Below are 72,089 nucleotides of genomic sequence, written 5' to 3'. Positions count from 1 at the left end.
GAGCTAGGATTTTGGGAGGGGGTGAAAGGGGGGGATTATAGTGGTCTGACCTAACTAGTTGGAATTTAAGGGTGGGGTTTTAGCTTAGAATAAGTGTAGAGGTAGCAGGGGTGAGTGGGATTTGGGAGTAGGGAGGGGTGTGAAGTGAGTGGAGCAGGTCTATACCCCAGGCTAAGGATTGCAAGGTAAGTGTGTAACACTTGTCAGTACTATATTTTAGCTTGTTTTTATTGTTAGCCAAATTATGGGCTGGTAGGGAAGGAAAAGTGGAGGGAGGGGGATTTAGTTAGAGTGAGATAGGGGAGGTATCAGCATTGGTCCTATCAAGTGTGTTCGACCCTTATAGTACTAAGTATAATGATTATAACACATACACCTTTTCCTGCTAATTATTGCCTGCATTTTGAGACTTGCTTTACTGACATGGATACTTTTTAACCAGATCAGCATAAGTGGGTTATGTGGTTATGCTATAGAAATATAGAGCTTAAGAGTAAGACAGAATAAAAACCAAACCAAAGTGCAAAAAGTCACAAAAACAAAGTATTTACTAGAAGCTACAAGATCAAGGTAAACTAGGCTCTTCACTGTGCATTACCTTGAACTTCCTGTAGCAGAGGCTCATGTGATATATGGAAATGACCACTTAAGAGCATATGGTGTTTCAGCTACATGGCTTCTAAATGCCTATGAATTTTTAATTTAATCTTTTACATCTTAACTGGTGCATTCAGGCCAATAAAGCCAAACTCACTAGCCATAGACATCCCTAGGGATAGACTATGTTTGACCTTTTTTGGTTAAAAAAGACTGGTGAGAGATATTTATGGAATAGAACCTTGGATATTTGTGTCACTTTGAATGCAGTTGATGGCAGAATACAATATTTGTGGAAAGAAAAGGATGGTAAGGTATTTGATAGAACCTAAAGCATATTTGCTATAGCACTGGTGAGCATTTGATAAAGGTTTGCCCTAAAAAAAGGAGATACATATAATGTGCAGAAGCTGGACATTCAATTAAAGATTGCAGAATAACTTGTAGGACATGTGGTGTTTCTTTTAGCTTGTATGTGAATTATTGCATGCATCTATTTAAACTGATGAAAGAACTTTTGGGGAAGTATTGTACAAGAAAGTGATGGTGATGAAAATTGTTACAAATGAGCTGTATAATGAGGAATAAAATAAATTGGAGGATGAAAATGAAACTGTTGTACATAATGAGGAAATTCTGCAGAAGCAGTACAATGTGCATGTGATGATGTGAAGTAGTGCCAGCTACGAGTCATGGAGCAGGATATGCATGTGTAAGACATGCCAGCATAGCTAGCTCGAGTTTTGTATGTCATTTGAATATCAAAGTGATTTGTACAAATGTTTGTGTTAAACATGTATTTGTAAAGTTGCTTGTGTTAAAAATGCATCAACAATGGGTCATACTGGACACAGAATAAATATCCATGTATGTCACACTGTATTGTAAATTATGAAATGTATATATGTTAACAGAGGATGCTGGAAGGTAAGGGGTTAAGCTCAGCCCAGCTAATTTTAAGAAAAAATAGCTTGTAGTTAAATTACTTGGTTTAGGCCATAAAGATTTTATCTCACAGGCCAGAATGCAGCCAGAGAAGCAATGAATGGGCTGGAGTCCTGCTCTTATTGTTCTTAGTGGTGAACTAATTTCTACCTGGGGTGCCAGAGAATGGTTGATTAGTCTCTGCAAGAAGGATGAAAGGGTTAGAATTGTTTTATAGTCTCCAGATGCTGTAATAAGCCTTAGCAAATTTCTAGATGGGTTTTGTGACACATGTGCTAGATGCTGACTCAGCTTCTAGTCGGAGGGGTAGTGTGGGAACTACAGATTCAGGTAAACAGATGTGATTTCATTCTGTAGCCAGGACTAAAATTGTATTTAGATACTAGTGAGATATGTGATAGTGACACTCATCACTCTGTTTTGGAACTGGCAAGACCACTTACCCATTTCATCTTGCCTTGCTGTAGTAAGTAACTTAACTAGGGAACAGTAATTCTTCAGTCAGTTAGGAAAATATAGTGTGATTAGATAAATGTTGTTTTTTCAGTATCTGTCAAGTCTTTCCATCAGTGTTATTTTTTTATATTTCCTATGATTGAAACTCTGGTGTTTATTGTAAATCGACATTCAGTATTTTCATGTTTTTAAATATTTATTATGAAATATCTAAATGTTTAATTGTGGCTGCTTTTTAGAAAATAGTTTAACTTTTGAGAGTACTTGCATTTATTTACTGGTGCTGTGGCTGCACATCCCTGAAAGTTTTGCTGTTTGGTTGATACTACAATTTGTATAGGTATTAATTTTACTAAGAGTAATTGGATACCCTGGTAAGAGCTTTAGACTAGCTGGCTTTGTGGGTGCACTGGTGGCAGTGTATCTACCTTGTAGTCTGGGTGGAGGTGGCAAAGCAGGTAAACGGTGCCAGCATTTCCCAGGTGTGTCTGTGTGTGTGTGTGTGTGTGTGTTTGTGTGTGTGTGTGTGTGTGTGTGTGTGTGTTTAAATCAAATCTCAGAGTGTCTGTGTGTCAGCTACTTTGAACAAGGACACTGAGAGCACTGATTTCACAGAGAGAGTGGTAGGGGACTTGGCTTGGAACACCTAGCTAAGGACTTAACTCTATATCTGTGTCAGTGGGGAGTCTTATTTGGGACCTGGAGAGAAAACCCAGCCCCAGCACTGGAGTGTGCATTCCCTGTGTTCTCTTAAGGGAAATTGTGTTTGGTCCAGAGAGCTGCATCTGAAAATACTGTGTGTATTTATTTTTGTTCCAAATGAATGCTCCCCACAAGTCTCAGGGGTGGGGACTGAGGCTCCTTGATTACTGGCATAGAGGAGGAAAATCACATATTGGTGAGCAATGGTGTGGATATTAATTCAACTTTTGTAGCCTGTAGGCAGTTGTCACTAAAGATGTGTGTACTCTCAACAGCCACAAGGTAAACAGAAACTTTCATTTTTCACAACATTTTTATTTATTTTTATTAGTTTAGTTTATGGCAAGCTGACAGTGAACCAGTTAGCTAAGATGTACCAATCCAAAGAACTGGTGCATGCCAACCTAACTAAAGAGGACATTATTTCAGCCTTAGTTGCAGCTGCAGCACAGACCAGCAACCAGGAGGACAGCCAGTCTGGTGATGGAGATGTGTAGCCCTCAGAAACAGGATGATTCACTTTTTCTGCAGAGGATTTAAAAACCTGTCTGGAGTTAAAGAGACTTAAAATGGAGGTAAAATACATGGAATTAGAATCAGAAGAAAGACTGCAGCATTTGGAGGTCAAAGAAAATGAGACTGTGGCATTTAGAGGTCAAAGAAATTGAGAGACTGTGGCATTTAGAGGCTGAAGAAAATGAGAAACAGCATCAACATGAGAGGGACATGCTGACCCTTCAACAGGAACATGGACATAATGGGTAAAGGAATAGCCAAATCGCAGAAAAAACAAAGGTCAGTACATTTCTTCCACAGTATACAGAAGGTGATAATTTTGATAGTTGTATTCATATATTTGAAAGCGTATGTAGACAATATGATATTAAACAAGGGCTCTGTGTATGGTTCCTGACCCCCTTACTCCATGGTAAAGCTGTAACCACTGTTTATAAATTGCCTAATACTGATTGTTTAAAGTATGACAAGGTTAAAAAAATGTTTATTGGAATAATTTAAATTAACACTTGAACCGTACAGAAAAAAAGTTTCATGAGAACAGACGTAAGGCAGATGAAAGTGTGATTATATTACTGAGCTAAGCACTTATTTTCATAGGCAGGTGATTGGGTGTCACGTCACCACTTTTGAAAGGCTGTCAGAATTTTTGGTGAGGGGAACAAGCCTTAGCACTTTGCCAGAGGACATGAGAATCTGGTTGGTAGACCGGGAGTGTAACTCTGCAGATGAACTGGAGAGAAAAGGGAATCTCTGCTTGGAATGCAGGGCACCACTGCACAAGGAAGGGATACCCAGTGTTGCACATGAATATAAGGGAACCCATGGTGGACAGCCTAAACCCCCCAACACAGTAACAGGGGAAGCTACTATTGCAGGTATACAGCCAGGATCAAGGTTTAGATGTTTTAAATGTAACTAGAGGATCCATATAGCATACAAATGTACATTGAAGCAAAGTAGTGAACAAAAGGTGAGGAAGTCAGCAAGTGGGCATAACAATATGTCAGTGGTAAGTTGTCTGGAAACAACAGGGGTACCAAACTATCACTGGAATTTATATACTATCTTAGTGGATGGAAACAGGCCACTGCTAAGAGAGACTCAGCCTCTGACATAACCATTGTGAAGCCTGCAGTGGTTAAAGAGGAGCATTACTTGCTTAGGCAGTCCAGTCCAGTTAGAGCTTTAGGAGGGATCCAATTCCAAATACCTTTGGTCAGGGTTTTATCTTGACTGGGAGGGTGGAAAAGGAAGCAAGCAAGTAGGTGTGTTTTAGGATATCCCTGCAGAAGTCTCGAAAGGGAATGATTTTGATAATTCAGTACCTTGTGTGCATGCAGTTACACACAGTCAGGCTTGGAGGCAGGTGTGTGTCTCTGGTAGTCTGGGAGACACCCAGAGAGATCCCACACCTGAAGCTAGGGCTGGTGATGTGGTTATTTCAGGGGGGAGCTACCCCGTAGTAATGAGCCTGAAGGTGAGCCACAGCTACTGATAGTTACTCATGTTTCCTTGGACAGAGTGACTGCAAGGGCAGAGGTGAGTGGTAGTACCCAGGCTGACAGTGAGGCTCTGCTGTCAAAAGATACCAGACTTCCTGTGGAAGGGGAGCTGGGAAGGGTCACAAAAGTGGAGTTGAGTCAGGCTCATCTCTCGGACCGTATATTATGAGGCTTGAGGGAGGTAGCTAAGGAGGCACCTGATTCTCAAGTAAAGTGGAGTCTTATACTGCAATAAAGGGTTACTGTATAGAGAGTGGACCCCTGAGGTAGGGCTAGAGGATGAGGTGCTACAGCAATTGTAATGCCTATACCCTGCCATCTGGCACTTCTAGCCATAACCCATGACATTCCTTTTGCAGGTCATATCAGCATATAGTGTACCAAGAGACATATTGTGAAGAACTTTTATTGCAAAGATTCAAGAGATGTAAGAAGGTACTGCAGGACCTGCAAGCAGTACTAAAAAGTAGGCAAGACAGGAGACAAGATCAAAGCTTTTTTGATGCTATTGCCTGTGACTGAGGAGCCATTTCAGAGGGTAGCTATGGAAATTATGTAGCCTCTGAATACCCCAAGTTCAAAAGGGAAGAAATAGATCCTAGTGGTAGTAGATTATGCTACTAGATACTCTGAGGCTGTGGCTCTGTCATCCATCAAAGCAGAAAAGGTGTCAAATGCTTTATTAGAGATTTTCATCAGGGTAGGTTTCCTGAGAAAAATACTGACTGACAGATGTGCTAATTTCATGTCAGCTCTGCTGGCTGGTCTTTGGGAGCACTTTGTAGTGATTGCAGACCAGTTTAAGAGACAGTGGGACAAATATCTGCCCCATCTGTTGTTTGTGTACAGAGAGGTACCCCAGGAATCTACAGGTTTTTCACCCATTGAGTTGCTGCATGGGCATAGAGTGAGGGGGTCTTTGGATTTGATTTGTGATAAGTGGGAGTGTGAGTGTGAATCCTACAAGGATTCTGTTGAGGCATATGCCCTAAACCTCATGACAAAGCTTAGGGCGCTCATGGGCTTGGCCCAAGAGAAGCTGGCAGGAGCTGAAAAGCAGAAAAAGGACTGGTATGACAGGAATGCTTGAGTCCGAGAGTATGCTGTGGGACAGCAGGTTATGGTGCTTTTTCTTCTCAGACAAAATAAGCTGCAGGCAGCTTGGGATGGTCAGAACCCTTCAAAGTGGTAAGGAAGTTCAGTGATATCCATCACTTTACTGATGGACAGGAAAGGGCCTAGCAGACAGCTCTGATTTATGGACCTGATCACTGGACCTGAGATATAGGTCATGTCACACAATTCAATATAGTGAGATGCCATGTATGTAATACACTGGTTTACCCATTTGGTGATATAGTTGTTTATGAAGTATGTATTCAACCATATCAGGAAGGTGCATGTGTTGAGTCATGCGACAGGTGATGTTGTCACAGCCCATTGATTCCATGTGATAGACCTGGATGAAAGCAACACTGTGATATGGCCTAGAGTTTTGACACAATCTCCCATGAAGGTATCATTGAGAAACCCTTCCAGCTGGGAATTCACTCATACATCAGCAGATGGCTAACCAATTGGTTCCCCGACAGAACACATACTGTGAAAGTTGGTGAATCAACCTGTAGCAGTAGAGTTCTCAGCATTGGCAAATCACAGGGATCTGTGCTTGACCCCTCACTCCTTGGACTCTATTTCTTGAGAGTTCAGGCTAAAGGTTATGGCATTTGGCTTATCAAGTTTGCTGATTCTTGCATATTGGATGCAATCATTGAGTCCACCAATGGTGATAGTACAGGAGGAGCTAACACAGACAACTAAATGGTAAAAAAGGCACATGAGCTGCAAATGAATGCAGAAATGTGCCTTTTATTATGTTGTCCATCCGAAAAGTGGAATTCCATGTTAATCACGGCATTGACAACAGTCTTACTATGTTAAAACCCAGTGATGCAAGCACTAGGAACACATGTAGATAGCAATCTGAATTTCAACCACCAAGTGTTCCATACTGGTATTGAATGTATATGCTGTGCACATCATAAGTGATGCTATCATATTCAGATCTTAGGATTGTATGACAGCACTGTACTCAGACCTCATCCGAACACTAATAGAGTATAATGCTCTCTTTTGCATGTACCTCACCAGACACATGCAGCAGCTGGAGAGACCACAGGGTTGTCTCAGCAAGATAACACAGGGCGTGCAAACTATGCTATGATGTATGTTGATAGGTTAAAAGCCATGTCACTGTAAATTGAATTGTATGGGATGAAGTAACTTCTGCCTGGCCTCTAGGCCAGTGTCTGACCCTACCCTGCCCAGGTGGGAGTACTGCATATCCAACAATTCGATACAGCTGAACACAGCAGCACTTGTTGAAAAGAATTTGGTAAGAACAGTGTCCCACATGCTGGTGTAAAATGCTCACTGTAATGTCAAGCAAGAACTTATGGACACCTCCAATTCACTGCAATGAGAATAGAACCTCTACCTAAGTACACAGGCTACAAAATTCAGTACTTTACACAAGTGCCACAGCACAAGTCTGCTTTGGAATGTCACAGACACTTTATAGCTGATGACATCAGCGGTGTCTGTTGAAGAAAATATAACAGTATCCCACATGCTGGTGTGAAATGCTCTCTGTAATGTCAAGCAAGAGCTCACACAGATGCACACAGTTGACTGTAGTGAGAATAGAACCCCTACCTGTCTAAGTACACCGACTTCAGAAAACAGTACTTTATGCAAGCACCACAGCACAAGTCTGCTTTTATAAGAGTGTAGCTCATCTTATAGTAGATGACATCAGCTGACCACTTGAGAGACAAGATGTTAGGAGGCCTGTATCATAGCTTCATAGTTTCATAGGAGGCTACTAGCCTAATTGTCCTAGGGTGTTTATTAGCCTATCTGTGTAAAAACACAATTGAGTGTAGTTAGTAGGTCACTGTTAGCAGAGTGATTTTGTGAGCAGCACCAACTAGCCCTGTCCATCAGGGACATACGTGCCACCCAAAGATGACTTTACAATCACACAACCAGTATTCAAGGTTGTGCTTTAGAGGGTCATTGAGCACCAGTGCTTCACACTCAGTGGGACCCTATTGCAGAGGAGTGTGAATCATCAAGTGATATATCTGTCTCCCTAGCATGTTCTGTTTATGTCACAGGCTAGATTGAGAACCCTGGGGAAAGTTATTCTTGCACCATTTGATTTGCAGATGTCCAGTATTTCCAGTAGGGCATGGTCTGAGACTGCTTGCATGATACTTAGTACAGTGACAGGTCTTTCAGTCTTTCCATGTATGTCATATTTGAAGGCACTGGATTCTCTTAGGCACAAACTTGTGTTTTTGCCAATTGCTGCAGGTGTCTGGTGAGGTACAGAAAGAAGGGAGCATTGTACTGAATTAGTGGTCTGATAATGGTAGAGTACAGCGGGGTATGACCACCCTGGTCTTGGATGTGATGCCCATATGTATGAGGTGCACAGTTCAGAATGTGTGTGTCACAACTAACTATGGACACAGTGATGAAAGTGTAGATTGTTATCAACATGTGTTCCCAAGACTCACAGCACTGTGTTTGAGCTTAGATGTGTACTATGTATACTATAATTAACAGGGGTACTTCATTGCCAAAGGGGACAATGAGGCACTGTATGTTTTAAGGTTCAACCTGTGAGTCTGACACCAATCATTTGTGTGTGTCAGTATCTTCTGTCATGTGTTACAAACACTGGGAGACTATACAAGTGCATCCAGTTAACAGTCATCTGCATTCTTGTTAACCCACAGGCTATCTACCATGTCTGTGCTTCAAAGAAGTAGTTTGCAAACAGTTGAGGGTCCAGCAGAGATCCTTGTGGTATTCTAATAGTAAGTGGTAGTAGTGGAGGTGCAGTCCCCAACTTTGAGAGATTGTGTTCTGTTGGTGAGGCAGTTGGCTATCCATCTACTACTGTATGGCTTAATTCCTACATGGGAGATCTTCACTATGACACATGAATGTAGGATAGTGTCAAAGACCCTGGATAACTCCACATTGGCAGTATGTCCTGTTATCCCTCATCTAGTATCAATGAAGTCCACAAGGTTCAATAAGCAAGATCTACCCTTGACAAAAAGAAAATGGGTTGGATCAAGTGGGTTGAAGGTCAACTATGTCCCTGTGGATAAGGTCCATCCTGATTCCTTCCCTAGTCTTGTAGATAAGGTTTTTTTTAGGTGTATGGGTCAGTAGTTGTACTTCTGCATGTTACCGGATTGATGTGCAGTGCATATCACACAACATTTGATATTATATTTTGTAGTGTAGGTGATATATGTGTAGAAGAAGTACTGAGACTCCAGGGTTACAGTGCTTGAGGGGGGTGTAAACACATGGATGTAATATAAATATGCGACATATTGTTAGACAGGGTCAAAGTTTGTAATGTTTCCACATGTAATGTCATGTCATAGACAGGAAATGGACAGTAAACAACAGTAATACAGAATAATATCTACATTTCTATAGCTCAGCGAACCACGGGTTTGCAAGATGGTTGTCAAAAGTAAATACACATGCAAGATACACATGTTTGTGCATAACTAAGCAGTGCGCAAATGCAAGATGCATTGCTAAAGTCTGACAGTTAGTACTGAGTCTATGAAACACACCTGCTGCCTAACTGACTCTAGGGCAGTACATGTTAATATACTGATACATTTGTTTGGGGGGGGCAGATGGTACTTGGTTCAAATCCAGGCGTATCTAATACTTTTAAATACTTTAAATTACAGAGTGATAATGCAATGACATGAATTATTTCTAGTACATATGATGCTGTGTGTTAGCATAGTGCAGCAGGTTTAAGCTGCATTGTGCAGAGGTAACCACAGCAGTTTGCCACTGCTCACTGTTACTGCACATTGGTATGCAATACACACCTCAGTGAAAACATAGAGCCCAAAAAGTGAAGGGTTCCATTGCTTTTCCAGCAACTTATGTGTGTTGGGTGTAATTCTGTTTTTTAACCAGATTAAAGTAGTGAGATATGGTAGATAAGAAAGTGGTGAAATAGGGAGCAAGCAGGGGAAGAACAAAGGGAAAGAAAGTCAGGATTGTGCAGGAGAGACATAGGAAAGAACCATAACTATCCATTTCTTTACCAGTGTAAACTGAACATATGTGCAAAATATTAACTGAATTTGGACTGTTACCTCCAGAGAAAGGGGTGACCAGAAATTAATGATGTTGTATAGCCAATTGGACTTAATCAAGTGTGTCAAGAAGACATGTGTGAAATTGAGAGCTATGAATGGGATGATTTTTTCTTTTTTTTTTGTGGGACTGGTGCTCATTTAATTTTTATTTCAGAGAGAGAGGAATGTTGTGGAAGGGACATAGTTATGTCTAGTTTAGGTAAGTTGGGTAGGTGAGGAAACAATTTCAAACAGACAAGACAAAAAAGACAAGAGACAGGGATGGTGATGAGTACAAAATCTTGGGGGACACCATGATTGGGGTGAGGGTGAAGACATCCTGAGCCCATGGTCATCAAGCTGGGTAACAGTGAGAATTGAGTTCTCACCCACTGGATTGGCATCGGTGTGACCTCACTCCACTAGTGGCTAGAGTGCTTGATGTCTCTTCATCTCCTCCTAGTACTATGCAAAATGAGGGCAAGCAGCTTGTCCAGCTAGCACAGGTGTGCACCAGCAGTGTGGTGCACCACCCTCTGCACCATCCCTGGGAACTCGCTGTGGGTGATGAAATCACCACCTCTGCCACTGGTCCAGCATGGTACCTCTGGACCAGCCTCTGGGGTAGGACTACTGAGGGTGCAGGTAGTGCAGGGGCAGTAGAGGTAGCACTGTCAGGTTAGCTTCCAGATGTACTGGGCATCAGCGCTGCAATCGGTGGACTTGATCCAATGGGGCTGACCTACCTCGCTGTGCTGTAGAGCATTTAGTGATGTGGTACAAATGGATGACATGGACACATTTTGATAATACATAATAACAAAATAAACAAATAAATAAAATAAAAATAAAGAAAATAAAAAAGAGAGATAATGGTTGGGTTGAAAGAAAAAAGAGATGAGATTAGTACCATCACATGTGACATACAATGCACTAATACAATTATGCAACTGTATTTTATCTTAACTTTTACATTTATGTATACCACCTACTAACAGATGCACAGTATACTACAGATTGCAGCAAGTAATCCTTGATATTGCATATATGTATGTTCCAGTTATACAGATAACAGTTTACAGCAGGGTGTTTGTGCCACTAGCATAGAGGTTTTAATTTAATGTAAATATTATTGAAGAAATAACAGTATTGTATAGTTATGAAGTGTGTGGTATTGAACTCACAACCTCTAACTAAAGTTGAATATTGGACCCTTACAATTGGTTTGTGGTACAGACTAATGCATGCATACTTGTTGGGATATGCATGCTCAATTTTATACAACTCTATAAAATACCAAAAACACTATCTTTAACTTTTAAGCTACAATAACAGTACTCTTCTACAGCATACATACCACTTGCTTCCATCAGTCTCACCAGTCTAGCCCCTTGGGTCAGGACATTCAACTCCCAATCACTGTCAGCTGGGGAAAAAAACAAATGGAAGAAAAGACCATCATGCATATGAGTCTTGCCTATGTATGTTTCTAAGTCTTACCAGTGCTCTCTTGAGTTTATACTTACACAGATGTGGAATGTCCTCAGTCCAAAATTCCCCAATCCAGTGGTCGAGTGGATACCTCTTCCTCCTCTGCAGGTCATTGAAATAATGCCTACATTGCAGTGCAGTGCACGGGATACCAGGGGCACTGGATACAGCCTGGGCTAAACTGTCACAAGCCTCAGACTTTACTAGGGGTCCAATGAATATCCTGGACTCCTGGACACACTACCTCTGTGTCCTAAACTGGCACCTTCTCCATTAATGCCTGCCATGTCTACCAGCTGATCTAGAGCAATGGAGACTGATACATTCACACCCATTCCAGTTATTGCATTTACTGGGTGTGCACAGCCACGCTACATGTTTGCTCAATAGTGCACAGACAGCAGCAGTGCCAAGCAGTGAGGAATGCAAAAATTGATTTTTACACTGTGAGATTCAAACTTAGGCATAAGGAACAACACATTTACTTCCATAGTGTTGATTTTCCATCTTTGCCACAGAAGAAGTGCTGCTCAGACATTGTCAGGTATCATAAAATGCAGGTAACAGTATGAGCTGTTACACATGCATGTGTGCGACCTCGCAAGGTTATTGGATATAGAGGCAGTTGTGTATGTGTCTTAGGCAAATGTAAAGGTCATGTAAGTCAGATAGCAGAATTATACTTACAGAAATATAGTACGCAGTATACCCTCAGTCATACATCTGTTAATAAGTCAGATAATACATAAATAAATGAATAAATAAAAAAACAATAATCATGTGTCATCCCTTATACATATAAGTGATAGCTCCACTATCTAAAGTGTTATAACTGGGAGTGAATATAATGGGAAGTGGAACAACAGTAAAAGTGTATGGAATATCCTGTATTATAATCCAGGGCCATGGTATGGCACTCCTACATGTACACCTGTTGCCACAAGACAGTTGAAGTAACACTTGTTCATGTTTCAATTCATTGCTATAAACTGCAATGTCACAACAGTAAAAAAAAAAAAAGGTTGCACACCCTGTATTAGAACCCAAGACCATCTGTACTCCAGCCCCACACTTACACTTGCACTGGCTGCCACAGGACGAGGAACATGACATTTCCTAATTTGCTAATCATTCTTAAGGTCTCTATGTTAACTGCCACACAACGCCACTTAACACGTTTGTGCGGTGCCCAACATAATATATCTGGTTTCTATTTTTGACTGTCTTGGTCCTGTCTGCTTCCTGGGTGGGCCAGTTGTCCAGTTTGTGCACTGCCACACTTCATGCAAATGAGATAAGCACAGCCAAACCTGCCATTTATTTCCTCCATTCCCATGATTGCATTAACTGCCTCGTCATGCAAACACTGCCCCCTGAAAAAAAGAAAAAAATTAAAAAAAAAAAAAAAACAAGACAAGAAAGGAAAAGAAAAATGGAGAATTAGTTGAGATGAGGAAAACTCAATCTACGACATACACACTAGAAAGTGATGGTTCACAAGAGATATGTCTACATCGATCTGGAATTGAAGTCTCACTCCAATGAGCCCTCAGAACACAGAATGGGTGCCTTATCTCTCTTTGCCACACAAGCTGCTTTGCAGCAAGGAACTAAAATCATTCTGCAAACAACCAACTGCAGCATCATCTACAGTATTATGAAACCATACAACTGTTATGAGTACATTTATTATTTTTGGATGCAGTGCACTTAGTGATCACACAACCTGTTATTATTATTGCTTGGAAATATACAGCTCTGTCTTACTTCTCTGTGTTTCTTGTTCATACTTCAGTTATCTGACCAGTAATCTGAGACGGATCTATATCACTTTGTCGAAGGTTCATTTCTGGGAACCTTCATTCATTGACCTAATACAGTGAACGTCCACATCAGTGAATGCTCACTTCAATGATCGACTTACCCAGGGAAAGGAATGAGGTGGCTGTCATAAGAAATTTGCCCTTTTCCCCACCGTAGTGCGATCTCATAGTTGGTCTATATAGTTGGGGTGTGTGGGGGTGATGCCCCCCATATGGGTGGGTTTGAAATAATGTGCTTTGTATGGGAGTCGAAATGCTGGGCAACTCTTTTCTTTCCCTGGGTAAGTCAGTCATTGAAGTGAACATTCGCTGATGTGAACATTTGCTATATTAGGGCTGATGAATGAAGGTTCATGGAAATAAACCTTCAATGAACTGATATAAACCCATCTGAGACATGCAGTCTGTCAACCATTGTATATCATTGGCCTTAAAATGTTTGAGGATATTAACTGGAAATAACTTATGTAGTTGCCAAAAAATGAAGGGCAGGTTGGATGATAAAGTACACAAACTGTGTGCTGCTTACTTACATTTCCAACCTTACATATAACACTTTATTTTGTATCTTAAAGATCCAGTCTTTGTGGTGGAGTGTTTTATAGTGCTTATTAAAGCATTTATTACCTTTGGAGCCTCGATTCATTTGTGCTTGGTGGAAACTCTACTCTACTTTTCTCAGTTTATTTGGTTGCTTTTGGCTCACTTGCCTTTTAACACTTTATTGATCTATCCTAACACACCCACTGGATGTAAGGTAGCCTGCATTGCTGTTGCTTTTTCCTTCTCCCAAAAAGTAATCATTCACAGTTGCAATTCGTTAAAAACAAACACCGAGGGAGTGCCTACACTACATTTACAGCTCCTACATGGATCCAAGTATTTGGGATTCAGCAGTTCATAGGTTCATAGGTTCATAGATTAGTACTAAGCTAACTGCCCTTGCGAGCCATTTTAAGCTTAGCCAATTATCCCTCATGAGACCCAAACCCTGCACCTTGTGTTTATAAAGCAAACACCTTAACCATTAGGCCACCCCCAACCCTGTAATCAGTTCACACCTCATTTGCATCTTCACCGTGCTAACAGCCCTGAATCTGCACCATATAGAAAGGCAACCATGTAGCTAGGCAAACTGATGGTGAGGAGACTTATCTATGGGGAGAGGACTGAACATGCACTATTTCTTTGGGATATATCAGCACAGAGGATTACTGAACTTCAGATTGTATGCTTGCATTTTGTCAGATACATACTGCATAAACTGGAATGTATTTAACAAAAATCTGAACAAAGGCTTTTACACTTTTATCTGTAAGCATTAGTTAGAAGTGTACTGATGCCATGGGCATGTTTGTTAAGGCATTCAAAGGTATACATATTTGTCAGTTCTTGAAAATGGAGCAGTCTGTGATAAATATATACAAATGTTTCAGGGACAGTTCCTTTGCTAGCACTTTTAGCATTTCAAAGATGGTTTGTTAGCACAATGTGTCAATTGCCAGTTTTTCTGGGGGAGCAAAGATGAGTTGCTGTTCTGGCACAAACAAGGACAGGCTGCTATTGTTACTCTCCTTGTTTTGCAAGTAGCCTGTTGTTCATATTTCACATCTCTAGACTGTTTTTTCTCCAGTGAGTAGTACTGAAATGCTACCTTTTCTGTTTCATCTATGAAGAGTTATTTTGTAGTTATGTAATATTTAAGCGATAACCCACTGCTTGGTGTGGGTAATGCTGGATTTAGTAAATATAGTATATAGGATAGAGTGGGGGGAGATGTTATATTGTTATTCCCACCATTCATTTGATTTAAGATGGAGGAGCATAGAGGCATTTTAAAAAATTATTATTTTTTTTTGCACATAATAATTATAATAACATGGATCTTATTAAATTACTACAGGGGCTGGCAGCAGAAAAGGAAGATGTTCAAGTTTTTGATAATTTGTTGAACATCAGTAATCCTGATAGTGGAGGAGTTACTTCCTCCTGTACTGAAACTTTTAGTCAGCTGTAAATGGCCATGGAAGAAATCAGATCCAATGTGTGGCATCAGAAATTGTTTAAGGCATACTGTACTAATACATTTTACCCTAGAAGCCTACGGATATGGTTACAACTGTATGCAAAGTCCCCGGATGACAAACTTGTATCTGAATGGCAGGATGCTTTACAGGAAGCTTCTATGTTATTTGTTAATGTTCTTCATTCTTTTTATGAACAAAGAACTATTGAACTGGTATCACAGGTTAGTCACCTTTGTGACAATATCAAAACACATGAAAATGATCCGGTATATAAGGAACAATTTGTGCAGTTAACCCAGGACCTAATTAGTGAAGAGAGGGATTTAAAATTACGTATGCTTAAGAAATTTTCGAGAGGTTCCATGGATTATCAACATAGCAAGCAATTTGTCATTCAGAAAAATGTGAAGTTTTCTGATATAAAACAACAATCTTAGCCCCAGGTCAGATGAAAAAGGAAAAAAAAAAAACAATTCTCAAGAAGGGTGGGTTTGGGTACCTCAGGTACGTCTGCGGAGGATTTTTCCTCTACCACAGATACAGAGATGGGGACTCCCACTACCTCTCCTTTGGCTAAAAAAAGAAATTATATTTTCCCTTTAGGCAACCTAGGAGGGGTGGATGTAAATATCCCAGGCACCCATCCAATGTTAGAAACATTATCGCAACTGATGACCACACAGTAGATGAACACAATGTTTTAAATATTTCTTCTTCTGTTTTGACTTTGGATGAGAAAGATTTATTAAATAAAGGTCTTGGGTTTGTACCCAGCTATTTAGTTTCTGAGGATGTGTTTGCCCAGGATGTGATCTCTTTTTGTAGATTTCTAAATTTTATGCTATTTTTTCATAACCAGTTAAACAAAGGAGAAAATGAACCCCAGGTGTTTCGTTTTAAACCTTCTACATTTGTACCACCTCCCAACAAGAATGTTATGGTTTTTCAAGTGTTGAGAGATTTACATTTTACTTATGGATCCCATTTAAAGATTTCCTCCAATAACTTTTCCCCTATATAGCAACAAGCACTGGGTACTCTTAGTAAAAACAAAAAAGTAGTTATCAGCCCAGCTGATAAAGGGGGTGCGGTAGTGGTATGGGAATGGAAAATGTATGAGATAGAGGCATACAAACAATTATTGGATCAAGACACTTATCAGAGGATGCATTTGGATCCTACACCAGTGTTCAAAACCGAGATTAATCAATTTTTAGAACTGGACAGGGAAGAAGGTATTATTAGTAAGAACACCAAGTTACAACTTGTGGTTAAGGATCCTTTGAAATAATATTTTTATATGTTGACTAAGACCCATAAGAATGTACATCAACCCCCGGGTAGACCCATAGTTTCAGGCAGGGTGTCTTTAACTGAACCACTATCAGCTTTCTTTACACAGTATTTGAAACCACTACTAGTCCATGTGAGATCAAGAATACAGGATACCACAGAGTTTTAAATATAATTCAGGATACACAGGTGGAACCAGGGTGGTACATGTGCACCCTTGATATGTTGTCCTTGTATACTAACATTCCCCACTGGGCAGGTCTGCAAGCTTTGAAATATTGGTTAGATAGAGTACCTTTATATAGTCCAGGATTTAATGTTATTACTTTGTTTAACAGAACATGTATTAAACAAAAATTTGTTCTATTTTCAGGAAGAGTGTTATCTACAACTTAGGGGAACGGCAATGGCAGCATCATTTTCCCCCATTTATGCTGCCTGTTCATGGGTTATGTGGAGGGACAACTTATTTATGATCCATGCATAATCTTTAGTTGGAATCCATGGATATTTGGCATTGATACCTTGATGATTGTTGGTTGGTGTGGCGTTCAGGGGCTTGTTTCCTACCTTAATGATAACAAATGGAGATTACACTTTACAGTTTGCTCCAGTACTACACAGATTATATTTCTAGATATTGATATATGTGTGCAAGAGGATGGGACTTTGATGAGTCAGGTACATAGGAAACACTCTGGGGTTAATACTTTGTTGTATTTTGATAGTTGTCATCCCAGGCACATAATTTGGAACATTCCCAAATCTCAGTTTATGAGAATACGGTGAATATGCACATCTGATGAAGTGTTTTCTCTACACAATCAACAGTTGGTAGACATGTTTTCTAATAGGGGATATAGATTGTAGGATATCATGGAATTGAGTAATTATGCTAAAAATTTGGATAGGGCAAATATCAGGGATCCAGACATCTCACAGGAAAGTGTAGGACACCATGTCCTGGATGTTAGTGGAACAGCTTCAGGGACACCTAACAGTCACAGGAGGAGCTTCAAGGTAGGCTTTGGTATCTCAACAGTTGAATACTGCTGTATAGTAAAACAACTGAAATCAGTACATTACTTCTGTGTTACATGAATTATTGTTTGGGGGATTGAAGATTGTTACAGTTATTAGCTTAGGTTGGAGTTGTCAGCCATGTTCTTGCTGAAAGTATAGTTAATGGACATATAAAGGGGTAAAAGTATTACCCCCCCCGTTTTATTGTTAATTGTGATGATGTTGCTCTTACCTTTTGCTTAACCTTCTCCAGGGCCATCTGGATTGCAGAGGAGAATCTGGCCTGCAGATGGTAAGCCAAACATTTTTATGTCAGTGCTGCTGAACAATTTTAAAGAAATATCTTAGTGTGTGTTGTTGATGTCAGGCTTGTTGTGTGTACTGCTATAGTGTCTGTAATAGTGGCACCACTGTTAGTTTATTAGTGTATATTGGACTACAGTAGTGTAGGTGTAGATCGTATTGCAAAGTGTATGCTATATCTTTAAGAAGCATGCGAAGCTATGCATGCATGTACAGACACATGCAACCCCTAGTGCCATTTTGAAGGAGCAGCCAGAGAGAGAGAGCATGCATGATCAAAGTTGTTAGTTTGTATATGTTACTTAAGTTCGAGTCAGTAAGCCTTTATAGTAATGTGTTTGTGTAAAATAAAGCTGTTTGAACAAACCCACAAAGACTCTTTTTTCATGTCCTAAACATGAAAACGACAGTAGGTATTCATTTTTTACTGTTTGTTAATTTTATCATAGGTGATCATGACAGTGGATGTGTGGGCTCTCTGTCACTTGATGTCAGTGTATCAGCAGACTCTGATGATGATGGTGGACAAACTGAGGCACAGTCAGGGGGTGCAGAGGGTGAATCTGACACTGAGGTTGACATACAGGCATCTCATGCAGTTCCATCGAACACAGCCAGTAGGCCTGTGCTTACTTATTCAAATGACCCCGCAGATACTGGACAGGTGGAGGGCAAGGCCACTGATCAGGGAAGTGTGGTAACTGTGGCTTCAATGACTGTTGAGTCTGGCCATAGTCAAAGTGTGGGCAAGCTTCCATACAGGACGGTTGATAGGGATGCTCAGAGGAGGCCTACTGTCCCTCCTCCACCTGGTCCAGGTGTCTCTTCCCATGCCACTCAGCATATGTTTATGACCATCATGGAGGAAGGCACAGGCACATTCTCATAGGTGCTCCACACAAATGCTCAAGGTTGTAGATGTAGCACAGCCTGACATGTGTGACAACCTCCACTGTGTTGCTGATTCAATGGATCAGAAGAATGACATGTTAGAATGAGGGATGTCTGTGAAGGAACAAGGGATGTCTGTCATGGAATGAGAGTTGTCTGTGATGGAACATCTGCTGGGAGGGGAATGGCATCCTTATGGACATAGGTCAGCCACATCATCTGCTGTTAGCCAATGTGGCCATGCCTGATCATGCTCCAAGAGTGGCAGTACTTCTGCTGCTCCATCAGTGAGTGTGCTATCCACACCCAGATGTGGCAGGACATGGGGTCATGGTCCTGGGCATCCCAGTGAAAGAAGCTCACCCAGCAGACTTCAGTCACATTTAGGTAGCAGGAATGCATCTGACCGTGGACATGCCAGTGCAACTCCTGGTAGAGCCAGTTCTCATGGTCGAGAAGACAATGATGAACTGTCATGTCTACCATACACGGCTCACATCTGTCTGACATACCAAGACGTAGAACCAGCACAGAGCTTGGCTGTGTTCATGCAGACACTCACACAACAAATTCACCTGGGGACCCCTACAGACACACACACAACAGTTACACAGCTCAGCAGTGCAGCTTAAAACTCATTTTGTCTCACTGGCCATTTGTTGGTTTATCCAAATTTCTCCATGCTTCTCTTTCTTACTCGCATACACCTACCAAACTTATGTATCAGCTATGGCCTTCTGCTCACAACACCCTGTGCAAGTTTTGATTACTGTGCTGTATCCCTGTTTTCTTTCTTTTGGATTCAGGGATGCATAAGCTTTGTGTCTGATCCTCAGGGTGCATAGCTGACTTAGTGCTTAGTATATCTGCATTTGTGGTGTTGAACTGATAATTCTACCTTTGACTAATATTGGTCTTAGAAAGTTCGATGGTTGATAGCATAAAAATTTCCCAACTTTATTGAGAATAATCTTGTGAGGATTGTGACATCAGAAACTTCAATGTGTATCATCACTTTCTAACTTTTCTCTTTAATGATTTTCTAGTAAAAATATATGGTGCTAAACTGAGGGCATGCAGTGATCATCAGTAATTTTGCAAGGTATTACTGTGTGAATCTTTGATGTCTGATGCCTACTACTTAATAATGGGCACATATAAGTCACATAAGTCTCTGCTGTCACATGTTAAGATCTTTTCTGTAACAATTTCCCAACTTTTTCTTGCCTACAGTGCCAATTAGTATATACAAGGATATGCCACTCATTCAAATTATTAAACAATACACTCCCAGTTCTAAATTTACCTTGTAAATGCAGCAGTTGACACAGTTTAGGTCAGGGCTGACTCTGTATGATGCAAGCAGTACACAGCCAATATATGGGGTGGTAAAGGTTGTGTGAGTTGCCTGACATCAGTGGTACTATATGTTCTGTATGTGCATAGGAGGAAGGTTTTAGGCCCTTAGGTGGTGAGTGAATGTGCTATACATTGTCTTTTAGCCAATGCAAGGGCATATTGAGTACACCTACATCTTCCTACACCCACAGCAGCTGGTAGTTCCCCCCTCTGGCTATTCATCTGCCTGTGGCTGTGGTGACCTTGACACTGGTGGTATGATGTGTGCCCCTTCCCTGTGCTGATCCTGCTGAAGCTGTTTTCTCAGCATGATGTTGTGTAGTATGGCACAGACAGTGAATGTTTCTGTACATGTCCATGGATTGAAATGTGGGACTCCCCCAGATGTATCTAGGCACTGGAACCATGACTTCAGCAGCCCAAACACATGCTCTATGATATTTCTGGTTTGAGTGTGAGCCTAATTATGGTGTTCTTCCATAGGTGTGTGTGCATTTCCAATGGGTGTCATCAGCCACAGTTCCAGTGCATAGCCTGCTTCCCCCAGTAAATGACCCTATGGGATATCCCCACTTGCAAACATCTGGCACAGTTGGGAGGTGTGCCAGATGTGTGAGTCATGGTAACTGCCAGCACACATGTTCAAGATGATTCCCTTGGCATTCAACATGACTTGGCAGTTGATAGAGTGGTAGCCTTTTATGTTTATGTACAGCCTACCCTGTGTTCTGGGTGGTGCCTTAAGTTCTATATGTGTGGAATATATGGCACCCAGTACTTCAAGGTAGTGTGCTACAGGGTAGAACTCCTGTATATTTATGGCCATCTCCTCAGGACTATGAGGTAAATATATGTGGTCACTGGCATGTTGGAGCATAGCTTTCAGGAATTTATAGAGGATCCTAGAAGCTGATGCCTGTGACACCCTCAGCATGTCCTTTGTTGGTCTCTGTTGGTGAGTGTCAAAATGACTGGGGAGGTGGCCTGAAGAGGTGCATCTCACAGTGCAACATTCCAGCACAGACCTTCTTAGAATTGATTCTTTTCTTCCTACACTTCATCCATTGACTGGCAGGTGAAATACTTCGGCACAGTACAGGGCAGTACGATATTTTTTCTTCAGATCGTTGGTGAATCACGTGGTACCAACATTTTTACTGTCGAAATTTTGTCTCACCGGCATCTAGCAAAAGACAGCAGAAAATTTTCCCACAACTAATCTTTGTGTCAAGACTGGCCAGCTTGTCCTGAACATTTGTGGTAAATATTTTATTCTGTTTTTCTTTTAACAATGAATGCAGTTCTTGAAAATGCCAAGAAGTGCACTCAGTCTTTTACTTTTGATGTGTCAAAACTTTATATAAATGTGTAGAATTATTTAAATACATGGTATGACCAGCATGTTAGCACCTGTAAGTCTTTGTTAGGTAAAACAGATAACCCAGTATTGTGTAAATGGATTTCTGCCTTTGACTGGTATGTACATAAGGCTAAAGTGTCACAGGATGTACAAAAATGTGCTATTTGCAATGATTTAAATGTTGATTTTTGCATGCCTTGTCATAAGCGTATCGTACAAAATCTGGAACACAACCAGGAAAAAATAATGCTTGAGGCACAAAAAATGGTTCCCGTTTCCATATATCCTGTTGCAAAAGATTTGTTAGAGAGTGATCAAGATGTCAAAGTTTGTACTTTACAGTCTGATTTGCAGGAGTTTAAACTGGATTACTAAAGTTAGCAGCCAGCAGGATCTTGACCTCACGCGTCATTTTCAGAATTACTGTGATAAATGGAAAGTGTCTAGTAAAATGCAAGGTGACGCCAGTGATTTTACACATGAATTTTTACATTTCTTAAAGGTTTCACAAACTGAAATTAAGACTTTTAAACAAACTGTTATTGAACAGGGCAGTAAAGCTATTGGCATGATAGAGGGCTTAACAAATAAAATTGGACGTTTGAAAAAACATAATGAACAACAGCTGGCTGAAGCCCATAGCAACATAGCTGTTGCTAAGGAAGAAATGAATACATTACAAGCTCAGCTGGAGATGCAGGAAAATGAAGCTGCTAGAGCAGAAGATTTAGCTAACCCAACAGCTTTTCAAATTACAATCCCAGTTACAAGAATATCAGTTTAAAGTGTTAGATACTACTGTTACTAGTCCTGTAATAGCCTCAGCAGGCTTTTCTGCTGAAGTTTATCATCAGTCTAGAATGTTAAAAACTCTCCCTAAGTGAGATGAACAAAAGGGTATTTATAATAACATGAATACATTTGAAGCTTGGGTTCTTAAAACTGTAAGCACTGTGTGGAATGATACACTTGCACGTTGCTTTTGGAATTTTATCCCACAAAGTTTTATGGCTTATATTCGGCACAAAAAGTATTTAATACAAACTAAACACCAAAGGATGATAGCAGTATTGCTAGCCTACACCAGGGAACAATCTCTTACACAGGCACTTTTAGATCAGTTTCAAATGACAGTCTGTGAATCTTTAGGTGATCTGCTGTGGCGACTCCTAACCGGGAAAAGCCGAAAGAAGAAGAAGAAGAAGAGGAACAAGCCAAACACTTTCAGTTGGCTTATATGTTAGTTCATGATATTGATGCATAGAGGGTCTTTAAAAGAGACAACCTATTTGTTATATTTGTAAACAGGTAGGTCATACTAAAAATGATTGTAAATATTATTGCAGTTGGCGTCAGGAACAAGAGGCAAAGGGTCAGTTTCTTACCATAAAAAATTTTGATTAGCCACGAGTACCATGACAGCAACAGGTAATGCACCTAGAAATACAAACACAGCAGTACACTTCCACAACAATATGTGACATGAGGGTAATAGGGGACTACAGCACAGCCCCTATATACCACAAACACTCATCAGTCAGTATTCCCAGTACAGCAAAGGGATGGTGTGACACCCAGTGTCAGTGTACAAGGTAATATTGTTAGCACACAGGATACAACTGTTCTGTCTGACTTTGTTCCTGAGGGTCCAGTAAATCCTGATTATCAGCAGCAAACAGCCTTGCATCATGAACTTAATAAATCTTCTTATGTTGACTGTGAAGAGGTCGAGGAAACATTGCAATTATGTCCTTTGCAGTCCAATATTACTGAAAATTCGGGGTGGAATTTAATCTGCAATAGGGATGTGAGCCCCTTACCCAAGTCTCTTTCTTGACTAACTTCAAAAAAAAAGAAAAAAAATGGACGACCACTTATCAACGTTTGGGAAAAGTATATATTGTCCAAAATGGAAATTGTCATATATGGCAAGGACAAGGTCCCATGTTATGTATGATTGAGGCAATACATGCATCAAACAGTTCTAAAAAGGGCCGTACTGTCAGCCCTAATGAAAATGATGTATGGTGAAAGGTAAAACAGTTCCCTACGTTGTGGTCTCAAGGGCCCAAAGACTGCGGGAAGCTACAGGAAGCAGTTTCTGTAGGTAGTGACAAAGATTTTATTCCACTGTTTCAAAAACAGTATCCATTCCCAAAGGAAGCAAAAACAGACATGCAAAATTGCATACAACGATGGCTTGATGTGGGAATAATTCAAAAGGGAAATAGCCCTACAAATTCACCCATATAGCCAGTTAAGAAGAAACATGGCGCTTACCGATTGGTTATTGATTTACTAAAAGTAAATCAATTCACGACTCCCTGGGCTCATCTGATTCCAGGGGTCCCAGAGATAGGAGCAAGAATAAAACCACTAAGTCAGTGGTTTACGGTCATAGACTTAGCTAATGGTTTCTTTGCAGTACCACTGCAGGAAAAAAATTGGCAAAGGTTTGCCTTTACATTTTAAAATGAACAGTATGTCATGACACGGTTACCTCAGGGATTTCAAAACAGTCTGGTCATACTTCACCAAATAGTTGGACAAATACTACAAGGTATAGAATCTGATTATTCTGTTCTGCGTTACATTGATGATATACTAATACAGTCTGAAACAAAAGAACAGCATTTAGGTAAAGTGACACAGGTCCTTCAAACACTGCAGGAGGCAGGGTTTAAGGTTAAAAGTGAAAAGGTACAATTCATGTCACCTGAGGTAAAATTTCTAGGTACTATTTTACATCCTTACGAGCATACTCTATGTTCAGAGATGGTCCAGGGAATCTTGTAAATGGATAAACTGGTTACCATTCTGGATTTGCACAAATTTATGGGCATCATGAATTATAATCAGGAATTTATAGAGGATTATGCCAGTATGGTAGCTCCTCTGTATGACATGCTATCTAGCCAGAAAGAATTACCCTTTCTGGAGTGGGGATCAAAGTAAAATATGGCTTTTTGTGATTTGAAGACAGCATTAGCCAAGGCTACAGAGGGGTGGCCATGGTGGTGCAGCGGTTAGCATTGGTGCCTCACAGCAAGAGGTTCTCTGGTTCGATCCCCGGCTGGGGTGCCTTTTGTGCGGAGTCTGCATGTCCTCTCTGTGGTCGCGTGGGTTTCCTCCGGGTGCTCTGGTTTCCTCCCACATTCCAAGGACATGTAGGTGGATTGGACACTCTAAATTGGCCCTAGGTGTGAGTGCGTGTGTGTGTGTGTGTGTGTGTGTGTGTGTGTGTGTGTGTGTGTGTGTGTGTGTGTGTGTGTGTGTGCCTTCTGTGGAAGGTTGGGCACCGGGCTGGCAACTCGACACCGTAAAACTCCACTGCCAATCATGAGTGGACAGGTGATCTGCTGTGGCGACCCCTAACCAGGAAAAGCTGGAAGAAGAAGAAGATTAGCCAAGGCTACAGTATTAGTGGCCCCAAGTCGAACACGTCTCTTTGTGTTATAGGCAGTGGCTGGACCTAATACACTCTCTGTTGTTCTTTTACAAGAGTGGCCTCAGGGCTCTGATTCTTGAATGAAAAGGACTTTACAACTCATTGCATTTTTCAGTAGAAAAATAACACATGTTGAGATGGGATACCACCTATGCATTCAACAACTTTTGGCCATTTATTGGGGTTTAAAACAAATTGAATACCTAACAATTTTCTCTAAAGACATTATAGTACAGACACTGCATTATGCCATACAGGCTTTGGTAAACGAGTCTCAGCTAAATAAACTAATTCATGACGTCAGTCAAGCAATGTTTGCAAACTGTTTGGCATTATGTAGTGTTAAGCAAGTTACAATAAAGGCAGGAGATAAGTGTTACTTATCTAACTTCATGGAATATAAAAAAAAGACACAACTGCATTAGGCACATCTCAAGTCCAGAAAAGCCCATCTTGTCTCCTGACTTTCAGGAGGACAGGCCATCATCTTTGTTGACGGTGCTCGATTTTGGGACAACGGACAATATCGGACAGGATTTGCAGTAGTACCAGAAAGCCCTTCTATGGGACAACCGACTCTAATTCAGTTACTGGAACATATGTCTGCTCAGCGAGATAAACTGCAAGCAGTTCTTTATGTGTTACAGCATTTTCCAGCTGTCAGTATTTTTTCAGACAGTGCATACGTAGTTAATTCTCTGTGGCTGCATATGTCTACATGGTCAAGGAGTGGGTTTGTTGATAACACAGGCAAACCACTTAAGCATGCTTCTGTGTTGCAGACTATTTGGAATTTGGTTTGTAGTCAGTCCCTTGTGGGTTACTTCTGTATCTTAAAGGTAAAAGCTCATCAAAAAGCTACAAATTAAATTTTTCAGTTAAATAACTGCTGATCAGATGGCAAAAAAAGCCACAGAGGAAGAAATGCAGTTGTATCCTACAGAGCACCATTCCAGTATACCATGTAAAACCACTGCAGTACATGCCATACAGACATTTTCAGTTCAGAGCTTGCAACATGATTTGCTGCAGATCCAAACTAAATAGTTTGGACTGCATTATGAGTTAGAAAAATGTATTCTTGTATTGCTCAGTTAGGACCTCTAGGAATCAATTAAAAGTCATTAAGTGACTTCATGTTTTGTGTTTTTTTTTTGTAGACTCACGGCAAATGCCAAGTCTAAAACAGTTTTTAAAAATGTTTAAAAATGATTACCACTTACATTAAAAGGTTATATTATTGTACATAATAAAGATTCTATTTTTTACTGTACTAACTGTACTCATTAAAATCCTTGGGGTAGGGTGTCAAACAGGAGAAATGCAAGTTTGGAAAATAAACAATGACAACAATGCTGTAGAGCTAGGTTGACATGGATGTCCACCAAAGGTAAATCGTTTTTGTGGGCAAAGACAGCAGAACAACTTAACTTGTCCATCTAATGCTAGTTGTACCTTTGGGCACATAATAATTCCCAGTAATGTTACCTTTTAGTCCACAGTTATGGGTCATCATTACCTTTGACCAAATAGTCCTAAGGTAACCCTTGAATTTGATTACACAGTTTCTATTAAATGTTGTCAATTTCCTGGATTTCATTTGGAAAAAGAAAAAAAAATTAAAAGAATATCCATTATCAATACAAAAGCTAGTCCTCACCTATGTAAAGAAGTGTGGTAATCACATTATACAGGGAACAAGTATTCCTCCCAATAATACGTAAATACAACTAAATTTCAATACTGCAGTTTCTGTAATATGTACTAATATCACAGTCATTACAGGCCGTAGACATTGGGCATATGTTCTATCAATATTAACAGGTAAACCTACCCCCTGTTCATACAGACCATTTGGTTAAAATCCCTTCTACCTATACAATGGTAAGCAGACAATACCAAAAGGTTGTAGTACATTTTAACATCACATTTCCAGACACAGGCAGGTGCCGATATAAGAAAGCATGGTATAATACTCTGTTAGGAGGCCTAAGCACCGGAATGGGAGCTATTAATGCAGCCTGACATTAAAATTCTAACTAATCGATTAAAGGTAGTGGGGAAGATATCTCTCAAATTGTGTATTTACAAGCATTTTGGAATCCATATATATATGTAAGACACACCTGCACAATATAAATTATCAGCAGCAATTTTTAGACAATTATAATGCTATGGAGCTACATCTGTTAAAATCTGACAGTAACATGACAAGTTTTGTGAATTGTTCAAAATGTACTATATAGTCTTTGTATGTGAAAATTCAGAAAAATAGAGTATGAACTGAACTTATGTTATGAAATGAAAATGTTTGGTGATGATTGTTTAACAAATGGATTCCTGATACCAACTGGATTAGGTTATTCACTGAAGTAACATACTGTACTCCACAATATTGCACAGGAAAGTTTATGCATTATAATGTTACTGATGCAACTATTACATGTCACTTTATTGTGTTACCTGTGATATTACTCATACCAGGAGGGCATGAGTATTGGTTGCCACAATTTAAAGGTAATTATAAGGATATGAAAGGAAAAATGCATAAAACTGAGTATTGTACTCAGACCCAAAATGGGCTAATTTGTGGACAGCATTCGCCTGTCTATGAACCATGCTTAGTGCAGCTTGCCATTAATGTGTGTAAATGGACTATTATGCTGCCTTCTTTTCAAATGTTTATAGAAGTGGCTCCTCAGTTTATTTGTCTGGTTACAGATCAAGATGTAGGCCATATTTTAAAATTACCTTTTGCAAGATGTTTATCACATGTTGATTTCCGTAAGTGTAATAATAACAGCTATGTGTTTACTGAACCTATAGAAGTAAATGTTTCCAAGAATTGGTATTATGACTTAATACAGTTTCCCAATATAACTGTATCTTTAAATAATTTAAAAAACATAATGAACAATACTAAAATTCTCAGAGAATATCTGGGGAAAAGAAATAAATGCATTCTGTACTATGAGGCATTAAGCATCATTGCAAAAAATAAACTACTTAGTTTGGCTGAAAAGACCAAAAAAGACACTGCTCACAACTGGTGGGATATTTTTACTAGATGGTCAAATTCAGGAAAAAATCTGTTAAACTGGTTGATACACCCTGTATTAGTAGTGTTAGGCATTATGGTCATACTAACTATCTGGAATTGCTGCATAAATTGCCATTTGCAAAAAACTTATAGAGTTTAGCAGATAATGATGGTTAACCTAAATAAACTGGAAAAGGTTTCAACGTGTATAAACTGGAAAAGGTTTCAGCGTGTGCAATTAAAGAAAAAAACTGAAAATGAGCAGTCATTTTCCACTTTTTAAATAGAAGAGGGAACTGTGAGGGAAAGGAACAGGTTAAAATGGATTTCTGTGTATTTTCTCTGAAAATGTGAAATAATGTTCTGCGTTTTAGGTTTGTAGAGTGCACTCAGTTTGAACTCAGATAGCTGACTTGGCAAACTATATAGCTTGGCATTCACTGTTTATAAGAATCAGAAGTAAAATATGTTATCTCTTATAAACTATGCAGCTTTGTAAAATTTATTATCCACAAGCAGGTCAAGATGAACTCTAGTATGAAGCTGTGTCTCGTCAATAGGACGTGCAAGATAAACCAAGGACACAGGAGTTATTCTTCAGGACAAAATGTTTAAAATATGGAAAACAAACTGTCAGCAAACCAGCTTCAAAGGAAATACTTATTATTCTGACAAATTCTCTAAATTGCTGATGCAGGCAGAAAAGACACTATAAAGATTAAGACTTTTTCTTTTGTATCGAGACTTTGATTCTTCTATTCTTGCAGACCCGATGCTGTAGCTAAAGTTACATTTTTTTCATATATATAACTTTCATTGTTATAATTAACACCGAAAGTGTGATAAGAGACCTTGGGACACAGGTGGACACAGTAGTCTCTCCTTTGATAATCACATCACCACAGTAGTCAGAAAATCCTTCTATGTGGCATACCTCATCACAAAAGGTTTCTCATCCAGGAAAAAAGAGGTCATTGTTCCCCTCTACTCATCACTCATTAGACCCATTATAGAGTACAATGCCCCTTTTGGTATGTACCTCACAAGACATCTACAACAACTGGAAAGACCACAGAAATACCTCACAAAGAGGATTATCAGCTTCAAACAGATGCCCTACGCAGACCATCTCAAAAAACTTCAGCTTTACTCCGGCGCATATCGCCTGCTCAGAGGCGATCTCTGCCTAACATACAAAGCTATGCCAAACCCAGAGCTGTTGGACATGCTCCACTTAAAGAAATCCAAATCCCTCTGAGCTACAAGATTTAGGGACCTAAACTTTGTCACCACAATAAGAACATGCTGGAGGGATCGATTCCTGTCCAAGAGACTTCCCATACTTTGGAACAAACTACCTATCTATATCAAACAAAGCTCCTTATGAGCACTCTTCAAGAAAAATCTTGATGACTGGATGGGCAATAGGAAATCCATGCCGGGGATCACTTCTGTGGCTCTGCTCAACAGGGGCACAGGTAAATATTTTTCTTGAGTGGCAAAAGCCAGGGTACCTTTTTGGCTAGGCTTATATAGACCCTAGGGCCAATAGCCTAGTACCTACCTATGGACCTATGAACCTATGCTAGATGTAAACCTCGTGTGCAGTAAATGAATGTAACAGCAGAATTGTCTCAGTGTTTTCATTGAGTAAAGGTACAGACTACCTGAAATAAGGGTAGTTTAACATCTAGCACATGGAAATGAATTAAAACAGGAGCAGCCCTTAACATTCTTTCTATGTAGACTGCTTTCTGTGGCTGTATTTCAAAAGCTTTTGGAATTTAAAGGAAAATCCAGCACAGAGTCTACACAGTTGCTTTATAGCTTGTTGAATAGCTCCACCATATTGGATTGGTTGATTAACATGCAATTCATCTGTTTATGCTGTAATTAGCATGCCACAGTGTTTACCTTGTTTGTATGGTGGCGTGCACCTCTAGATGGTGCTTACTGAGTCTAAAATGCATTGGTACCATGTACGGTTTATTGAATCCCCCCATATATCTCAGTGCTTTCACTGAACTTTGAAGTGAATGCTAAAGGTACATTATTCAGCATTGCACAGTGAATCTCAGCATCATCTATAAAGTCAGTTCCCCCTGAATGCTACATGAAATCTTTCCCCCTGTATATTCTTAATTGCTCTTTTGCCTGTACTTCAGTCATCTCACTTTTCTTCATCAGTTTTGCTCTCCAAAAACAATAATATTCATTTGATTTGCTCACGGCTATCATCTCTTTTTATTATACTTACATTTTATAAATGTACTAATAAGATGGCAACTCTAGTTTAATGTTCACTATCAATATATCAACCCCTGAACATCACTCTTTCTGTCTCTATCTCTCTCTCTCTGTTTCTTTTTCTCTTTAGACAATCTTACTAAAAAGCCACCCTGACAGTCACTATGAAGTTTCTCTTGGCAAATAAAAAAAAAAAAGCAAAACAAAAAAACTTTGTTGGTCCAACTGTCATGAAAATGTTATGATTTTTAGCTGCTTTCAATTTTTATTCAAGTATGTGCATAATCCACTTGGCATCATTTCACCCAGATGAGCATAAATAAAGGTTCTGTGGCAAGAAAATAGTTTGTAAATAATATGTTAAGTCACAAACTCTATGTTTATATTTGTTATTCCACTTTAAAAATTATAAGATTATTTAAACTGGTCATTCAGCACAGAAATATATATATATATATATATATATATATATCTAAATTCAACACTACCTGCATCATCTTTCACTGCTGATAATGATTCTTGCAAATGACCAGCCCACTTGGTTAACACATATATAACTAACTATATGTAAAATGTTTTATATTATGGCATTTTACACTGTGGTGCTCTTTCCTGGACTGCATCTTCTGATTCTAAAAAACAGTTATAAGGACAGCTGCATTTACCCTTTTGCCACATGAATAAATAAATAAATAACTAAGCAGGGCCTATTTATATTGGTATCCCACTGTGGCGTATTGCAGCAATAAAATATAGACATACTTGGGATATCTTCTGTCCCCCACTCACCTTGACTTCTAAAATGAAATCTGTGCAGCTCCTACAGACTTTTGTTGTCATGATTTAGTGACTAAAACACCTTAGTATTTAGAAAAGAATTATAGTCATAAATGGAAGCCGTGACTGAGACAGTAGTTAGTTAAAAAGTAAGGAACAGGGAATTAATACTTCTGGAAAGTACTTACATTGGTGATGCAAGGAGTAGGATGATGAACGTTAAAAATGGAAATGAAAAACAGCAAAGCTAGCAAAGAAACCACAACATACTCCCTGAGAGAAAGTGAACTGCTTTGTGTTATACAGGCAATAAGCAGCTGAGAAACAATGCAAATACTATGAAAGAGGTAAACAGACTGAGGAACAAATCAGTAACGTACACAGAAACTAAACACACACAGTAAAGTGCATTACTGTAATTATAAAGTGACTGACAGGAGCATATTTTACTTATTAATATTTCATATGGACGATTTAATTGGCTATAGTACGTTTTGGGGAACTTAAACATTAGCTGCACTAATGAAAATAATTTTTTATTAAGTGCCTTGTTTGCCACAGTTAAATTCTATATCACCAATGAGTGGAATGATTTAAATATAATGACAATCAAAACCCTTTCTTCTAGTCCTACTAATGGGTATTCAGAAACAAATATCACAGTATATTACTGAATGTAACATGGTGGTTGGAGATACACAGGGGGTGCAGGGTAGGGCAATTGAGAGCCGCACATAGCATGACCATCCATGCTACTGGGTAAATAGCATGGTTTACATCATATGCTGATAACCACATAATGACATGCAAATGAGTGACAATTTGATAATGAGAGCCATCACACATGCATATGACAAAATCAGACATAGCGACACAGTTCAGGAATGGGTTGTGGTAATCATCTCTTCTGACTGTCAGGATTATACAGTGTACAGGAGCTCCTGGCCTGCTATGATACTAGCGGTGGCATTAGTATTACCAGGACAGCATGCGTTAGTGGCTGCCTTTACAATCACTGTCCATGATACTGTATGTTGGCTCCCTCTGGCTCACAGATGGGTCCTCCAGTGGCAACATATCATTGCCTTCATGACCAAAACATTGTCAACTACCACCATGTGGGCAGAGACACCGTATGGGAGTTAGTAGACATGTGGCACCCTCGTATGGAATCAAGGTAAATGCATAGACTGCATATCCCAGTAGACACAAATAAAAGTTTGTGTAACACTAACCTTCCTAGCGTAAGGCACCTTTAAGTGTCTCACAGGGGACATACTAGGAGCATCACACAGGGGACATGCTAGGAGCATCACACAGGGGACACGCTAGGAGCATTGCATGGGGACATGCTTGGAGCATCACACAGGGGACATGCTAGGAGTTTCACACAGGGACATGTTAGGATCATCACACAGGGGACATGCTAGGAGCATCACACAGGGGACATTCTAGGAGCATCGCATGGGGACATGCTTGGAGCATCACACAGGAGTCATGCTAGGAGTGTTGCATGGGGGCATGCTAGGAGCATCACACTGGGGACATGCTAGGAGCGACATACAGGGGATATGTGGAGCATCATACAGGGGACATGTGGAGCGTCACACAGGGGACATGCTAGTAGCATCACACAGGGGACATGTTAGGATTGTTACACAGGGGACATGCTACGAGCGTCGCACAGGGGACATGCTAGGAGCATCACAGGTATCACAATCATGAATCCTACACAGTTCCATAAAGTGATGCTGCAGCATTTGGAGCAGCATAATTGGTTTCAGCAGACACCAGAGGAGACAAGCACCACTATGTGGACATTCTGTAACACAGCATATTTACTTGTGGTTCTGGGACCATAAACTGCATCCAAATTTAATTTTACTTTATTTAACATTTGTTAACCGGGAAAGTAGCGTAGCATTCAACAACTGTCAGCAATGATATGGCTGCAACAATGGGCATAATATTCAACAACTATCAGCAGTGATATGGCTGCAACAACGGGCATAGTATTCAACAACTGTCAGCAATTATATGGCTGCAACAACGGGCGTAGTATTCAAAAACTGTCAGCAATATGGCTGCAACAACGGGCATAGTATTCAACAACTGTCAACAATGATATGGCTGCAACAACGGGCATAGTATTCAACAACTGTCAGCAATTATATGGCTGCAACAACGGGCGTAGTATTCAAAAACTGTCAGCAATATGGCTGCAACAACGGGCATAGTATTCAACAACTGTCAACAATGATATGGCTGCAACAACGGGCATAGTATTCAACAGCTGTCAGCAATATGGCTGCAACAATGGGCATAGTATTCAACAACTGTCAGCAATTATAAGGCTGCAACAACGGGCATAGTATTCAACAACTGTCAGCAGTGATATGGCTGCAACAACGGGCATAGTATTCAACAACTGTCAGCAATGATATGTCTGCAACAACATGCGTAGCATTCAACAACTGTCAGCACTGATATGGCTGCAACAACGGCATAGTATTCAACAACTGTCAGCAATGATATGGCTGAACAACGGGGATAGTATTCAACAACTGTCAGCAATGATATGGCTGCAACAACGGGCGTAGTATTCAACAACTGTCAGCAATTATATGGCTGCAACAACGGGCGTAGTATTCAACAACTGTCAGCAATGATATGGCTGCAACAACGTGCATAGTATTCAACAGCTGTCAGCAATGATATGGCTGCAACAATGGGCATAGTATTCAACAATTGTCAGCAATGATATGGCTGCAACAACGGGTGTAGTATTCAACAACTGTCAGCAATGATATGGCTGCAACAACGGGCGTAGTATTCAACAACTGTCAGCAATGATATGTATGCAACAACGGGCATAGTATTCAACAACTGTCAGCAATGATATGGCTGCAACAATGGGCATAGTATTCAACAACTGTCAGCAATGATATGGCTGCAACAACGGGTGTAGTATTCAACAACTGTCAGCAATGATATGGCTGCAACAATGGGCGTAGTATTCAACAACTGTCAGCAATGATATGGCTGCAACAACTGGCATAGTATTCAACAACTGTCAGCAATGATATGGCTGCAACAACGGGCGTAGTATTCAACAACTGTCAGCAATGATATGGCTGCAACAACTGGCATAGTATTCAACAACTGTCAGCAATGATATGTCTGCAACAACGGGCATAGTATTCAACAACTGTCAGCAATGATATGGCTGCAACAACGGGTGTAGTATTCAACAACTGTCAGCAATGATATGGCTGCAACAACGGGCGTAGTATTCAACAACTGTCAGCAATGATTTGGCTGCAACAACTGGCATAGTATTCAACAACTGTCAGCAATGATATGGCTGCAACAATGGGCGTAGTATTCAACAACTGTCAGCAATGATATGGCTGCAACAACGGGCGTAGTATTCAACAACTATCAGCAATGATATGGCTGTAACAACGGGCATAGTATTCAACAACTGTCAGCAATGATATGGCTGCAACAACTGGCATAGTATTCAACAACTGTCAGAAATGATATGGCTGCAACAACGGACATAACATTCAACAACTGTCAGCAATGATATGGCTACAGCAACGGGCATAGTATTCAACAACTGTCAGCAATGATATGGCTGCAACAACGCGCATAGCATTCAACAACTGTCAGCAATGATATGGCTGCAACAATGGGTGTAGTATTCAACAACTGTCAGCAATGATATGGGTGCAACAACAGGCATAGTATTCAACAACTGTCAGCAATGATATGTCTGCAACAACAGGCATAGTATTCAACAACTGTCAGCAATGATATGGCTGCAACAACGGGTGTAGCATTCAACAACTGTCAGCAATGATATGTATGCAACAATGGGCATAGTATTCAACAACTATCAGCAATGATATGTCTGCAACAACGGGCATAGTATTCAACAACTGTCAGCAGTGATATGGCTGCAACAACGAGCATAGTATTCAACAACTGTCAGCAATGATAATGCTGCAAAAATGGGCATAGTATTCAACAACTGTCAGCAGAATACAATGAATTATTGTGCACTTATTGAATTGCCAGGAGTAAATACAGAATTTAGGAAGAACAGCTTTCATATAAGATGAGAAATATTATGGAACACTCTTTTATTGAGAATTAGAAATGTAGGGAGCCTGCAGATATTTAAAAGGAGACTGGATGAGACCATTGTTATTAGGGAATATGATCCAACACTATTAACTCATTACATCCGAGTGACGCCTCCAGGTGCATCTGCAGTTACCTCCCACTGCTCTTCTGGGTGTCAAATATTACTTATTCGTACTTGCATTAATAATTCCAAAACCATGCTGCATCCAGGGTATCAGAATATTTTATCTTGAAGTATACATGATGGCAGACACAACTGTATTGATATTTTACCTCTGTCAGTAAGTATTTGTTAGAATTGTAAGGTGATAACTTAATTTTTAAAGGCTTAGGCCACACCCACTAGGAGTTAAAGGTACACACTCAAAAGTGTTGTACTGGAGGGAATGAGTTTTTAAGTGGCAAGTTGTTAGTATGCCTTAAGTACGGCTTAGATCTTGATGCTCTACACATTGAACATAGAATAAAATTGATGCATGCAATAACATATCCAGGTTGTGTTGTGCAGAGCACTGACTGACCATGCTGCATATCAGGCAGTTACACAGGCTAGGAAGGGACACAGTATGTCATCTTCATTTGGTCAAATAGCGTTGGACATACTGAGAGGGGTCATGAATGTTAACATAAATATGGCAGTTATGTATGGTGGACGTGGTAGGTGCACACATAACTAAAAGGATGGAGGAAGTCAGGAATGATAACCTGAACTGATAGGTAGAGCCTCAAAGAGTGGAATGCTGACTGACTGTGTGTTGCATGTGGCTCCACCTATCAGGAATGAAACCATCCTGTCCAAAGGATGGCTTACCATGTCAGGAGTGTGTGTGTGTGTGTGTGTGTGTGTGTGTGTGTGTGTGTGTGTGTGTGTGTGTGTGTGAGCCTTAGTAGAAAGTGGTTTATCTATGTTCCATTGAGTAAACATTAATCAAGTTATGTTTTTCTGAATATTTAATTTTGAAAACTGTAACTGGAAAATTATTAAAAGCACACAAAAAATATTGATTGTAATGAGGCAAGCTAGCCTGCATTCCCCATGTGGCAGTCTTTGCCCCATACCCCCAAAATTTATATACCAGCACCATGGTCACACTATAGTAGAGAAAAAAAGGCAAAATCTGCTGAAAGTGCACCAACTGCTCACATGTTGCAATGCATTACATTTAAACAAAGAGCAACAATCATTTTATGATGAAAAGACCGACAAAGGAACAGTCATCAATCAAGTGTAAGTATGAAGCAGATTATAGGGTAAATAGGTTTGTGTTATTCCTGGTAGGGCTTCAGAGGAATGTGATGGCATTGAAACATAGGACCCTGAGAGTCTTGCCTGGTGAGGTGTGACCATAATTAAGGTGGAAGAGTATCAGCCATAACCATGGGAGTGCCCACACAAGGTGCTGATGTAGTCATAAATAGTGTAAAGAGTGATGCTGTCTCCAGAATGGTGTGTCCATCTGTGTAGGAATGGAATGTGATTGTGCAGTGTGTATCCATCCCCTAGGGTTGCCACATTGGCCAGTTGTCCAAAAAACGAGTGCCAGGGGACGTTGTAACTCGGTTCAAGCAGTTTATTCCACAAAGTTTAAAATCACATAAAATGTTGAAGCAACCGATATCTTATATTAACGCTCTTACAACAACAGTTCAGTTATGCGTTTTCGTCCTTATACGTAGGACTTCATCAGACAAATTTTATTAATTAAAAACACCTTTAAATAGTAAATCAATTCAACTTACTTTTATAAATTAACCATAGACCTTTCTCTATTGTTTCAAACAAACCAATCATTATACATTGGCCAGTTGCCTACATTCTCATCACAGCACCAATGCCTGCCAACTGGTCCAACAGTGGTCTTAATAGGTGTGTCTGTTCCAGGTCCCTTATATGCCATGTCACACTATGTATTTCGGGATGCTTAACAGTCCATGAAGTGGTTGCACATCCTCACTCAGCTTGTATATCACACTCAGTATCTCAGCTATGATGTGCATAACAGCAGTCTATGCCCGAATCACTGATCTCCACATCCACTGATTGATGCCAAGGGTGACATTTAGGTTTGGGAATGCCCTGCAGGCTTGACAGCAGTGTCCAGTTACATGTCTGTGATGAGTGCATGCACCTCAGTGTCATTGTAGCCTGCTGATACCATCTGTGGTGGTGGTTCCTGTGAAGCTTGATGGGACTGACATGGATAGGATGTCTAGCACTGAAAAAAGGGATGGTGGAAGTTCATACAACCTCTTCACCATCACCATAGCTGTGGATGATGTGCGTGTGCCCTCTACTGCTAGCATTGCTGACTGTGCCACTGTCATTTGACTGTGCCATGTACATGTTGCTATCATTGTCAGCCTCTAGTAACCAGTTTTTCATTAGGACCGTTTTAAATTATTATGCTGGATCTTGTATCAATAGAACCTGTTAATGTACCCAGGTAACATATCTCTGCTAATGCTGGATCGTGTCTGTGATTGCCACCATCACCATGTGGCACACAGGCTGCTACAGGTCAGTCTTATTCATGCCCTATGGGCACATAGATACCTTGTCGTGCAGGTTGGCACTGTTGCAGTTGTAATAACCATGGATAACAGTCAAGCCATTCAAAGTTGCAAGTCAGTGTCCTGCAGGCATGACACTTGCTGCTATTAATCTCCTACAGATAATATGATGCTTGTCTTCAGCTCAGCTCTTACATCCAAGCCACAGACATATTTGAGGATTGTCTCACCTTCCCCACCAAGGAATACCAGAAATTCTTCCATCTCTGTGAGATGTATCTGTGTTGGTGGTCCTTTCCAGTGGTCAGCCTGTCATTGGCAATGTCCTGTAGCTTGGTTTTGGCATGCAGTAATATATCAGTGATCCTACAATGCCCATGTATTATTACTCTATTATGGCTGACCACTGCATTGATGTCCTGCACCACACCCTGCTAAACCCAGTCCTGGAAAGCATTATCTGGTTTATCCTTCTGAAGAATATGCATGACATATGTGTATGGCCAGTAGTAACAACTCTACCTGTGCTACAGCAACCTTTTCTAGCTGTTGCAATTCCTTTAGTCCTATAAAAAGACATATGCACATGTTGTTGTTGTATCTTTTGGCTTTTCCCGGTTAGGGGTCGCCACAGCGGAACTCCGGTCTGCTAATGATTGGTAGTTGATTTTTACGTGCCGAGTTACCAGCCCTGACCCACAACCTTCAGTGAAGGTACGCCCATTCATGCATGTCTCCACGCAGAAGATGCTTTAGCTGAGAATCGAACTGGACAGCTCTTACTGTGAGGCGACAACGCTACCGCAGCACCACCACCATGGGTAAAAAGACATATGCACATATGGTATACACATTTGGATGAATATGTTTATGCATGACAGTCCATGTCAGTCAACAACTGTCTCAGTGCTATCCCCAGCCCACATTCAGTGGCCACATCCCAATATGCTACTATGATATTGGTGGCCAAAGATTGTGCCTTACTGTGGTAGCAGTGGGAATGTCAGTAATGCGTGTTGTCCTACAGACTTGGGCTGACAGCACATTTTGTGCTTGGTATATTGGAGTCCTCATATCCCTTGTATTATGTCATGCAGTTCATGGGAATCTGGTACACTCCCTGAACTCTACACAACAGGACAGTAAACTGACCTGACCATGATCCTTGTGCTCTATTAGGTTGACCCCCAATGGCAGGACTGCAACCTGTCCTGTCCTGCTCCCTGTGCCTTGGCAGGTTAGCCTCTCCACATTAGGACCACAACATTTCCTACCCAGCCCCCTGTGCCCTATCAGGTTAAGCTGTGAATTCAGGACTGCCACCTCTCCTGTCCTGTTCCCTGTGGCCTTTGTTCTGTCAAGTTGGACCAACCCACCAGCATGACAGTTCCCTGTCTTGGTCTGTGCTGTTTTTTTTGGTTTTGTCCCTGATACTTGAGGTAAGAGGTTGAGCTGTATGCTTGAGACTGTGCTTTTTATTGCAACAAGGAAGGCGTCATAGTACAGTAATTATACTAATAAACTGAGCTTGGCTAGATTTTTCTTGTAGTTTTTACTAATAACGTGATTTAGCATAGTCATCTCTGAATCTCTGTTGTACGGAAATGTGTTATGAATTGCAGAATGTGCTATGTTGCTCATGTTTGCCCTTTAGTGGGTTGGAAAATTGTGTATTGTGTGTGTGTATGTATATATATATAAAAATATATATATATATATTTATATATATATATATATATATATATATATATATATATATATATATATATATATATATACACGTGTGTGTGTGTGTGTGTGTGTGTGTGTACATGCACACCCATTGCAAAGCTCATATTGCCATATGCACTCATATTGTCATTATGTACAAAATAAGCAATTTATTGATGACCCAAAAAAGTTTTATAGAGAATTGGTAAACAAGGTAAAAGGTATTGAAAGACCACCAAAAAAAGAAGAAATATATATATTTTGGAGATGTATCTATGAAGATCCTGTGGAATATAACAAAGATGCTAAACAGATAGAAGTAGTAAAAGAAAGAATAAGAAGTTTAAAGGTACAGGATATGAAATGGGATGAAGTAACAGCGAGAGAGACTGAAACAAAGTTAAGAAAAGCCTCTAACTGGAAAACTACAGGTCCAGATGCCATACCTAACTTCTGGTTAAAAGTATTAACATCTTTGCATGAAGATTTACCCATGAGTAAGAATATGTATATGTGCACCCTGAACAGACACCAGCATGACTAACAACAGGAAAAACAATGCTCCTACTTAAGAGTGAACCTGCAAGCTACCCTAAAAATTATAGACCAATAACTTGCCTTCCGACAACATCTAAACTATACACTGGAATAGATGCCAACAGAGTTTATAGCCATTTAGAAAAAAAAATCAATTACAGCAATAAAACTAAAGGGCAATAAAAGAGTCATATAGCACAAAGGATCATTTGTTGTTAAATAAAGTCATAGTGAAGAACTGTAAAAAGGGGAAGAATCTAAGTATGTCATGGATTCACTCCAAAAAGCATTTGATAGCATGCCATATTCATGGATAAAAAAAATGTATAAGATACACCCTACACTGATCAACTACATTACAGTGATCACGAAACAGTGGCAGACCACTTTGCAATTAAGCCATGATAAAGGACAAATTATTATTCCAGGGATACAAATTCAAAGCGAGATATTCCAGGGCGACTCTCTGTCACCACTGCTATTCTGTCTTGCCCTTAGCCCATTAAGCTGTCTACTTAACAGTTTAGGCCATGGCTATGATTTAGCTCCTAGAAAACAACAAAGTGTAAAGACTTCTCATCTTCTCTTTATCAATGATTTAAAACTGTATAGCTCATCAGATGGGGAACTGAAAGCACAACTGCAAGTTGTGAAAACCTTTTCAGATGATATAAGAATGTCATTTGGTCTTGATAAATGTGCAAAAGCAACCTTTAAAGCAGGAAAACTGCAATACCAAGAAAACATTAGTTTGGGAGAAGAATGTGATATAAAAGAACTTGAACAAGAAGGAGTGTGTAAATATTTGGGAACTGATGAAGGATCAACAATAAAACATGAACAAATGAATAAAACTTAGTAAGGAATACTTTAGAAGACTTAAATTAATCCTGAAACAGCACTGACATCTAGCAACAAAATCCAATCTATAAACCAATTTGCTCTTCCTGTCCTAACTTACAATTTTGGAGTGACTGACTGGCCCCAAAACATGTTGGATAGATTAGATAGGAAAACAAGAAAGATGCTTCATGCTCACCAAATGATTTATAAAAATCAGTGTATACCAAGATTATATATTCCCTGTTCTGAAGGAGGTATAGGCCTCCTTGAAATTGATTACATGTATAGATCTGGAATCGTGGGATTCCACACATATCTGCTGACTTTACAAGATCCAAATGTAGTGAAAGTTTTGACAGATGAGGAGAATAAATCTAAGTGACTTCCCTGCTTAGTATAGCAGAAGCATATTGGCGTCAAGCAGGAATGGAAATCAAACCACATGTAGATAAAAATCAGGCAGCAAATGAATGTGCCAAAAAATAAAAGAAAGAATATAAAGGTGAAGGATCAGCTGAGAAGACAAGAAATGTGCAAAATGCATAGATATAGTTGCAAGTATAGAACATTTCTGGAATAATCTCATGTTGATCAGGAATGAATGCAGGAATGGGTAAGGAGAGGCAAATTCAAAGAGATGAAAAGTTAATATTAGTGGCACAAGATAGTGGGCTACTTACACAGTTTACAAAGTCCATTGGACATGAGGGAGAAACAGACAAATGTAGGTTTTGTAAAACAGAATTGGAAACAGTTGCTCACCTCATTGCTGGTTGCGACAAACTAATGGCAGAAGGACTGTATACTGAAAGGCATAATAACTTGGCAAGACTGTTGCACTGGAGATTGTACAAATGTTATGGTATTTAATTGGCTGAAAAACAGTGGAAACATGAGCCACAAAGCATCATAGGAAATGATGGTCTACATCACATGGCATCACCCATTACCAACAGTTCAAAAGATAGATGCTAGAAAAACAGATATAGTGGTCCATGAAAAGAAGACAAAAGTAGCATTGATCATTGAAATTGCCACACCCTTTGAATAAAGAGTCTTGCATACAGATAGACAGATAGAAAGCCATAAAATATCAGGATTTTCAGGCAGAAATGAGAGCAATGTAGAAGAAAGATACTCAGACAGTTCCAATAGTAGTAGGAACAATGGGTCTTATAAAAAAGAATCTACAATCATATTTAGATATGTTACCAGTACATGCAACTCCATATGAATTGTAGAAGGATGGGCTGGGCATATTGTGGGTACTGCGAAGAGCACTTCTGGCTGACATCAAAGACTGAAACAATACTAATTTCATGGACTTTAATCATACTTTGACTTAGGAATGAGGTCTATTCCCTTCATGGTATTAGAAACCCAAAAGATTTAGAGAAATTTAAAAAGGAAGAAACCACATAGGTTTATCTACACTTCATTCATGAGTATTGCATTACTGGACTTTTCAGTGAGAAATGAATGTTGTGGTTCATTTAATCACAATACACTGCTTTTGTGAGTCAGCGGTGCACTTTTGGTGGATTTTTTTCTTTTTTCTCCACTGTAGCATGACCAAGTAGTTTTTATATACAATTTGTGGGGGTGGGGGGGGGGGTGGGAGATTAGAGATTATGATGTTTTTTCTTAATGGCTTTTAAGTTACGTTTTTCAAAATTGAATTTTTGGAAAGGCATTACTCGATTAAGATTTACTTGATAAAAATATCAGTAAATCTTGCCATTTGGCGATGCCAGTGTTATTTTGCCTTGTGCTACTACGAGCCCTGGAGATGCTCATCACATGGTGTTTAGTATATGTGGCTGTGCATACTGGCATGTCAGTTTACTCCTCATTTAGACCTGCAGATTGGTAATGGACTCCAGGCATTAAGTTCAGGAAGATTCTCGCATGGAGCATCAAGGAAAGTAAGATCTTCCTAAACCTGCTGCACAGGAACCATAGGGAATACCTGCTGGGGAAGGGAAGGGGCCTCTTGCCAGAACACTGAGTGATGCAGCTGGCATCGCACACTCTGGCAAGCTGTGCAGGCACAAGTCCTGTGATGTCCAGCAGCGGTACCTAGACCTTCGCCATCTTATTCTTGTACATATTCTGTACTTAGTTTGGCACTATACATCAGCCCTCTCACCTGGACATGTAATTACTTTCTAATGTTAATGATCTCCTATACCAACTACTTTTGTGTTATGTTTTCTAGTAGCCAAAGATATAGGCAAACAGAAGGCATTATCTAAGGAGTTATGACAGGCACTCCAGGTAAAGGGGGAGTGCAGTGCACTGCTGTCAGTCTGTATTACTTTGTTATCTCATCAATATGTAGCACATTTACTAATCTGTTGTGTTTATATCTCTTTTCTTTTTGTTGTTTTTTCTTTTTTTTCTGCAGGACCATTCATGGTACAAGCTGAGTGAGACACCAGCCACCATGGCTCCTATTGGGTACTAATCACTTCCCTGGCTTTGTGCAAGGTGATGAAGGCAGCCCTGAGGAGGTGTATTGGGGGTACACTGGTGGCCTCCATGGCCATCTGAGGAAGGGGTGAAGGATCCTCATCTAAGAGTGGTTTGGTGGTTCAGAGATGTCCTCCTGGGTCATCAATCGAAGTTTAGAAACTTTTGAAGATCAAAGTGGACTAGCAGCTGGATTCCTCCATTCACACCCTGGAGTGTCTTCTTGTGTAATGATTCAGGTGCATGGTTTCTCCAGCCCTGTCCATCAGGTCACCAGAGGGGGCACCCACCCATGATGTCAGTCACAGAGGTGATGTTTACTCCTGTGGGTTAGTTAAGCAGGTTGTCCTTAACTGTTTCTATCATTGTTTTTCCCCGCTGTTATGCATTATTCCATATTCCCTGCTTGTAGTCCAGTCTTCTAGCCCTCTACATGGCCAGGTGTCCACCTTCTGTCAGTCTGAATCTCTCTACTGTTGCACCTTTAGGTGTCATTATCTTCTCAGTCAGTCTTTTATCTGCATTATAGTGTGCTTGTCTGTCCTAATTCTTTCCTTACACCATCCTTCCTACCCACTCCATCCCTCTGCTATCTTTTCCGTGTGCCCTTTATCATGAAATTAAAAATATGCACCTATACACACAAAATACATCATTCTACTCCACAAATATCTTGCCTTCTCATTGTTGGTTTGCATGTTCCCATTTCTGCCTTTGCAATCTACCCCTTTCAATTGCATTTAGATGATAATGATATATGACTTGGCATTTTGCTGTGGTGCCCATTACATAGGCTGCTCTCAGTGTCAGAGTTACAACTATGAGCTGCGTTGATGCACATGTGATTGTGTATGACATCAAGAATGCCACCTGTCTGTTGCTTTTCCTAGGGTCATGTGACCACACACTGTAGTCATTCCAACAGTATGGTTACTGCTTGTTATCATAGGTTCATAGATTAGTACTAGGCTAACTGCCCTTGTGAGCAATTTTAAGTCTAGCCAATTACCTCGTGAGAATCAAAACCTGTATCTTGTGTCTGTAAGGTAAACACCTTAACCATTATACGAACATCCGACAAAAGTTTTGTTATGTAGGCTTATTCCCAGCATAATAGTGCTGTGCTGACACTTGTGCAAACATAAATTAACCATGCTATTTAATGCTGTAATATATCCCCATGTGCCCGTATTAATGCCTCCATGAGTAACTCTATATGTATCTTGTTGAACGTATTTATATTTATGTTGCATACAGTTGACTATATATCGAAGGGTGTTGCTGCCTTTTGTCAATACAATTATGCATTGTTGTTTATTTAATATTTTGCATGCTGAAAATCTATAAAAACCTTCTAAAAATGTTTCTTGCAATGAACTGTATCTTAGATTATCTTAGAGCATGCCATAATAAATATCGCCACTAGATGGCAGTGCAGGCTCATCATATGCAGTAACTTCATGTGAATTTGGAAACTCTTATTACAGTGTATAAACTGCTTTGCTCATTATTACAAAGATATTTTAATTCACCTAGGTATTCAACTGGGAAACTGCAGTAGTCCATGCATTGAATGTCTGCAGTTTAAAATCTGAGTGTCTGAAAAATATACAGATATAGTTTTAGCTTCATAATGTCATCTTTTAGTCACCTTAGCAGCAGTAAATTAACAAAAATATGCCTGTCAGCTTAAGATATAAGGCACCATTCATTGTATAACATATAGCAAGACATCACTTAATATATAGCTCCAGAAGTTTGATAAGAAAATACGTTTATTTTCAGTCTGTTGTAATATTTTGCCTAATATACTATCTTAAATACTTTCCAGATATAGTCATACATTTATGTCTAATCTGTTTGTTATAGTCTTAGGAGGAACTGCTGTCATGTAGTCACTGGTAGTAGTTTTGGAAGGAGTGTTTATCATAACTGTAACTGTCACGTTACATAGCTTGATGAATGTGTGTGTGTGTGTGTGTGTGTGTGTGTGTGCGTGTGTGCGCACACACACAAATATGTGTGTGCGTGTGTGTGTGCGCGCATGCAAGTAAGTATGTGTGTGCATGTGTGTGCGTGTGTGTGCATGTGTGTGTGTGTGCGCGCGCGTGTGTGTCTGTATGTGTGTGTGTGTGCGTGTGTGTGCATGCGTGTGTGTGTGTGTGCGTGTCTGTGTGTGTGTACGTGTGCGTGCGTGTGTGTGCATGTGTGTGTATATGTGCATGTGTGTGTGTGTGTGTGTGTGTGTGTGTGCACATGTGTGTGCGTGTGTGTGTGTGTGTGTGTGTGTGTGTGTGTGTGTGTGTGTGTGTGTGTGTGTGTGTGTGTGTGTGTTTCCATCAGCTTATTTTCTTCCCTCTCCTTAGGGGCTGAAAACTATAGAAGTAAAAGTGAATGTTCACCAGTGAAATGCCCACTCTTTAGCTGGGCAGTTAAGTGTAAATTTCACATGTTATGAGTACTTGCAGTAGAACTCTGTGGCACATTCCCAAGCTTCCTCTTCTGTTTGGTGAGGAAGGTTAAAGTTGTGCTACTTCAGGTCACTGTAGTGGTTCCTGCACTTCTCATCCATCCAGGTGATGCACATGGCATCACTCACCACCCTGGCAAGGGAGCACCAGATAGCCACCTTGTAATGAAGGCCCCCATAAGAGGTCCCCAGCAGGCTGTGATTACTATGCATTTAGTACAGAATGAACTTTTACTCCCTCCCTGTCATGATTAGTACTCTCAAAAGCCATGGCCACTTCATGACTCATACTATTGAGGAAAATGGTAGCACATTCACGTCAACACACAAAACAGGGATCACATCATGTGCATTGATGGGCACCAGTGCAACATGACAGGGCATGATCCCACTGTAGATAGTGACACATAAATTCTGGGTTTGTGGAGTGTATGCCATGATGACTTCAGTGCATAATCATTGCTGTATAGACAATTATATGGCCTACGTAGTAAATATGTATGGGCCAGAGAGTATCTTAACAGCAGTTGTATATACCATGCTACTTGGGAGCCACAACATGGGTTGTATGTGACACACTCAGAGATGGTTTGCATGGGGCCTCCAGCTCCTGTTATGATGAAGAGCTAAAAAACTAGGGACACAACTAATGTTGTCACCACACCTAGTCTTTCATGCATTTTGTCTAGTGGATGGTAGGAGTCAGCAAAATGGACAGCAAAAGACAGACAGGTATATAGGTGAGAATTCCGCAGATCACAACATATTGATGCACAATACATACAATGCCAAGGGTGCATCCATGTGTGGTGGAAACCACATATATGATGGCATGAGTTAATGCTACACAGACCACATCTACAGATACAGCAGATATAATGTCATGCACACACACACACACACACACACACACACACACACACACACACACACACACACACACACACACACACACACACACACACACACACACACACATGCATGCTCGCACGCGCACACACACACACACACACACACACACACACACACACACACACACACACACACGCACTGCCATGGCAGATTTCACAGGTGGACACTGCCTGGTGTGTTATGATAGAAGCATGCATGTGACTGGCTTCACAGGATAATGTCATATCATTCCCATATGCATTTCAAGGCTTTAGCTACAACAAGAGAACATTCAAGGTATGTGGTTTTCTACTCTTTACAAGAAATGCTGTTTTACAACTGTTTCAACACTGGTTTGTCCAAAGAAGCAATTTTTCACTAGGATGTTTCTGCCTGTTTTCATATGTGATTTGGTGCATGGGTCCTCCAACATGGATGTTGGCATGCCTGATGTTGGGAAAATGTCTGAGCCTGACAATGATGATAGCCAAGGCATGAGACTGTCTGCAGCTACCATGACACTGTCGGACATAAGAACTGCGGTGGGCATATTATCTCCCTTCCACAGACAAAGCTCTATTGACTATGCAACCCAACCCTCAGTCCCAGGTGAGCAGTATAGGACTGGACTTGGCCATTACAACCACCAAGGGTACAGTTTCATCATTATAGTCCCTCTACCAGTGTAACAAAATTTTCAGCATCCTTAGGGTCATCCAGTTTCTAAAATGTCAGGTAAAGTCCTTTTAAATGTATCTGTGGCTAAGATTTCTTTCACTTTAATTGTATTATTTAGACATGCAGGATCTAACTAGAATTTAAGTACAGGTTTTAGATCACATAACTTTCAGTTTACCATTTTGTTAGGAGAGACCATCCAGCTTTGAAATTTTTGAGTCGTGTCATACAGGTAACACAATCTCATTTTAACAGTGCCCACCTTTTGGGTATGAAACTCAGCCACAGAGACCGGATATCATTTTTAGTAGGTTCAAAGAAATGGAACCCAGCCCATCCCCTGTATTTCACACATTTTAAAAAAAAATCACACTTCTGGCACCTCAAAAGCTCTCACACACTTTTGTGCAGGAAAGGGGATGAATCTTGTTGAAGACAAGATCAAGACAGCACCAGCTACTTTCACGTATTGCAGGTGTGCCTGGCACTGGCTGCACAGCTCAGCTGTATGGAACAGGGCAAGAGCTGCCAGTGGGTTTGCATTAAGGAAAGCCATGCTCCCTAGGACAGATCTTAGTTTTTGGATTTTGGGTCTCCTCTCCACAGCTGACTATGTCTGCAGTGAAAAGCAATGGATATTACATATGCAACTGGTTATTATGTCCCTAATTTTTAAATACTTGTGAAATATCCCAGAGTGTTTCTGTTCTGTTTAAATATGTTAAAAGACTGTGTGTAGCCCTCAGGCAACATTGGGATGCCGTGAGCTCAACTCTTGTTGATATATTTTTTGTTTGCATTCATATTTCTTGTTTACAACCTATGGTGTATTGCTATCAGGCAAAGTGTAGATCTGTGTGGTAGCTATTTGTTATGCTCATAAGTGTATATGGATGGAACTTTGTTGTAATTTATGTGCATCAAATGGTATTCTTAATAAGGTGGTTTACAAAAAATATGTGTTTTCTGGCAAATCACTGAGGACTGAAGTCACTAAATAATAACACATTTGAATTTCAGGCTTCATATTCTTCATTAATGCTTGCTAATGTGAAATTTGTTATTATATAAACTCTCTAAACTTATAAAAGCAATATTTAAATTCTGTCCCTGATTTTGGGCCTTTGTCTCTCACTATTTTTGGCTTTGCCCATAATTCTTGCACTTAGAGTTTGAGAGGTATTCCTGATAATAAGACCATGAAGACTTTTAAAGGGAGGGCTAATAGAATTCTAACACAGTCACTCTGGTCCCAGCCCTCCTGCTGAGTATACCCAATGCAAGGATCTAAGAAAACCTCAGTTTAATATTTTTAATAGTGAAACTGTCTCTGACATAAGGGTTTGGCAGCAGTAGCAACTATGGTTTGCAACTGGTGGTTGACTCTAGCCATCTTGACGTTTGGGCAGATGTGATTCATGTATATTCCATTCAACAGCATCATGCATAAGACACTACAGGACTGGGAAGTTCACAAAGACACAGGAATGTATTCTCTTCAGGTGGGGAAAATTTCCACAAACACTTTGAAAATATGAGTGTCTTTTTTTCAAAACACCTATACCTCATAAACAGGGAAATAGTTAATTCTAATACTCTCCAATAATTTCTTTCTGCATTGATAAGAAGCAGGAATCAGATTCCTCAGCATACAGATGCCCTCGCAGCATTTCTCCCCACTGTATTTCTTCACGGTAAGATGTCCATGTCTTCTCAATGTACTTCACATTGGTTCTTCCTCGATGCAGGATGATATCCAAAACCGATGTTCCAAAAAATGATTTGACTTGTGTCACAGGCCAGCTTCTCTGGTTTGGTTGGGCTACAACCCTCTCTATTACACACCACTTAATTGCATTAAATGTTTCTGTTAACTGAATAATGCAGGTATCCTCTCTGCCTAATATGAAATGTTACATTATTTTCCAATCATTCTGAGACACCTTTCTGGAGAGTACCAAAAGAATATGTTAAAAAAATCTATTTTTCTGATTTGCAAACCATAACCTCTACCAAACATCCAGCTCAAATTTGTCTGAAAAGTAGTAGAGTTGCAAACTTTTTTTTTAAAGTAAGGGTTAGGGACATGGGAAGGATTAAGATTAAAAATAGCATGTACTACTAAGGTAGGCAGGGGGTTCTCCTATCTGTTCCACCATTGTAATGTTTGCTAACCCTAACCTTAATTATGACCTTCCTCCAACCCTAATCAGGCAACCTACCTTAAAAAATGCTTTCCATTGTATTACCACTGCACAAGGCAGCATGAGCACAGGCGAAGCCCCCCACTTCATTTCATATGATATTATTAACTTTTGATGTAATATTGCTTAGTAAAAGAAAAGTAAGTGGGGGGCTTTGCCCCCTACACCCCCTGTTGTGGGGGGCTGTGCCCCCCACACCCCCCCTAACTATATATTCTAACTCCAGGGTCGCACTACAGTGGGGAAGGGGGCATATTCCATTTTCTTGCTAATAATACTTGTCGGGCAAATGAAGTGTCGGGCAAATGAAATTTCAGTCATTTGGTGTCGGGCAAATGGGAGTTAGGTCAAAAGAAGTAGACCCATGTATATATATATATATATATATATATATATATATATATATATATATATATATATATATATATATAGATATGTATATATATATATATATATATATATATATATATATATATATATATATATATATATATATATATATATATATATATATATATATATATATATATATATATATATATATATATATATATATATATATATATATATATATAAAATTGCATGTGAATTGGCAGTGTTAGAAATCATTGCTCGTTAAATGTCTTTTAGCTGTCCAGTAATTCATTGTTTTTGTGCCTTGTATTTTTGTGTATTGTGGTGCGATTGAGAGGTTAGAACATATAAGATAAGGGGGTGTGGCATGAAAATCCTCCATGTTGGGCTTGTGGGATGGTGATACCTCCCATGTAATAGCATATTGTTTTGTTTTACAGTTGTTTCATGTAGTCTTAGGCTTGTGTGGTAAGGGCAATTAATGTAGTCTGCAGTGTATATTGTTAGATGAAGTGAATGTGGCAGACATGAGTTCTGAGTTTTTGATAAATTTATGTAAACCCATACATACTGAATACTGGGGATGTGAATTTTAGATACATTTATATAAGGCCTGCACACACTCACAATATGGATTATTCCATATAATCAAATATTTGTAATACTGAATGATTTTAATACTGGCAGAAGTGAATGAATAATTATATAATTTCTTCTGCTGACGTTACTTTGTGGGAAGTCACAGGACAATGGGGAGTGGGAATTTGACCTTTACCCGCTGTTTTGCAGTCTTGGAATTGTTATATATAATTAGCAGGGGTTGTGGGTCATGCACCCCCCCCCACCCTCATATAGAAGGTAGGGCTTACCTCCCTGTGAAAAATGTGAGTTTTGTTGTTTTTTCATTCTTTTAATTTTTCATCCATTTGGATTGATGTTTTGTCATTTGCTATTTTTATACTTCGATATTTTGATGTACGTCCATGTATGTATTTTATATATAGATGCATATTCTGGAGCATGCCAGGTAACTGAAGGTAGTTTCAGACATTTTCTGTAGTGTTGTCTGACCTTGAAGTTGGTAAATATTAGTCTGGGGAGCTGTTCCCTCACATGGAAGCTGTGGGGTGGGCTTGCACTCCTGCAAAAAAAAAAAGGGTTTCCATTGATGTTCGCTGAAGATAGGCTGAATTTATTTAATTTTATTTGCATTTGCCAAAACTACCTTTGGCGAGTCAACATGGATGCTATACACAGACATACACACACACACACATATACACACATACACACACACACACACACACACACACATATATATATATATATATATATATATATATATATATATATATATAGATATAAAGAATATATACGCATACATCTATTTATCTAGGTATGCCTAGTGAATCAGATTTGAGGCTGAAAAGTTAGTTGCAACTGTACTGTTACTCACAATACAGTTACTTTATGAGTATGGGGGTGTTAATTTAACACACAGACAAAATGAAACCAGGGAAGCATATTGTTGCGTGCAAACATCAAAGATTTCTGTAACGTGTATTATTGTTCCAGGCCCACCGTATAGAGCACCTGCTGGCACATGGCACCCATTTCCTGCACTCCAATACTCAATGCATAGAACTCCTTCATGTCAGCCCTCAGTGTTGGACAAAGTTGGAATCAGGAATGACAAGCATCTGGAAACCTTAAATTATTCATTATTTATGCTAAACTGAACAATTGGGTGCAGTTGGAGTCATGTGCTGTTTTTGGCTACATTGACATCAGTGAAATACAACAAGTCTGGTAGTCGACGCTTATGAATTAAGCAAGTACAGAAAGCAAAAAGACCGTCAAATGTCATGCAAAAAGCCCCCCCCCAAAAAAAAAAGTTACAAACAAAATCCAAAAAAGAACTATGCAGGAATCATAAGAGTTCCTGACCCAGCATGAAATAACACAAAATGGAAAAAAAAAACTCAAGAACACGTGTCACATTAAAATATAACCCCAGCACTTCAACAAATAACAGCACCTCAGAATAATAACCGGTGCTTACATTGCAAAATTATCTAAACTGATACAGAAACAGTGCATCTAAAAATCACCATTTTCAGCTGCAGTTGTAGTTCTATACTGTGCAGTTTATTTCTGCTCTGTGGCTTCTATTTGTCTTTCATTATGTTAATTTGGGAGTATTGCTAACCCCTCACATTGCAGAACAGTGTAACAAATGATGTTCTTGCCAGAATCAAATTAACATTTTTTATCCTAAACTAGAAAAAATTGCAGCTTGAGGTGCTTTCCTCAATATCAGACACTTTCAATAAAACAAAAACTTGGAAAACTGTACTAAATCACTTTAAACAAATTTGGTTTAATCAACAACTGTAGTAGCAATACAGACTACCTCTCAACTGTTCATATTTCTGCAGAATGTTCAGATATTTTTCTTATATTTTTGTTCCATTCCACATAAACTTTTTGGGTTTCTGGCAAATCACAGAGGACTGAAGTCACTAAATAATGGCATACATTTGAGTTTCAGACTTCATATCCTTCAGCAAAATACATGTTAACACAAATCCAGTTATTCTAGCAACTTTCTAAGTTTGTGAGAGCAATATTTAAAATGTGTCCCTATTTTTGTGCATTTGTTTCCCTATAATTTTAGGCCTTGTCCAGATTTATTGTGCTAAGAGGTTAAAAGGTATGATATAGAAGTGAGAGAAGTATAAAACGTAAAGCAAAAGAAGATAGTACATTATATAATTGTAATATGCAAAGAAGAAAAAGAAAAACATGCTAATGGTAGCATAAAAGTAAGAAAGGTAAGAAAGTTTTAGAAGGTAAGTTAAGGAGTTTCAATTTCTAGTAGTTAGGAGTAGTAAGACTGCTGAAATATGCTATGCAACCCAAGTAATAGAGTGTGCAGTATAACTCAGCAAACCTTTGTGCCCCTGGTGATTCTGTAATAGTGATGTGGAAAGTTTGTACTGTAACGTGCTGGACATTTGGATGAATCCGCTGCTCTGAATCGAACAGATAGAACACACACTTTGGAAATGCAGCCACTGATCAAACACATGCACACAGTCCCCTGTACACACAAATCTCCTGCAGTTAGTTTAGAGGATTAAGGTTAGCAGCTGCTTCTTGTGGTCTAGGGTTTGAGTCCTGTAGCTGCTATTTTCCTACTGTATCACCCTGAATAAGTTACTTAACCAGGTAGAGCTATTAGGAAATTAGACAAGCCTTGTTAATGGTCTTCTGAACTACATGTCTAATAACTATATACACTAAACAATCTAGGGTATGGCAAAACACACGATTGTAAAAGTAAGCACTTTCATCCTTCCAATATGATTGGGACTTCTTCAGAATAGCAAAAGCTACTAGTTCTGATGCATTTAGCTGTGATGTCATATAGATGTGATGTTATCTTCTGTGACCGGACTTATACAGCAGATCAATTTTGTGTCCCAAGTAGTGTTTACAGCAACTACGGGGAACTTAATGAAGTTAATAGAGCAACTTACTCAACAGTTATTTTTGATCGGGAGGAGAATCAAGGTGTGTTGATAACACAGGAAATCCATGTGGAGGAAGCTGAAATACAGGATGGAATGAATATTACACCAGGTCAGCATCCACTGCAGGGTAATCCATCACTGGAGGCAGGGAGGATTGCTAGAGAAATGCCAATGTCTGTAACAGGGAATGATCATCATGGTGAGGTCCGTCATCTTAATGTTAAGGACTGGTTGCATGAAAGATTTATTTTATTTTATTTATTTTACATTTGTTTACCGGGATAGTCCGACTGGACACAGGTCCATTTACAGCAGAGGCCCGGGGAGAAAAGCTCTGTAACAGTAACAAAGTAGTTTACAGGCTTAATACAAGTCATAATTAAAATATCAGAGACAGAAAAGCACTTATACAGAAAATAAGCAATTCTTGGTTAAAATGCATATAGAAAAATACATTTGGAGGTTTGCAGTAGGGATTCCTGAGTTTACAAGAGTAACAGAGATACCGTAGAGTAGTGTCTTTATTGTTACATGCGGTAGGGGCTTATGTGATGCACGGGCATAGCCAGCAATTCATTAGGTACACTTTGAGAGAGTTTTTGAACAGAGTAGTTGATGGAGCAGAGGTCAGAGTAGGGGGAAGGTTGTTCCAGATTTTGGCTGTACTGTGGGAGAGCAGAACTTTCCCTGCAGAGTTATTGGCTTTGATGATACAGAGGAGAGATTTTTCAGAAGAGCGGAGGGGGTGACTTGATGTGTACTGGTTTAGAAGCTGGTTTAGGAATGGAGTTTTGTTGGGATGATTTATTATATTGTAGGTGAGAATTAATTGGTGGTATTTGATTAGTTGTGGGAGTTCTAGCCATTTAAGTTCCTGTAATGCATGACAGTGATGGGTTTTGAAGCTGGAGTTACTAGCAAATTTGGCAATTTTATTATAACATGATTCGAGTCATACAAGGTCTTGTTTTCTTGTATGGGTAAGGATTGGGGCGGCGTACATAAGGGTGGACAGCAGGTGTGTTTGGGGTAGTGTAATTCGTGCTTTGTCAGATAGGAATTTCTTGTATCTGTATAGTGTGCCCATTTTTTGTGGACCTTTTTGACTGTTTGTGATATGTGGACATCACACAGTACTTTATTGTCAATTTCTACACCAAGGAGTTTGGTGTGGTCAGTGGGAGAGATCTTGGTACCATTTTTGGATGCGATTATAAAAGGTTGATAGGTGGATTTAGTTTTGTTGGGAGTGAATATGAGTAATTTGGTCTTGTTGGGATTGAGGATAAGTTGGATTTGTGTAATCCAGTTTGTCACTGAGGTAAAGGATTCCTGGGTAAGTTTTTGTAGGGCTGTAAGTGATGGTGCGGAGCAGATGAGTGTTGAGCCATCTGCATATTGTATTAGTGTGGCATGTTTGTTGGCTGTATGAAGGCTGTTAGTAAATAAGGAGAAGAGGGCCCACTTTTGAACCTTCTGGGACTCCTATAGTGGTTGGAAGTAGGAGAGATTGTTTGTTTTGCCATTGGACAGATTATTGTCTGCCTGATAGGTAGCTTTTAAACCACGCTATAGTAGAGGGAGTGAAGGATAGGGAGGCCATGGAGTCTAGTAGTATGGTATGTGACACCATGTCAAAAGCCTTAGATAGGTCTAAAATATTGCAGATATGAAGTTGTTGTTATTTCTGTGTAGGTTAACTGTGTTTGTAAAAGAGAGGTGAACAGTAGTTGTGCTAAGGTATTGTCGGAAACCATGTTGTGTGGGTGAGAGGAGATTGTTAAAGTTCAGGAATTGCATGACTTGAGAGTGAATACACCTTTCAAGAATTTTTGATAAGGGGGGGGGTAGGATGGCTATGAGATGGTAGTTAGAGAATTCGTAAGAGTTTCCTCCTTTGTGAAGAGGGATAATATATGATACTTTCCATAGTTGTGGGATGTAGGATTCCTGAATAGAGCAGTTTATAAGAATGGAAACAGGGTAGGCTAGGGAATTGGCTGCTAGTTTTAGAAAACTGGCTAGTAAGTTATCTGCAGCAAGGGCAGTTGGTTTAAGTTGTTGTAGTAGTTTTTTAATTTTAGTGGTTGGGACGGGTGAGAGGGGGAAGGTAGGGTTGTTATTGAGGGGGTAGTTGGGAGTGTGTGAGTGGTTGTTATTTGAGAGTTGAGAAGATAAGGATAGGATAGTTTCAGTGAAATGGTGATTAAACTGGGAGGCAAGGTCTGTAGTGTTATTGTTGGTGGTGGGAGTTGGAGTGGATGTTTTGCCTGGATGAAGTAGGGAGTTGATGGCATGCCAGAATTTTTGGGCATCTCTTATGTGTTTGTTTTGGCTGTCAAGGAAATAGTTTTGTTTGTCAAGTTTGGTTTGTTTTTTGGCCTGATTTCTTAGTTTTTGGTAGTTTTGTTTGGATAAGTTTGAGTTATCTCTTTTACATACTTTCCAGGATTTATCTCTAGCTCTTAGAAGGGCTCAGTGTTTCCTTACTTAGCCGTGGAGCATAGTTTGCCTTGATTCTGATTTTTCTAATGGGTGCTATTGAGTTAAGAATGATAGTGAAAGTGTGGTTAAAGTAGTTGACTGCTTGGTTTAAACCTAATGCATGAAGTGGGCTCCAGTTACATTGTTTTATGATATTATTTAGGTCTTCTGTATTTATTTTACTGTCATCTCTAATGTGTCTAAAAAGTATGGGGTTTGAAAAATTGCTGTGTTTGCGTACAAGGAATGTGGGGAGGTGATCACTTAGGCAGTCTGGTAGATGCCCAGTGTGATATTTGTGTTTTGGGTAATTAACTAGTGTCCAGTCTAAGATAGATTGTGAGATTTTTTTGTCAACTCTAGTGGGACTCCTTGATGAGCTGGGTAAAACCAAAGAGATTGATATGGTCTGTGGGGTTGTTTGAGTTACAGGCTAACCAGTCTGTGTTCAGGTCACCTAAGAGGATGGTTTCCTGGGGTAGTTTGTTTGAAATCCATTGTAGGATTTCTTCTATGGTGAGAGAATTATTACCTGGGGGGGATATAGCAGCAGATAATATTGATGTTTTTGGTGTCATTTATGGACAGAGTTGAGATTAAGGTTTCAGCATTTTGAAATGTAGGCATAGGGGTATCTAGGGGTTTTATATTGAGTGCGTTTTTAAACAATATGGCAACTCCACCTCCTTTCCTGCCTTAGTATATTATACCCTGGTAGGAGAATTTCCTCATTTTGGATGTTGGGTTTTAACCAAGTTTCAGTTATGGTTACTATGTCTGGGGAGTAGTGACTTATAAATGCATGTATTTCATGAACAGAATGTGTTACACATCTAGTACGGCTGTCTCAGCTAGTATACAGCTGGGCATCTGTCTGCAACGATCACCACCAGTTAACAAAAGTCTGTCCATAGTTTACAGCTGCAGCGGCTATGCTTTACAGCTGTATTGCTCTATGGCAAAGTCCTGCTGCAGCCAGTTGGTTTCAACAATGTAGCTCACAGGGCAATGTCTTGTGAGCTATACGCCAGAACCCGGTTTACTGATGCTGGGAGTGTGAATGTGTGTGTGAGGGATAAAGGTCTGATTGGGTGGTATGGTTATGGGTATGGTGAAGTGGGGTATAGGTGTAGAGGCACTGGGGTTGGGTGGAATTTGGGGGCAGGGAGGGGAGCTTAGTGGGCAGACCCATGGAGTGGACACCTGGCAGGAACCAATCAGTTTATGTGCACAGGAAAAGTTCCTTAAAATGTGAGAAGCTAATGGAAAAAGACAATTTACTACTTGTATTCCTTAGGATTTCTGTTTAGTCTCTTTTGTGGGGTAGGGACTACTGTGCTATAATGTAGCAGGATAAGGTATTAACGCTCACACTGGGGTGGCTATATTTGGTTTAGTGCTTGAAAAAGAAAAATTATGTTTTATGTTCTACCACCATCTAGTGGCAAAGGTGGGAAACTACTATTGTTTAATTAATCTGGTTTAAAGCTGTGGGACGTAAGATGGGAAATGGGGGTGGATGACCTCGGGGTTGGTCCTCGGGTGTGCTGGCCTCTTAGCCTTTAACTGAAATAAGGTTTAACTTAACAGTAAAAGTTAGTAGAAATCGGTAGTAGAAGTAGAGTAGGTTATCACCTACACTATCAGGCTGAGAGAAGGCTCGTTTTAGCATGTCCACTTAGGAATCTGACAGGGTTTCCAGTTTAAGTTGTTTTGCTGGTGGAAGAAAATAGCCCTAGTATCAATTCAAGGCTACCAGGCTGAAAAAAAGAGAGGAAAAACAGTTATGACTACTATGTTAAGGTTTTGGGAGGACAATAACAATGCGACTGATGGAGTTACTAACTGATTAACTCTGGATGGACAGCTATGGAGGTTTGAAAAAAAAAAAGCTAACTAAATTACATAAACTCCAGGTGGAAAATGCTTATTTTCAAGAATGTATCAGAATTAAAGGGGTCCCTAAAGGTCTACATTATTGTAAATACCCGACAGGCGTGGTGGAAAGTACTGGATTACATAAGGAATTATTAATACGTTTTGATAGGCATGGGTGTGAACTAGTGGGAGCACTGATGAAACATAACAAGAAATAAATGGGCAGGTTAATGATTGAAATTTCCATGTTGGATAATTCCATCTCCAAAGACTTATTATTTGTAAATAATCAATAAACATATTATGCTATTTTTTGACAATGTTAAAATACTTGAGAAACAACAATGGGACAACCATGGCAAAGCACATATATTTAATAAACAATAAACAGTAAACAGATAAGTGCTTTCAGAGATGCCTCCTTCATCAGATCAATATTGTATTGTATTATGTATCGTACTGATCTGCTTCCTGCTTATTGTTTATTAAATATATGTGCTTTGCCGTGGTTGTCCCATTGTTGTTTCTCAAGTATTTTAACCTGCTTTTTTTTACATTGGAACTGATTTTCTCCTTGTTGCTGTTTGCCTACTTTATTTTTTGACAATGTGGACAGAGTTTTGAAAAAGTTGCTGAGGGACTGTAATGATTATTCTAATGGGAAAGCATATCCATCACCACCATTGAGAGGGAAGAGGTGGGAGTACCTCTAATTTTGGAAGAAAGGAATCAAAGACATTGATACCCAACCAACAAGAGGTGAATGAGGCCACTTTCATCGTGTCACCTTTGCAGACATCTGAGAGGATCAGGAATCAATAGGGGGGATGACTACCAAACAACAGGGAATTATTGGCACCAGGAACAGAATTATCAATAGAGACACCCAGGGTGGGTGAGAGAGAATAGGAATTAGAGATTTTTAATGTTATTTTGAATGATGGTTAGGACTTTACGGTATATAATTATAACACAGAGCTGTTAAATACTGCCCATGCAAATATTTTTTGAAAGGGGATTGACATTTGTTCCCACATAACAAGCTAATATTGCTAACATATTAACACACTTGAATTTATTCACAAGGAAATAAACTTTTGTACATCTTTTCAGATAATGGGCAGATAGAAGATAATGCACATAACATTTTACAGTACCCTAGCAGGCTTCATCGCCCACTTCATCCTATGATTTAATTGAAACAATTTGTGAATATGATATCAGACAACTATTACGCAATAATAAGGTTGATTTTAAATGGAATTTTAAATGTAGCGAGAGAATGTAGAAGTCAGAGTCACACTAGAAAGGATGGAGGTGCCAAAAAAAATTTGAAGATGTTGCCGTTGAATTTTCAAGTGAGGAGTGGAAGATGTTGAGTGAATATGATAAAAAACTACACAGGGAGGTGATGATACGGAACTATGAGAACATGATTTCTTTAGGTATCTGAACTAGCCCCATAGTTTTAAAAGTGAAATAAGAGGAATTTCCACTGCAAGACTGCACAGGCAGATACTTGAACAAGTGACTTCCCGGAACAAGGTCAATAACTAACTTTTTAACAAAAAGGACCTTGTAACAGTTTTACCTTTAAATAGCATACCAGGCAGTTGAGACATATAATATCTACTCAGCCTACTGCCTACGGTAGCTAAATGACATCAGGAATTTATCCTAAAAGTCTGCTACTAAATTTAGCATAAAAGTGTAGCCATAGCGTGGACTTCAGTTCCACCTCAAACAACTTTGCTACCTACAAGCAGGTCGAGCAGCCATTATTAAAGGCTTTTTCACTCACCTGCTTTACAAGTCTTGAGAGATAGTAAATTTCTGTTGAGTGGTGTATGGTGAGTTAACCTCCCTCTCTCGAGGAGTTTTTAAATACCCCTGCTAGTTTCAAAATCAAAGATACTAGTGTGTGTATCTTTAAGGTATGCAACATTGTATATATTTACTTATTTAATACTTTACTATCTATGTATCTGCAGATAAATGCCTGTACTTTCACTGTTATCAACTGTTTTTGATGTACTGTGCTCATTTTATATTACTCAGACTGCCGATAATTGCTAGTTATTTAACTGTTAACAACTGTTTTTTTGAAGCATTGTGCTCAACTTATGATTCTCGGCACAGTGTTAGGCGTGTTAAACTGCAATAAGTAAACCGTTGTTTTGCTACAATCTTACAGCAGATAAAGGCTATATTGATGTGTCGCTAAACCCAGAAAGCTAACACTAAAACTACACTGTAGAACCGCTGATGACTTGGGGTGACGCCAATCCTGAACTCAGAATCATGCTACGGTTCCAGTGAGAATTCACAAAGAATGTATGGTGTTTACAACTGCATCTTGTAATTGCATCATTATAACTACTGCTTAGCTTTATTAGATTTGTACTCTGAGGGTATGTGCCAGAAACTACAGCTAGAATTGCTTTGAAACAGTCCTTAAGCCTGTTTTCATCTATATTCACTACATTAAAGCACGTGTGTTTACTCTATCTCTCCCCAGGTATCTGCAAGAACTAGCCCCATAGTTTTAAAAGTGAAATAAGAGGAATTTCCACTGCAAGACTGCACAGGCAGATACTGACGACCTGAACAAGCGACTTCCCGGAACAAGGTCAATAACTAACTTTTAACAAAAGGACCTTGTAACAGTTTTACCTTTAAATAGCATACCAGGCAGTTGAGACATATAATATCTACTCAGCCTACTGCCTACGGTAGCTAAATGACATCAGGAATTTATCCTAAAAGTCTGCTACTAAATTTAGCATAAAAGTGTAGCCATAGCGTGGACTTCAGTTCCACCTCAAACAACTTTGCTACCTACAAGCAGGTCGAGCAGCCATTATTAAAGGCTTTTTCACTCACCTGCTTTACAAGTCTTGAGAGATAGTAAATTTCTGTTGAGTGGTACTATCTCTACTTATATTTGCTCAATAACCACACCCTAAACATCCCAGAACCAATTGAATTCGCCCATACTTCAACTACATCCACTCCCATTACTCCGGTAGTCAAATATACTAATCATCCTATTTTGCAGTCCCACCTAGTAAAAATACCGCCACTACCTATTAATTATGTCAAAACTAAGTACCTTCTCATCCTTATACTGTCACTTGTAATTATTCCATACTTGCTAACTAGCTATGAAAACCTAAAGCTCACAGGATGTCACTACCCTAAGGGACAAACTAGTAATCCCACAAAACAGTTCCCTAATAAACCGTCTCCTTTCTATCCCTCTATTAAGTTGTCAGGCAAAACGTATATACCTCACCCAACTATACCCAAAGGACCCAACAACTAAACAAGGACAAAAGATACTCTATAAACTCCTAAAACTCTTAGCTCAATGGAAAAAACATATTATGACACCCAAACCCAGGTCCAACCCCCAACCCCACTACAGATATGCCAAACCCAGGCCCAACCTCCAACCCTAATACTGTCATACCAATACCAACCCAAAGGACGGCCTGCTCCTTCTCATCTTCCATCTTAACCTTAGAAGCATCAACAATAAACTTCAAAACCTACATGCCATGATAGCCACACACCTCCCCGATATTATGTGCCTATCAGAAACATGGCTTAAACCGATCATCAAAGATGAAGAAATTCTCCCACCTGGATATAATATTTGGTGGTGGTATAGCTGTCCTGTTCAAAAGTTCACTAAATATCATATTGCACCCTATCCAACCCCCTATAACAGCCAATGCAGAAACACTAGCCTTAAAAATTTGCCTAAATAACCAAAAAAGTATTAACCTCTTTGTAATATATATTCCACCTGGGAACAATTTAGAAACCATGGAGTTAACATTAAACTGGCTAGCTACAAACTACCCTCAAGAAACCATCGTACTAGGTGATGTTAACATCGACTGGACACTATGTTCAGGACAGACCAATCCCACACCCATTAACCTGTATGGATTCTCCCAAAATATAATCTCTGCAACAAGAATAGGTAACACTTACCAAAAGAAAGCATACTAGATTGGATCCTAACCAATAACCATGCCCATAAGTATACCACGGGACCCTTCCTAATGACCTAAGTGACCATCTTGTCACTTTCTTAATCAAACACAAAGTCTCTAGGACAAATCTTCCATTACATAGACTTATAAGAAATAAGAAGAAATTTGTTCCAGAACTCAAGTCCTGCAACTGGACAAAGCTAAAAACCTTGTCATTCTTTAATGAAACATTCCTAAAAATTCTCGACATCCATGCTCCTAACCGACTCACTAGGACAAAGGTGAAGATAGCTCCCTAACCAAAGAAACAAAAACCAAAATTAAAATTAGAGATATAGCATGGGACAAATGGCGAGCCACCAAGGCACCCCAAGACCGCATTAAATTCCAGGAACTTAGAAATGCAACCAAAAAAGCTAGCACAATGGATAAAAAGAACTATTTCTGTCACCTTCAAGACAAACACCAGAATAACCCCAAAAAGTTCTGGGCAGGCTTAAACAATCTCCTCCACAAATCAGCCCTCCTACCCTGAGACCCTTATTGACAAAAAACCTGAAGTCATAGCTAATACCTTTAACTCCTTCTTTACTGAAACTATTCAATCTCTAGCCAACCAACTTCCTCCTCCCTTACCCCAAACTAATGTTATTGAAGCCACCTTTCCATCCTTTAAAATACAGCCTATCCCTACCTCTTACATCAAAACCTTACTGAAAAACTTAAACCTACCACCCTCTCGGCAGATCAGCTCCCAGCTGAATACCTGCAAATAGCAGCTGATGCTATAGCCTACCCCATCTCCATCCTGATAAACAGAACCTTTACTGAGGCCACAATACCCAATATCTGGAAAATATCTACCACTATATAAAGGTGGTCCCTCTACTGAGACATCGAATTATAGACCCATAGCAATTCTATCCCCATTAGCTAAGATCATGGAAAGATGTGTTCATAAACAATTTCTTAATCACCTCTCTCTTAATAATCTTTTGACCAAATCTCAACGACCACTGCCCTCCTATCCTTTACCGACTCAATTAATAAAACAACAAAAAATATCCTCTGCCCTATTTCTTGACCTGTCAAAAGCCTTTGACATGGTCAATCCTGCTACAGACGCTAAAACCTTCCCACTTGATAATTCAGCCCTCAATTGGTTCCATGCCTATCTCTCCGGAAGGCAACAGGCAGTCCAATGGCAAAATAAGCTCTCTCAACCCTTACCCAATACCATAGGAGTTCCACAAGGCTCCATTCTAGGTCCTCTCTGTGTTTATAAATGAACTCCACTCAGTTATACCTCAAGCCACATGCATCCAATATGCCGACGACTCCACCCTCATCTGCTCTAATGCAGCTCTCCTGACCTACAAGTAATGACCCAACAGTGCTTTAGTACAATTGAAAAATGGCTATCAGAAAGGAATCTCATCCTAAATCCCAAAACCAAGCTATTACTATTCTTTCCCACCTCAGCTCCTTCTCCAGTGCAATACCCACTAGATAACAATAGCACCTTCTTCGTTCAATCTAATAATGGCACCATAATTAACCCTGATACTAACACTAAACTACTAGGGGTCATTATTGACAATAAACTTAAATTTAACTTACACATCAGTCAAACCATAAAGACTGTAAATAAGAAACTTGGATCGCTGTATAGAATTAAGAACTTATATGCGTGCCATCTTCTCTCCACACTACTGTATGCTTCCCTGTTTTCTCTTTCCTCAACATAGGGGACATCAATAAACTTTCCGTGACTTACAACCACATTGCTAGATTCATTACAGGTGCCCTTATAGAACATCACTGCCTTAACCTAAAGAAACTTGACTGGTTAGAACTTCCAAATATTCTCAAACTTAACCAACTCTCGAAGCATATAAAATTATCAAAGAACCTGAAAAACTCCCTCACTAGACAACCTACTGACCCCCTCTAACAGATTACTGGTCCAAACCATCAAATCCAACAATATGGGAGGGATGCTCTCTATGCCAATTCTATAGGCAAGGTATGGAACTCCCTACCTAACAACCTAAGACTCTCCAATTCCTTTCTCAATTCAAGAAAATCTTACCCAATTCTTTAAGGAACATTGGATATGCCTGCAGAAACCCAGGCTAGGTCCCTGTCAACTATAACTCATCCTACATTACTTGAACTATTTGGATATCTTCTCAATTTCTTACTCCAACTGACTATTAATCCTACTCAACTGTAATAAAGTTCGAGTTTCTCTATCTACCCTCAGAGCTCTAGATAAACAATGAACTGGAATCTCGCAATAGTACTTTAAAGTCCCTTGAACTGTACTAGTTTTTACTAGTTTTTTCTCTCTTTAGAAATGTATTTTAACTGTCATTCTGCTATGTAGACAATATATTACCGGGCAGATTTTTTCTGCAACATATGTAATGTATAAACTTATATGAAATTTTGAGCTTTTCTCCCCGGGCCTCCGCTGAAAATGGACATGTATCCAGTCGGACCATCCCGGTCAACAAATGTAAAATAAATAAATAAATAAATAAATAAATATAAATTTTATTTAAGGATATTTGTAACTATAGGGATATCCAGTTTTTGAAACCAGATAATGGGGAGGTTTGGTCATCATGAGCCAGATGGATTATATCAATAAAATATACTATATTTTAAAGGAGGATATTTGCAAGGAAGTTTCCCAGATTCAATTTAATGTCTTTTATGCTAAAATATATATTTGATTGTATGATTTGTTAATCAAGGCCAATAACTGAGTGGGACTATAAATTTATTTTAGCAGAGAAACCATAGATCCTTGCAAATTTTGGGTTACCTAAAATTTTATTTATTTATTTATTTTACCTTTGTTAACCGGGTTACTCCAGCTGAGCATTAGCTCATTTTCAGTGGAGACTCGAGGAGAAAAGCTCCGCAATCAGTATTAACATTTTACATAAAGTCAGCAAGAAAATTGCATTGGCAGCTAAAACAATTAGTTAGAGAAATAACATTTTACAATGAAATTTTACAGAAAACAGTTGGGTACAAATGTTAGAGATCAAACTGCAAAAAGCATTTACAACAAATCATACAGAAAAGCAGTAGAGTGCAATGTCAGGATTCTTACAACAAAAACTTAGGTACAATGTCAATGTAGGGAAAACAGTGTTCATTATTCCTAAGTAGTTATATACAGTACAGGTACAGATGGAGTAGTAAGGTCATGTAGAGGTACAGATGGAGTAGTAAGGTAACATAGAGGTACAGATGGAGTAGTAAGGTCATGTAGAGGTACAGATGGAGCAGTAAGGTAATGTAGAAGTACAGATGGAGTAGTAAGGTAATATAGAGGTACAGATGGAGTAGTAAGGTAATGTGGAGGTACAGATGGAGTAGTAAGATCATGTAGAGGTACAGATGGAGTAGTAAGGTCATGTAGAGGTACAGATGGAGGAGTAAGGTAATGTAGAGGTACAGATGGAGCAGTAAGGTAATGTAGAGGTACAGATGGAGCAGTAAGGTAATGCAGAGGTACAGACGGAGTAGTAAGGTAATGCAGAGGTACAAATGGAGTAGTAAGGTAATGCAGAGGTACAGATGGAGCAGTAAGGTAATGTAGAGGTACAGATGGAGTAGTAAGGTAATGTAGAGGTACAGATGGTGTAGTAAGGTAATGTGGAGGTACAGATGGAGTAGTAAGGTAATGTAGAGGTACAGATGGTGTAAGGTAATATAGAGGTACAGATAGAGGAGTAGGGTAATGTAGAGGTACAGATGGAGCAGTAAGGTAATGTGGAGGTACAGATGGAGTAGTAAGGTAATGTAGAGGTACAGATGGAGTAGTAAGGTAATGTAGAGGTACAGATGGAGCAGTAAGGTAATATAGAGGTACAGATGGAGTAGTAAGGTAATGTAGAGGTACAGATGGAGTAGTAAGGTAATGTAGAGGTACAGATGGTGTAGTAAGGTAATGTGGAGGTACAGATGGAGTAGTAAGGTAATGTAGAGGTTAAGCAACGAGACAGAGAGGTAGATGGATATTAAGACAGACAGTGGAAAAGAAAGGAGGGATGAGAGACAACAAAGATTTAATGGATCCACCACTACACTCTATTGTGGATGCTAGCGATTCAAAAAAATATATTATAGCACAGCTTGAAGATGCAAAATTAAAGTGGATAGTTGATTAAATGAATTATATGCATAAGGATTCATGGGATTTCCTTAAAAAAATAACCTGTAATGTATATGATGACAAATTGACTTTTGTGACTATTATTGTGAAAGATCTATTTTCTGTTATCCCACATAATAAGGGTTTAGAATGGTTTCATGATTACTTAATTGAATGCAGTCAGTATGATAATGCTATTGTTAGTTTATATAAATAGTACATAGAATGTGTAGTATTAAACAATTACATTTATTTTGAAGGGTTCATTTTTAATCAAGTGACTGAGGCAGCAATGGGAGTCTCATGTGCCCTGGTTTTTGCAAATATAGTGTTGATACAATGGCAACAATTGGATATATTTGATTAGGATTATTAAAATGCATGGACATTCTTCTGCAGGTGTTTTTAGATGATATATGTACTTTTGGAAAGATACTGAAGAAAGACTATATTAATTTACAATGGTAGCATCAAAAGAGAAATTGTGCTACCTAGACGTTTAAATAAATAAAGATGTTTATAAAAATAATTTTCTCTTCAATATGTATAGGAAAACATCATATTTAAATGCTTTTTTTGCATTTTGATAGTTGTTATCCAAGGTTTTAGAAGAAAACCTTGGTAGAAGGACAACTTATACAACTAGCTTGTATGGTTTCCAAACATGGCACTTTTATTATTTAAAGTCAAAAGTTGTGGAATATGTTAAGTGTGAGTTATTACACTGAGAAATTTATGAAGGGGATTTTTAAGTAACCGATGGAGAAGAAGAAAAAGGGAATATGTGTGCCATTATTGGGGGGTGTAAGAAGTGGTGGATATGAGCAAGGGGGAGACATTGTCAAAAAAGATTTTAATAAGTCTAAAGTGATTACTTGTAGTTCAGATGTGGGGGATTTACAAAAATTATTTCAACTAATTGGCATATTTTTAATATAGATTGGGACCATTATAAATATTTAGGGGATAAGTTTCCATATGAACCACATCTGACTCTAGAATAATGGTGAAGGGGCAGAAAATACAGAAGAATGAACTGTTTCATTACGCCTGCTGTGAGAAGTCCAGGCAAAGTTCTGCATGGCCATCTTGTACATCAAACTCTAAGAGGAAACGGATTACCGACAGAGTTAGTCCTGAAACAATGAAGGGATCAGAGGGAGCAGGACAGGCAGTGAAAGACAAATGGTTATTGAACCGATGGGTGTATTCACTGTTATTTGCTTATGTTGGTTAGTATTTTAGTTTATTAAAACACAGCCGTGACTGTAAATTGATCTATTTGGTCTGGTTGACCCACCTAAAAATAAATAAAATAGTAAACATCTGTGTACCTATTCAGAGCTGTGTAGACAGAGAAAAACAGCATAGCATGGTAAGACCCCAGCAGATGTACTCAGAATCACTCCATGTATGGCTGAGCTGAAATAATATACATAAGCGATTTCACTTCAGCCATTCATGGATCTGTGTGTACAGATTATAATCAGATTAAAGCAGTCTGATAACAAAAGTAGCTGTGTGTACAGATTATAATCAGATTAAAGCAACCTGATAACAAAAGTAGCAAGGAGCATTTAGCTTTCTGTAAGAATAACAGTTTGAGCTGAGAAGTCAGTAAGAGTTTGATGTAGTCTGTTGCTGATAGACACTGAGTTTCACAGTGAGGGTCCACTGACAGAGAAAGCATCAATTGTGATTGATAGTGAGTAATGAGGAATTGTGAGAGTGACAACATGAAAATCTGTACAACACAATGAACGTGAACTATTTCACTATACACAAGTGCTGCAGAGGCTTAAAAGGATTAATGCAAATATTAGGTCACTCTTTTGGAATTAGTTAGCTAACCAGGCACAATTAGTATGTTTATTATGTTACAGTGTTGTGCCTGCACCCAGTGCATCGTCTGTGACAAATTTGTAAAGTTTGTTATGTAGAGGCACCAGCCCAGTAGCATAGAGGGATAAAGTCCTGGATATGATCCAAGTTTTTTTTATAGTTTGGGTGTCTGACAGTGAGGGCAAGGAGGACGGGCAGTTTTGTCCTAGATAGGATGGACCATGCCAGATGTCTCTCTCTTTGCTTGAGTCCAGACAGAGGCTGAATTCAGAGAGATGCTGTGTTAGGTAGGCAGGAGAACAGAATACTTACAGAAAACGTATTCTAATAAATTCTTACACTTTTCAAGTAACCATCCTTATCATGTTAAAAAGGCAGTAATAAAAGGCCAAATGGTGTGGGCTGCCAGGATGGTTACCATGACTAATGAGTTTTTTGATGAGTGTCGATTTTTAGGACATATGTTTTTGAATAGAGATTACCCTAAGGTTCTTGTAGTTACTGTATCTACTGAAGTTATTAGGAAGAGAACCTCTGGGATTTATGTCCCTCTTCTTAAACATTCTAGGGAAGATGGTTTCTTCTACGAGTATACTGGAAGATGTTAGTAATACAATTAAAATGTCTACTAACCCTATTACTACAAGTTTGAAAATAAATGGAAATAGTGTAACCAATGTCTTTATTACTACATTTATGCATGATAATAATAGAATATCGGGAATATTATACAAAAATTGGGATTTGATTTTATGTGACAAGGAACTGAGTTATATTTTGGGTTCTCACCCTAATCTAATTCTAAGAGGGATACGAAATTTGAAAGATTGGTGTGATGCTATAAGTGGAACAGGTCTTAGACCTAAAGGCAAAATGAAGAAATGTGGAATGTGGAATCAATGCAGGTATATATTGGAGTGTGGCAATATACTCTTAGGAGAAAAAAGGATTCATATTAATGGGCAAATTTGTTTTGTTACTAAAGGCGTAGCATACACTGCCAAGTGTTTGGATTGTTCTGTATACTATATAGCGAAAATGGAACGTAAAATTAGAGAGCATATTTATCAGCATATTTACGGTATTGGGAAAGGAAAACATACTAATGCCCTAGTTAGACATATTGAAGAGTTTAATGACTACTCTTTTGCATTCATTGTCTTGGAACAAGTTAAGGAAAATCCAAGAGGGGAACCTTGGAAAATTGTACTAGAAAGTAGGAATTATTAGTGGCAAACTTATTTAAATGCATCTGTGCCCCCTGGTATTAATGATGTTATCTCTATTTCTAGTATTTTAAATTTGAAAGTTTTTAATAGGTGAAGATATTTGTAGTTTTAATACCTCATAGAGGTATTTTATTAGAATGTTTTGATTGTTTGATTTTTATTTTGTTTAGGCGGAATGTAACTCTCATTATGAAATTGTATTATTAATTAATGGTTTGTAATTGGATTATTGGGTTATGATATGATTATTGTATATAAAGGAGATGTGATTTTATGTAATTTGTCTGAAGAATGTTGGAAAGTCCAATCAAAAGCACTTACCATTAAAGCTGTTCTGAGAACTCTCCGGTTATTTTTTATTTTAGTTTAAGTAGTGTTGGTGTCCAAGGAAAACAGAATAGGCATTGGCAGTCCATTTGGGTATGTGGGTGGACTGTGGGCTCTAGCTACTCTTCATTGCCTGTCCAACCTGCCAATAGTTGTCAACACACAGGGGAGAGCATTAGGGCTAAACAAAATCCCAGTTGCCTTCAGGAAGGTCACACTGCACCTGACATCTTGACCCTCACCCTTGAAGATGAGAGAAGTCATTATCCATAAAGTTGATCCCCCAGCCTGAGCTGACAAATAATCCAATTAAATGAGCCAGGAAGGAGGCTTGATAACTAAAAGAGGTACCAAACTAAAAAAAATGTTCTTATGCACACACTGTAGGTTTTGTAGGTTGTGCATTGAAATGCTGTTAATAACCGGCAGAGCATGTCTGAGCGTAGGGAAAATAGGCCTTTACTGAATGAATGCTTTGTGTACCTCATTAACCTGATGCCTACAGTATAGCATGTCTGCAGCACAACGTTGATTTTGTTACCTTATGTATACGGAATGTGAAGATAAGAGCTACGGAATGTGAAGATAAGAGCAGGAGCAAGCCACGCACCAAGGTTTCTACAGGTCTGCATGTTTTCTAAGGGACTGCCACTGGGACCAGGGCTTTGCTGCTCCTCCTCATGTTGACTGAGCCTTCAGCAAAGCATCATGGTAGACATACCTCTCAACCATCCACAGGTTTGCAGAATGTCTAGATTTTTGCCTCATGTTTTTGGTCATTTCCTCATAAAATCTGTGGTTTTCTGCCAAATCACAGAAGACTGAAGTCACTAAATAATGACGTACACTAAAGTTTAAAAATGTCATATCCTTTAGAAAATGCATGCTAACACATGACCTGTTATTCTAACAACTCACTAAGTTTATAAGAGCAATATTTAAAACCTGTCCCTATTTCTGGGCCTTTGATTCCCCATTATTTTAGGGTTTGTGCAGATTGCTTGGTCTAAGAGGTTGAGAGCTATGAAGCAAATACATTTCCTGTAGAAAAATGACACATCTGACTCCATAATAATGGTTAAGGGGCAGAATATACAGAGTGGTTCAAGAATGGCAGCATTTTACTACCTATATATACACGAAAAAATATTCTCATTAGTGATTTTACTAAATATGTACCCAATTCAGGTCAGATAACTTATTTAGGTATAATACTATCTAAAGATATTAAATCTATTATATATAATAACTATAATACCTGTTTTCTTAATATACAAAATCTTTTTAATACCTGGAATAATATGTTTTTTACTATGGAGGAGAGACTTACAATTATTAAAATGATAATATTCCCCAAGATTTTATACTTAATACAATCAATAATACTTTCACCTACAAAAATAATTATCAAGAAACTGAATACACTAATGTTAAATTTCTTATGGGCACCTAATAGACCTAGGATTGCATTAAAGAAACATACTAATAGCTGGTCTCAAGGGGTATTTCTTTTCCAGACTTTAATTTATATATTATCTCTTCTATTATAAAAGTTATTACTTTATTAATAGATCAGTCATATATCGCAAAATGGAAAGATTATTGGGAGCTAATTAGTATGCACTTCATGAAAATCTCCTTAACTCATAAAAATATGATTGTAAATAACTCCATGTTGTGGTTGCTAAAGGAATTTTGTACTTCACCTATTACACCTAAACATATGGTTTGTTACCCATTAAATATTATTATTAGTTATCGTAACTTTATATTCATGCACCCTGAGTATAGGGAATGGAATTTTATTGTATTCCCTATAATGTATACTCAGGGTATGCTTATGTCATCTACTTCTGAAGGAGCTCATTTAGCTATAGATAATGATCTAAAGTACTGGTATCAGCTGATATCTGATAATAAAGTTAAAATCTAGATTTCTTAAAACAAGAATTTGATCTAAGAGAAACTTGCTGGTTAGAGGTTCAGATCTTTAGACAACATCTCATTGATAGAATAGATCTAATGTCTATAACAGTTAAAGAATCTATTCCAAAACTGATTGATTACTTGATATTAAATTTACAGCATAAAGTTTCTGATAAAGGTAAACTTTCATATATACATAAAATTATCAGACAAGAAACTCTTACAGTGTAGATTCATACTGGAATTATTTCACCTCTATTAATGGGGACCCACCAACTCAACAAGATAAACAATATATATTGGAATCTGCTTATAGAACTACATCTTCCATTGTCTGGAGACTTTATACATGGAAATTTTTACATAGATCTTTTTATACACCTTTGATGATGAATAAAATAAATAATAAAGATAATCTATGTAAGAGATGTAATGTAGAAATTAATGCTGACTGGGCTCATATGTTTTATGACTGTATGAAGTTGAAAGAATACTGGAAGTCAATTAATGAATTTTGCAGGCTCTTTTACAGATAATTTCATTATTTCTAAGTCTCTTATATTATTCAACACACCTGTACCTCAATGTGTTAAAAAGATTAAGCTTCCCTTGTTATGGTCTATCCTAGCAGTGGCCAGGAAAATAATAACTAGAAATTGGATTTCAGATACACCTCCTTCGTTCAATGAATTTAAAAAATGTTATGAATATAATGTGCCATGTGGAAATAAGCACAATTAGAATGAGAACAACTAGAAAAACATCATATTATATTGTATGGGATAATTTACAAAATTTGTTAAAAAAATTCTAATTTCAATAGCACGGTATTTTAGTTTAATTAATTGATCTGATTGTAGTGGATGTCT

The sequence above is a fragment of the Protopterus annectens genome, chromosome 5.part0 (genome assembly GCF_019279795.1).
Source record: "Protopterus annectens isolate FY-2018-M chromosome 5.part0, PAN1.0, whole genome shotgun sequence".
Classification (NCBI taxonomy): Eukaryota; Metazoa; Chordata; order Ceratodontiformes; family Protopteridae; genus Protopterus; species Protopterus annectens.
This window is presented reverse-complemented; position numbering follows the sequence as displayed.